Below are 72,089 nucleotides of genomic sequence, written 5' to 3'. Positions count from 1 at the left end.
AGAGCAGCCTTACAGAACCCAGGACAGTTAGCCAAAGCAAACTAGCTTCTCTAATTACAGGTGAAAAAATATTTGTAACAAACCTTTAAAAAGAATTAAAATTACACTGCATCAGAAGACAAGGTTTTCTTTTGTGCGCTATCAGCAGGGCTTCCAGTTTGCACAGGCCCTGTGATGTCAATGTGTCAGCTGGGACAATGTATTTTTCGTCTCAGGCATCATATAAATAAGTATCTTGTACCTTACCAGAGTCTCTCTCATTCTTGGTAAAGGAGGCCCACAATAAATAGAAACACGAGCTATACAAATATAGGGCCAGATCCTCAGCTGGGGTGAATTGGCATATGTTCATTGATTTCAATAGAGCTATCCTGATTGACCTGAGCTGTGAATCTGGTCCATACTTTGCTGGAACAGATATTCTTTTTTTCAAGGATAATGAAGTTGAAAGAATCATAATATTCAAAAATATTTCTTTAAAGTTGGTGCAAGCTCTGAAAATTACATCAGAGCTCCTGGAAAAATAAGCTTCTGGAGAACTAGGAGGAAATGCAGACTCCTTCCTGTTTCATTCTGAAAAGTCTGCACTTGCTTTTTATACCACCAAAGCTAACATGCCCGTCACTGTGGTATCTAGACACTACAGGGTATGTCTACACTGCAATTAAACACTCACAGCAGGCTGTGTCAGTGGGCTTGGGCTATGGGGCTGTTTAATTGTGGTGCAGATGTTCAGGCTTGGGCTGGAGCCTGAGCTCTGGGAGCCCGCGAGGGACAGATACTGGACCCTAAATGTCCATACTGAGGATTTCCCTTGTATAGGGAAATCCTCTAGTAGGATAATACCAGCATAGCTGGCCTCCCACCTCTCTGTTTCACAGCTTAGGCATTCATCAGCTGCCAGAACTGCCTCTTGTCACCTGTTGTAGCCAGGCAATATTTAGAGTAGCCCTTAGGCTGCACCAACCTTCTGTTGGGCCCAGGATCAAGAGAGTAGTGAACGTGGCTCATGTATCTAGTGATGCTCAGCTGAATCAAGGGACTGGGTCCCAAGATTTGTCAATCTGAGAGCATGGGTTTAGGATCACAATCCTGGGACCTTCCCCAGAAGGACCTGTAAGAACGGTATGCAGGGACCATTTATTGTTACTGGAGGAATGAATTGTTTTTGTTAAATGCTTTTTGACCAGAACTTGCAATTTGAGATGTCAGTGGAAAGGCAGCATCTTTGACAGTTAATGATTATTCCTGGAAAACCCAGACACAGCAATCTTTCATCCCCTGGAGAATGCAGTGCCCACCCAGCTAGCCCTATTGTTGAGTGATTTTGGCACTGCCAAGTTAAAAACTAATAGCACTGGCAAGAATCAGGCTTCTGCAGAACTATATGTAATGCACTTCAGTTCGGCTCTGCGGCACTTCTGCTGTTATATGGCTAGGCTACACCCAGCAGATTCCTAAGATCCAAGAAGATGTGGAGGATCTGCCAAAAGCCCCCTGTGTGGAAACCTTGTGTCTCTGCACTGACTCTGGGAGCTCCCTAAAAACTCCTTCTGGCTCCCTGGTCTGTGAATGTCCCTGGACTTCCCACTCTCATGAATAGGGCTCTCATTCCACTGCCAACACATGGATCTTGTATCCCACAGGGTCTTAGAAAAAGGGGATGATGATGAAGAGATGGCTGAATTCCCCCTTCCATGCAGTCTACAGGAAGATGTTTGTCCCAAAGGTCCCTGTGGACATGGGTTGATAAAAGTGATTGAGTCCAGCTTGTAAGCAATTTGGGAGGGGAGCAATCTTTTCGTTTTGTGTTTTTACAGCATCTAGCACAATGGAGTCCTGGTACGTGACTGGAGCTCCTGGGCACTATGGAAATACAAATAAATAATGAAGATCCTCATTAGAGCTGGGTGGGAAATTATTTGACAGCATTTTTCTGATGGAAAATGTCAGTAAAAATTTTCCATTTTCCAGCCAGACCTGGTACCCCTGCTTTAAACAGGAGCTGGTGAGAAAATGGGGAAAGGGAGATGGGGGTATTTTCCTATGGACGTTTTTGACAATTTTTTAAAAATAACTTTCATCAAAATATTCTGCAGAAAGCTCTAATTTCTGTATTTAAAAAAGTTAAACTCTTTTGGCTCAAAATTTTTGGGTTTTCAGATTTGGGGGTTTTCCATGACAAGTTTAAAGTTTTTGCAGAAAGCAAACAAGAAGATTAATTTCAACAAAGAATTTTCAACCAGAACTACTGCAAACCTTAACTTAAACCTCCTCCGGTCTTTTGTATTCCGCACTTGGCTTTGCATATTGGATCCTCTGCTGTTTACACCAGAAAGCATCTTTAATTTTTTTTAAGCTCTAATTCTCAAAAATGCTAAGTGTGCAAAAGGCTCCTATTGAAATGTAAAGGGATCTGTGGGTTCCCTGCACTTCTAAAAGCCAAGCCATTAATAATTAATCAAAGGTATCTTCTTAATGTTATTAAGCAAGTGCATAACTAGTCTGTGGAACAAGCCATCAGGGAGGCCAAACAGCTTATGGGATTCAAAAATGGATTGCATATTTCTATGGGTAATGAGAACATGAGATTATTTTACAAAAACAAATCCAACCCACGAAAGTTTGGTAGGAATATAAACCCTCATGTTTCAGGGCATAATCCAAACTCCAGTTGAGGAGTCAGGAAGAAATACTTCTATGACAGGTTATTACATAATTGCCCACTTCATGGTTTCTGGCACCTTCCTCTGAGGCGTCTGGCATTGGCCACTCTTGGAGCCAGAATACTGGAGTAGGAGGACAACTGGTCTGCTTCAGTATGGCAAATTGGTATAGAATAGAATTCCTGTGCTATTAGTGAGGATAGGCAGTTCATTGGCCTGATCATCCGTCCATCAGGCAAAAATAGGTGTTTTGCTAATGCTTTATCTATCAGCATCTCCCCTGATCAAGCTGTGCCATCTACTTCAACTTGAACTTGACCATGAATCAACAAAAGGTCTTGATTTTTTTTCTTTAAAAGCCAGTTTCCTTCAACAGGTGTTTGCTGTGTCTGAGGTTACTTTGTTTATATAACCCTTGTTCCATTTGGAAGGATGAAAAATATCACTCCATTTTATTGTAAACAGACTTAGGTTCTATTAAACACTAAAAGGAAAGGTTACAGGATTAGTCATACTCTCTCCCATTCCCTCTTTTTTTTTAAAAAAAAAAATGCATAGGGGCCAACAAATATTCTTTCCTCTGATGTAATCTGGGGGGGGGAGGAAGAGAAAGATGATCTTTAGGCCGCTAAAAGAGGGGGTAAAACGTCCATTTGAACTATAGTGGTGAGCTGGGGGATGTCTACAAAGAGCTGTTTGCAATGTGTGGGGTCCTTGCGTGCTGGCTATCAGTTTTCAAATATGAGTTTGGAATCCTGTCCAGGTTTTATCTACTGTTCATTGCCAACAATTTCCATTTTGATTTTTTTTTTTAACTTTCTTGACAAACAGCCATGAGTGGAAGCTTGATCATGGAAAGACAATCTTTTATAATGACAGATGCAGAGCCAGGAATCCATGTCAAAGGGCCAAGATGCTGTATTGCTTTAAAAAAAAGTCCGAGTAAGGACAGGGTTGAGATGCGTGTGGGGGATGGGGAGGGAGGCATTGTAGTGGGCCCTGGCCTAGGTACACCGAGGGTGGGCAACAGGTGAGCTGTTATTAATAGGCTAGCAAGACATATGTTAAATGATGCTACACTCAGTGCAAGATACTAAACTTCTTTTCCATTAGTCTCCCTCTCACAGAGCTTGCACGTGTCCTGCCTTCCCCCTCCTGCCCCCCACCCCTTAACTCAACCTTGCCTAAGCCCCACTCCCAGCATTTCAAGCTGGCATGTTGTAAACTAAGTGAAGTGTATAAATGGGCTCCCTTCGAAGTGTGTGCCTCAGTCCTAGCAATGGGGCATAGCAACTGACAAGGCCCCTAACATAATGCATGTGTGCAAAAGCCGCGTTATGAATCATCTGCTGGTTTAAACTGAGCTATTAAGAATCCAGAGTCAGAGCAAATTCCATCATTGCTCTGGGAGTAGGGAAAGCAGGTGTTTTTTTCCATAAACTGTCCTTAGCACTAAAGTTAACTGCAATAAATTGAACAGGGGAGGGGAACAGCAGATGTTAGCGCAGGAATCCATGTGCTGTGTCTGAAAAATTAAGCTAAATATAGATTTTTTTATTTAAAACAAACAAACAAACAAACAAAAACCAATGACCTCTTTCCTTTCTGATAACAATTTTATCCCTTGTTTTCAGTTCCAAGATACGCACTTTTCATCCTTCATTAAAGAATTATTAATTGCTCTCTTCTGCCCAAGCAAATTAAAGCTGACAGCTCATGGGTCACTCATGCATCTTGTCAGCTTAGGTCTTATCTGCTGTGTACACTCCACTCACAGCCAGGCCTGCGTGTAGGGTTTTGCTGCTTAGCCTTATTTGCCAAGGACGGTGTGAAGGGAGTATTCTGCATGTATGTTACTGGAGATTATTCACAGGCTTCTCTAATAAATAATTCCTCCCAGCATAACCCACAATCAGGACACACAGAAAAATGATTTTTTCTAATTGTTTGTGTGCTTCCCTAAAAACCCATTAGATCTTTAAGGGTTTTTTAACTACCAGCTCCTAAAGGCAGGATGGGTAAATGTTAAACCTGGACTTTGCCAAATGCAGCTTAATAATAATAATTCTTGAGTGTAAATTGTTTAAAATTAGAGGAGAATGGAGTCTAATGCTCCAATTTCTTGAACAGTATCAACCGTTCCCTTATAGTTGCTTATTAAGGCTGCAGAGGGAAATTCATTTGCAAGAGTTCAAGGCTCAAGGAAGCTGAAACAATATACGGGGTATCAGGAGTGTTTCAGAAAATTGTTTGTGGGAGGTGCACAACTGCCTGAGTGTACAAAGGGACAGACAACCTGCATCCACTGAAGACAACTGAAGGATCAGCCTTTGATATCTTGTCGTTGATGTTAGATATTTGCACCCCAGCAAAGAGTACATCTGATTGTGTGCTTGTACGCCTACCAGCTCACTGAAAGGTCACCTTTCCCAATGCACAACAACATCCTCATTTCCCACAACCACCATGGACCGCCCCCTGATTTCTCCTAACCTCAGACCTGGAAAGCCTTTCCAACTGATTATTCTGCCAGTAATAGATACCACCCAGGAGCTAGTGTGCTCACACACACACGCTCACCTCTCTGTTGTAGCTGTTACCAGGCTGATGCAAGGAGAGCTGGGGGGAGGGTTATGACAGGCTGCTTGCGAATTTGGGGGGGAATAGTGGAGGGGCTTCCTTCCACTCCCCACCCCTCCCCCAAATTAATATAAGGAAGAAATGAATGAGAAACTGACTAGACTGCATTGATAGCTAATTATTTAGGAGGAAAAAAACTAGATGTCTTTATCTCTCTCATTCCCTCAGCCTCTGGTATTTTCGTTTTTCCCTATACATGTAAAGCCACAATAGAAAAGTTCACCCATGGATTCTGTTGCTTTAGGGTTTTAGTGTCAGCAGAATATGAACTAAAATTGCCCATGTGTGTGGAGAAGAAGGGGGAGAAGTGGGAGGAGATATTTCTAAGACAGACACAAACACACACACTGCAATAGTCTAACACAAGTCAATCTAGACGGAGAGGTAATGAACAATTTTTCTTTCTTCCCTTTCTCCTTTTCCTGACCTGGATAAAACTTGTAGACTTGAAAAGCTGAATCTGCCAGACCCAGTCATCCATTTCCATCCCTTCTCCCTCCCCCAGTTTACCTAACAGACTGTATAAACACAGGAAATGTGGTTATTTTCCAGAAATTGATGTACAACTGTTTTGTAAGCTATGTTCTCTCGAAAAAGACAAGGCTTAAGGGAGAAGGAACCAAATTCCATGACTTAACAGGCTCCGGATCAGGCCTTGTACCAGCGGTGGTGCCATTCTGAAAGTCTAGAAATGGGATATTGAAAAATCTGTTTATTGTTGTGCTTCTGATTAAAAAAACACTGAATCTGTGTACGGGGGGGAGGAGGTTGTCACCGATAATCTCATATTCTATCTTTCAATATCTTTTCAGATACTGAAAACTTTTCCAAGTCAGGTGTTTCCATGGAGCCTTTTTGTTGTTTTCCTCAACCACATGGCAAGAGAAGAAATCAGGTTGGGAGATAAGAATATTTGCATGTTCAGAGCCAGCGCTGCCTGATTGGTTGTATGTTTGCTAATAATAGGAGAAATATTTTATTGGCCTCCCTAGCTGAGTCAACACCATTTTAAAAAGATGGTAGCATTAAGGTTTTGTTTGGAGATCAGAACGGTGCCAGTCTTTATGTTGCAAAGCAGAATTGTTCTTAACTGTAAACAAGGCTTCTGGGAGGTTGTTTTTTTTTTTTTTTTGTGGGGGTGGATGGGATTCATTTCACTTTGGAAGGTTTATTTTAGCAATTTTTAAGCTTTATGTAGATGTCCAAAAACTGGGGCCTTGGGGGCTCTCTCTTTTTATATCCTATAATGAGTATGCTCTTTGTAACATTCCCTTGTGCACTTTCATTCCGTACTTTTTCAAACAGCACTGTGCTAAAGCACACTAGGGGACCTTTACTGCATGCCAGAAGGGTTTACAGGGACCAGATAAGGTGCAACACTTTAATGCACTTTAGAAATCACATCCTGGAGTCTGCAATAGTGTTCCATGTAGACAAGCCCTTGGGTACAAGTAACCACTCCTGGTGTTTACTGGATAAACACTAATTTCATTTTTATGGGGGTTAGAACCAACTATCAGAAGCCCAACTATCTATCAGAGGTTCTCAACATTTTTCATGCCCTCACCCCATGATATATCAGGGGAAAAGTTCTGGGAACTCTTCCTCCTATAATTTCAGAATCCCCCTCCTATCTAGCTATAATGAAAACCAAGATGGTGTCTCAGCCTGGGGTAGTGACCATGTCCTCAAAGTCCTGAAAAGTCCAAAATTGTGGAGTTGATCCTGAAGGTGGCTCTATGTATGGGCCTGGTCCAACTTCCATCGAAGTCCACGGGAGTGTTTCCACTGCCTTCAACAGGAGTTGGATGGGGCCCTACATAAACTCACAAAAAGAAAAGGAGGACTTGTGGCACCTTAGAGACGAACCAATTTATTTGAGCATGAGCTTTCGTGAGCTACAGCTCACTTCATCGGATGGCTCATGCTCAAATAAATTGGTTAGTCTCTAAAGTGCCACAAGTCCTCCTTTTCTTTTTGCGAATACAGACTAACAGGGCGGCTTCTCTGAAACCGTACAAAAACTCGGTAGTTGGCCAGATCCCTACTCAGGCAAAACTCCCATTGAAGTCTAATGAGGACTGTAATTTAGGGGGCCACAAGCCTGTTTCCTTGTTACTATATAAAAATAAAATAAGAACTCTGAGTCATGAGCGTCTCCCAGTCTATGTAAATCAGCCTGCTTCTGAGAGCCTCTACCTGTCCCTCACTACACAAAGCTGGCATTGCTGCCTTCATAAGAGGGTTTGGGTTTTCCTTTGCAAGCATGTAGTTTGCTAGTGTGCCCACTGATGCAAGTAATGCGAATAAGCCTTTGCAATTCTAGAGCCTCAGAGTATCTCAAACGTGCGTAACGAATGTGAATGAATTTAGCTCAAAATAGCTCTCTTAACTCCCCCTTTTATAGGTGGGGAAACTGAGGCACGGAAAGATCAGTTCACAAAGCAAATCTGAGGCAGGGGGAAATAACTCTGATTTCCCTCATTCCAGCCTTGTGTTTTAACCACAGGATCGTGCTTCCCGGCATTTGATGGTTTGCATCGCAAAATCCTTCACGAGTAACTTTCTTCACTGAGCATTATTTGCAATTGACTGAAAAGGTGAATAGGCAGAGATGCGTTTTAATGGATCGATCGTTATGCAAATGGCACGTTGTCAAACAAACCAAATCCTGCCAAGAGCCACAACTAGGCAGAGTATTATTTATGTTGAGTGTTAACTTGCTTTCTGTCCTGGTCCTGCTCCTAGATCAGTTTCTGCGAGCAAGCTGCGGGTGAAACCCACTCTTTTCCTCGATCTGATTAATTTCAACTCAAATGAGAGCCAATCACCTTATTATTAAACACAAATAAAACTCATGCAATGCTGCATGGCCGTTTCTAGAAGACTGAAGTCACTGGAGATTGTCGCCGTCCGTTATTTCGCACGGGGAGGGGTTATCAGAAGTACATTTCTGTGGATGCGCCTCTGATCTGAACCGGTTCGCTGTTAAGTCACGAAGCTTCCAAATTAAAACCCCCTCCTCCGATCTCCTGCATTGCTGGAAATATTTTGATTTAAATCTTGCACCAAACTTTGCTCCACAGATTCGCTCTCCTTCCTACTAGTTCAGCTGCTGGCTTCATTTCCAGCTTTTGGACGATGCTCCAAAACAGTCTCTCCATGGAGAATGGTTTCAGAGTAGCAGCCGTGTTAGTCTGAAAGAAAAGGGGGACTTGTGGCACCTTAGTGACTAACCAATTTATTTCAGCATGAGCTTTCCTGAGCTACAGCCCACGAAAGCTCATGCTCAAATAAATTGGTTAGTCTCTAAGGTGCCACAAGTCCCCCTTTTCTCAATGGAGAATGTTTCCGGTTCTGAACTGGGGAGGAGGAGAGTAGTCATCATGGGAAGATGCATTTTAAATGTGTTAAGATTGCAACTGAGTTTAATTCTCTGTCAGAATCTGCTGGAATTAGCAAGGGGCGTATTAATGTTGGCTCCCTAAAATACGTGTATTCTTATTGCTTTCAGGAGACATTAAATCATAGGAAACCGACTTCTCCACTGAATCGTCCAACTCACTGGGCTCAGGGAAAAACCTGGGGGTAAACTGAAGCTATTAGTAGCCTCAAAGTGATGACAGGGCAATAAATTACTAATTAACCTTTCAGAACAGGTCAACACCTTGGGGGATGAGTGTGAAAACATGAAGTAGTCACTTGACAAAACCCTTAGAAAGCCAGCCCCTTCGCTCTAGTAAGGGGTCTCCTATAACCCTTGGAGAGGTCCCAGAAACAATGCGCCCTCTTCCCAAGTAGCTCTATTAAAAAGGTGGTGGGTGACCAATCCGGAAAGTTTTAAAAAACCAAATCCCTGTACAACTTTTCCTGAGTGATATACCCGAGTGGTCGGATCCTAATCTCTAAACTGTACCGTTAAATCTGTGTGTAAGTGCTGATCAGCTTCTCTGCGTATCCTATGAGTTTTAAACACTAACTTTATATTTGTGGCTAATCTAAGCCCTGTACTCCGATGTACAGACACTCTGTTCCCAACCTAGGTATTCTATACTTTTGTTTTAACATCAGCTTTAATCACAGTTTGGATTCTCTCCCGGCTTCCCAATAGGGCAGGCTAAACGCATCACCAAAACCACGCTTTGTTTGCCTTGCGCGTCGTAGGTACTTCGGTAAGTTTATAAGGCGATTTAATTTGTGCTGTCAGGATGGCAATAAAGGCCGGTCTTGTTAGAGCTGGGCTTCTCCCAGCCCTCGGTGGTAGCCAGCTAAGAATACTGCTGGGGCTCTGCTTTGCTGGGTTTTCTCTGGGTCTGACCGGAGAGAGAGACCGCGGCGAGCTCCGGGGTTGGAGTCCCCTGGCACTCCCCAGGGAGCGCTGCTGGGTTTCTCTAGCCCACGACGCACCCTCAGAGCAGCGTTATCGAAGCACCAGCTCTCCTCGCCTCTCCAGCGAAGCCTCAGAAATCTGTCCTGGGAGTTAGGAGGCGGATCAGGTCTCCCTTATTCCTGGGCAGCCGAGCGAGAGAGGCTTAGGTCTCCCGGCTGGTTGCATCGATCTCATTGTGCTTGCCAAGCTGCCTGGTTTTGGAATAATGTCAATTCCTGGTAGCAGGATGCCCTCAGTCCCTTCCTCCACATCCAGGGTTGCTTTTTAACTCTGGCTTTTGAGGTAGCTTCCAAAACTTTTTCGGTGACCCATGGCAAGCCTCAGCTGAGTGGTTGCCTTGATTTGCCCTGGGGCTCCAGTCACCCACAAGCAAAATCTTGGTGGCATGCACTAAATTCGTTCCCCCTCTCTCAGTGGGGCGTGTGGTGAGCAGCTTTCTCAGCCTGCAGTGACTCCTAAACTTAATATAAAGGACTGCAAAGCCCACAGGGGCACTCAGTTTAGTTTGCGGCTTCCTACATTACAACAGCTAATAATTAAAGCACCGAGGGCCCTGACTCACTTGATGCTGATGGAGTGATTTGCCCGTGCAGTGGTTTCATCGCACAAATGTTTACAATAATGAACGCTCTGCTATTCCGACCTGATTAGGGCAATCAGCCTCATTAGAAGAGACAATCAGAGATTTTTAACCCCCCCCCCCCAGCTTTTTAAAAATAATCCCTGTAACATAACGGTGAGCCCAATCCCCCATACTCTGTAGCCTGCAGAAGAAGAAAACAAATGCAACTGCGACCACTTTCCGACCACCCATGAAGTTCAGGGCGAGTTTAGAAACGTGACACGTCTCATTTTCAGGGAACAGCTTTCAGTGGTGTCTCTTTTATTGATCATTTCCACAGCATACGCCTTGCATTTGCTGCAGATCGCTCTGGCGAACCTTGGATCCTTCTTGCACTGATTCCATGGGGCCAGAGGTATGGTCAAAAGCAATCCATTTGAGAAGGAAAAGTCCAGGGGGTAGGCTTTTCTCAGGCAGACATGTCCGGAATTAACGTTGATCAGACGCATGCAGAAAACCCTGGAAACTAAAACCAGGCCATTTGCCGTCGTGTATGTATTTGCGCCTCTGTTAAGGCAAAAGCTGCTGTATGCTCAGTATTGAGAAGGAGACTGCAACCGATATTACAAGAAGCCGTGCTTCCTGTTAAATTTGCACATCCGAGAACCGGACCACAACATAAAAATGTACAATCAAGAGCTGGGGGGGGGGGTATGTTCCTGGTGCTTGGGGATGTATTTGCAATTGGCATTCCTCAGCATATTGTTGCTGATCAAGCAGGAGGCTTTGCCAATAGGGTTGGCATCAAAGGCTTTTCAATTTTAATGGTGTATGACATTTCTGAGACCAGATATGGCTCAGCAAATCATATTTTAATAGCCCTACCTTTAAAAATGGCCTGGCTTGGCGTGTACCCCGTAATATTTTAATTTCTCAGCTCTGATGAGCTTAATTCCAAGCAGGTATTCAGTTTCTACATTTATAAATCTTGCTCCCAGATGTTAAATGCCACAGGACTAGCGAGAACAACTATACAAATATAATATTTAATACCAAATGTCAGCTAGGGTGTTCCACTCAATTTCCTGGAAAGATCTTTAACTCTTCTTATTTAGGTTGAATGCCCAATCAGTTCCATACACAAGCCCTAGCCCAGTTGCTATGTAATTCCGCATAACTAAGTTCTCTAATTTCTGAAATGCAAATGTAGAGCAGATGTAGGTGGTGGTGGTGAGGGAGGGAAGGTTTCTTCATTTTTAGCAGCACTAGTTATTAGTGCGCTCTCAATGGCTGGGGGGTGGAAGGGGTTAGAGAGCTAACCCATTGACTAGGTGTGCAAGATTAAAAAAAGAGAGAGCTTGTACATTTGGGATTTGATCCAAAGTCCACTGAAGTTAGTGGGAGTCTGTCCACTGATTTCAATGGACTTTGGCCCTGGCCCTTATAGGATGGATGCATACGCTGGCTTTTCAATAGAAAATCATATGTATGTAATAATATGTGCCTCTAACTATCAGGGCAGGTAAAGGCATAAACAACCCAGAAGCTGGTTAACTTTCAGAAAATCTTACAGTAACTCAAGAGGCTGATGAATTGGATGAATGAGAGGAAACAGTTTTTCACCTGTAGCCCATCAGTTGGAATAACTTCAGCTCAGGTTAGGACTGACCAAACATGGGGGCCAGTTAATAGCTGTTTGGTGGTTATCTGAGATGAGTAGATGGCCTCAGTCCAGTTTGCAGTGGACCAGAGTTCATAGCATTAATCAAAACACACCATCACTCTAATTAGACCGCTGCCTATCATGTCTCATTGCTTGTATTCCCCATACATCTGTCTGAATTCATCTGTTGTCTCTTGTCTTATACTTGGGTTATACACTCTTTGGGGTAGGGACCATCTAATTCAAACCAATGGGCAAATATATAGTTTATAAATATATAGTATAGAAACATTGTAGCAAAGTGCCAAAGAAGTCAAGAACTTGACATCAGTTTGAAAATCCACCTAGTCCTAAGTCTACAAGTGTTATAATTATTATCCTCTGTTACATCTATTTCTGTTCCAGCTTCATTGAGCCTTCCACAGCCTCAATATATTTCCATATTCCACTAGGGAAAGAACAGATTTACCCCTGGGAAGTCTTATTATTTCATGAAGACACTACTCAGTCATTCAGGGTATGCCTTACTCCTGGGGGAATTCTGAGCCAAAAAATTAAAAATTCTGCGCACAATATTTTAAAATTCTGCATATTTTATTTGTCAAAATAACACTATATAATCACACCCGTTTCAATTATTTGGGTAATTTATTCAAAGTACTGTCAGCAAGTATGTCTAATAATACAGACACACAAAAAAAGTTTCCCCCAGGAGTAGAGAGTTAAAGAAACCCCTATGACAGCCCAGTTCCTTTTTCTCTGCCCCCTGCATTCCCCCAGAGCCAAGCTGGGGAGCCAGAAACTCAGACCCCCGTCCCCTCCATAGCTCTGCTGTGCCCCCACGTAGCCCAGATACTCACATCCCTTCTCCCCAGAGCCCAGCTGCAGGCTTCCCCCTGGCCCAGACACTTACACTCTGTACCCTCCTAGAGCCCAGGGATACAGAGGGAGAAACAGCCTGATGCTGGGTCCTGGGCTTGCATGGAATTTCCTGCATGCATCTCCTTCCTTCAGAGGGTGCTGGGAACTGTAACTGCTGGAACTGGAACAGCTGGGAACCCTCCAGTTCCCACCCCCTTCCCCCGGCCTTATCTTCTGTTTGTGATCTGGGCTCTGCTGGGTCCAATGGACCCTAGTGGTGGCCCAAAGCACTGCAGCCCATTTCTGGGGGGGAAAGGGGGAAGGAAATTCTGTGCACGCATTGTTCATTTCTGCAAAATTCTGCATTGCACAGTGACACAAAATTCCCCCCAGGAGTAATGCCTACATTTCAAGGGAAAGTCTGATTGTAGTGTGGGTAGCTACATCTAGCTAACATGGAAGTGTAGATATGCCAGCGTGGACTTCAGCATGCATTAGCAGCCTGATTACACACCCAGGCTCCCCAGCAGGCTTGTACTCAGGCTGCTAGCCCATAATTAATGCTAGCATGGGTATGTCATTTGCAGCACAGACATACCTTTAGTGCGCCATCAAGACCTCACTTGGTTTTCAGATATTAATGATGGAGGAAAATACTACCCTGAAATGTCTTTCTTTCTACAAAACTTGTTCTAAATTTCAGATCAAAGAAAACGTTTTAAACTTTTCGAAAAGTAAAAATTCACATTTACAAAAATAAGCTGTGTTTTGTGGAACGTGTACATGCTTTGGTTAATTTCTTTATGGCTTTGGGGATCTGATCCCTGCGCTCTGATTACCTTTCTCATAGGGCTGGATTAAGGCAATCTGGAGCTCTAGGTATGCTGTACACTAACACACAGCACAACACCCCAGGACTCTGCGCCTGTCCCTTGGCCCCTTCTCCCATTTGGAATGGTGGTATCAAGCAGCTCCTCTCCCTTCCCAGAGATGCATGGGGCTAGCCCCCTTCTCTCAACCCCCCCACAACCCCCCCAGAGGTGACAGCAAGGCCTATCTCCTGTGGGGAGCTTAAGTGGCAGTAAGTATCAAGGGTCAGTGTTCTTTTTCCCCATGGAGAGTCAGAGGAGACAGTGTGACATCACCCTCAGTATTTTCCCCAGCAGCTGGGGCACATCAATTCAGATGGGTCCACCAGTCTTCTCCTCTTGCCATACCCAGAGCCCTCGTATGAGTGTGATCCTGACAGGGGCCCTCAGAGCTGTGGGTCTGAGAGATAATACCCCTGTGGATAGCCATAGTAGAAATCCATTTTTATTTGTTAGGATTTTGATGGGTAATAGCAATGTTTATTTTTAAGCATTATTTTATATGTTTATCCATTTCAGTGTTCACAGTTGCAGGAAATTATGGGGGGAAAGGGTCAGACAATTATTTAATGATAATACACATGGTGATTCAAAAAAGTTAAAGCTTCATAAACCATTCAGACACACACTCTCAGCATCACATGTCCAGATATAAAAAGTCAATATCCTTAAATCAACCAACCGTAGCTGTTTTTACTGTTCATTCCTCATCCATTTGTAACAAGCCCAATTTAAAAGTCGAAATCACTGGATTTTGACTAGAATGAATAAGTTCCAAAGCAGCATTTTTCTTACTTTGCCTATCTGTAAATGTTTATTATCATGAATGGAAATATTTTTGTCAGTTTGTGGGAGTTCGGTGACATCGACGTTTACCAATTAAAAATCTAATTCTTCCAAGCCTACCTATGGAGATTCCCGGAACAGTTTATAGCTCTCAAACTATTGTTCCAGCAGGCTCAGGAAGAAAGCCTTGCATAAGTTACTCCTGGTTCATATTTTCAAGATTTTCTTTGCAACCCAGGGGGCTAGAAAATTACTTACAAGCTGAATTTCTGTTGTACTCTCCAGGAACTGGGGCCTTAGACACTGTCCCGTTGTGCATATACTTCAATCCAGCTTCATATATGTTTTGTATATCGTGTTCTTGTCTTCCACTCTTTCTGTGTTGTCTATTTAAATCGCAGGCTGTTCAGGGCAGGGACTGTCTCTTACTAAGTATTTGAACAGCACCTAGCACAATGAAGCTCTGATTCAAATGGAAGCCTGTGAATGCCATTGTTGTACAAACAATAGTAAATAATAGCTGGCCAGGAGGTGGACTGGATAATCTAATAGACTTTTTTCATCCCTAACGTCCGTTATTTTAGAGCTGCTTTTTCTGCTTGTTTGCAGTCATATATTGCACTGGGTACTTCTTGAAGGTGCATTCAGTCCTAAAGGGATATGTATATTATCTTCTAATGCAAGTATTCATAAACCTACCCCCCCATCGTCATGCATTATAAATGACCTATGTTTAACTTACTTATTATCTCACATGGGGGGAATACATGCCTTTATACTGAGTCCCAGTATTGTTACTCACAAACTTTTTTTAAAAAAAACCTCTTTTTTTCGATGGAAAACCTGCTTTTGTATTCTGCCACATGAAAGTAGTTTTGCCTTCATTAGTGGCTGCGCTGGTTACAAAGACTAGACAGTTTTTAAATTGGTTGGGTTTTGTGTATATCTTTCGAATAAAACCATGAAAATAGCATTTGTGACTCATTACAATTATAACAGTGATGTTGTCATACTTGTCTTATTACTTTGCTCGTTTTGATCAAAACTCTGTATGCCAGGCATACCTTTGACTTCCAGTGTCTCTGTGCAATCCTCTTTTGAGACATACAGAGACTACTGTATGCTCTAAAGATTGCAGATGCTGAGAAGTAACTGAGCTTAGACTCACTTAAAGAATACAGGCCACATCCCCAGCTAGTAAGTAATTTTATTTGAGCATAAGCTTTTGTGAGCTACAGCTCACTTCATCGGATGCATTCAGGGGGAAAACTTTTTCCACTGAATGCATCTGATGAAGTGAGCTGTAGCTCACGAAAGCTTATGGTCAAATAAATTTGTTAGTCTCTAAGGTGTCTTTTTGTGAATACAGACTAACACGGCTGCTATTCTGATTCCCAGCTAGTGTAAATTCATTATCGCGCCAGCAAAGTCAATGGAAGTGTGCCAGTTTATACCAGGCATAGATCTGGCGCAATATGCCAAACTCCGGTGGAGTCACACCAAGGATGGATGTGGCCCAAAGGGCATTATCAATGACTTATCGTCGGATTCTACTCTCAATGACTGCCAAAGGTGTCACTGTGAGACGTGTCTGACCCTTAGCAACTCTGGAATCCTTGTCCAGCACATAGTATGACATTCGTGACACAAGATATTTAGGAATTCTTTTCAGAAGGGTTCAGTTTGAGGGTTTTTCTCCTACTATGGAAACTTAGCAACCATTTTTCTTGCTTTAAAGGAAGTTTATGGTGACTTTTCCCCACTATTTTCCTATAAATAGTCTAGTCTAGATAGTGTCCAGGACTACAAAACTTCCAGCTCCCACGGAGTTAAGTATCATTTATATCAGCGTTCTTGTAATTGAAAAAGTCACAACTCACATTTGTTTCATATTCACAATGTGTGTGTGTGACTTCACTGGGACCAAGATTTTACCCTAGAAGTTTAGACTTTTGTAAGTGCCTACAAAGTGGATATGTTTCCTGGAGGACCATTGCATGGAATTAATACACTTGTAACTTACAGTCATCTCTTGCTAAAAATTGTTCTCCACAAGACACTAAAGGCCTGATATTCTTCAGAGGTGCTGACTTTAACTGCAGTGTCGAGTGGTCAGGATTTCTGCAAATCCAGCCCTAACTGAAGTTTCAGGTAGAGTAATTGGATGAAATGACTGCATATGTCTTCACTTCACTTGGGATAATTATACCTGGTTGCATGCGTTACCATGCCTAAATATTCCAGATTTGTGTTCTCCCACAAAGATCTATTATGTCATCATGCTCAGGCTCTTTAAAAAAGGGACAGGAATCTCTCCACAGCAGGACATAAAGTAACTAGTAATAAATAATGCCACAATATCCCTGGGCAAAGGATGACCTAAGCATTAAAAAGCTTTTTTGGACAGATGAATTCCACTGAAAATTGCTGGTTTAGAGATTTGGTTTGGTGCCACTGTAGGGAGCAATCCATCCCACACAGCTGTGGTGGAGACCTAGTCCCAAAGGAATGAGACCAACCCTTCATTTCAGATAAGCGTCATTTGTTCTTCATAGAAGGCTTGATCCTGAGCAGCACTGAATCTCTCCAGCAGTCGCTGAAATCAAATGGAGTTGCAGGTTGCCAGTGCCTCTTCTGTTCAGGAACAGAGGCCCAGATGTCAGGGGTATTTAAGCACCTAATTCCCATTGACATCAGTGGAAGTTAGGCACCAACATACCTTTGAGGATCTTATCACAGGCTCTGTGCTGGTCTATGTGATTGACTTAACACATTAGTGTCTTTAAAAGTTCTTTAAACTTTCCATATGTTTTAAGAACCATCCAGCCCTTTCTGAAAGAATGGGAAGGAAGGATAGTTCTGTGGTTACATCCCGGGGGCCTGAGGAGCAGGAGATCTTGTTTTTAGTCTCAGCTGTAACACATCGCTATGTGCCTCAGTTTCTCTCTCTTTAAAATGGGGATGATGTTTACCTAAAAATACAATTATTGTATTCACCTACAGGTCACCCAGCTGAGATCATGGTACGATTGAGTTAAGTGTTGTACAAACATATAGTGGAAAAACAGTCCCGTCCCTCAAAAGCTTATAAACTAGAGAAGAGAGAGATGAGAAGTGACCTCCCTAAGGTCACCGGCAGGGACTGGAGGCAGGTCTCCTAAGTCCCAGTCCAGCATGCTACCATGCTGGACCAGCTTCTCTCCCAACTACAAATGAATGCGAAGTGGATGGAGGGTGTTATAAAAGTAGAACGTCTTCATAGTCTTTTGTAAATGTTTGAGGATATACTAAGCTATTATGTACTGGTCCTTATTCAGATTCCCCACTGTGATTCCTATTCAACTGCTGCCTTGAAACTTACTCTCTTTCTGCCTTGTGTTTGTGTGGGTGGGGTGGAGGAATGTCTTCGAACCAACACTTCCCTTCTCTACCACTGTTTTCACTTATTAAAACTTTTTAAAAAAGTCTTGTTGCTGATTCTGTCCTTTTGATGATTATATTGATTTTAATTGTCATGTGTTTCCTTGTATTAAGTTTCTGATATTCAAAGAAATCCAGGCAGGATAACAAGTGACATGTGGGCACAATCAGTCTCAGACAATTTAGTTTTACCACCGTGTATAAACACTGTGCTGAAATTGTCACTCTGATTTAGGAGGTGTCAAATTTTTCTGCGGGTCTTCCCCCTCCCTGCTTTTTTTTTTTCCCCCTTTCTTTCAGCCCTCAGCTCCCGCTCTGAAACGGCAGTTGTGAGCTGCTTTCACAAAGGACTTCACCAGCTAAGCAACACGCACATTCGATTTGCCCAAAGTCTGTGTGCTAACCTCCAGATGCATTCTTGGAAGCTGTTAAAAGTACAGGCAGTTGCAAAACCGAGATTTTTTTTCTTCTCCTTCTTGCCTGGAATTCGGAACCATTTTGTGCACCAAAAATAGAAGTATCAGTAAGCAGCTCAGAGGTACTTAATCCCCTAGATGCAGACGAAATCAATTAAAAAATCTGAAACTGGCAGCCTCTTATATTTTAATTGCACCGTGTGGTGATATTCTGCGGAAAGCAATTACATTGTAGCTCTTCCCACACACAGACAGCCACAGTTGTGCTCCACGAAAACTAGTGGTTAAATGCATCAGGAATCACGTATGCTTTTCAAAAGTCCGTTTTCATTTGGTCTTTGAAATAAGACAAAGTTTCAGCATTTTTGGACAGAAGGGGGGTTGTGGGATTTATTTATTTTTTCGGACTAGCACAATGAAAATGCTCATGTGCCTGGAGGGGGAGATTTCTTTCATTCCTATTAATTAATCCATTGCTTTTGCTGCAAGGACACTCTTCTGCCGCTTTGACTATTTTTGAACAGGCGATTGTGAGAAAAGATACCCCTGTTCAGCATCAAATGAACGGTTCCACTCAAAAGAAAAATATTTCCACAGGTTGAACAGGTCTCGAAGCCCGGCCTTCCAAATTGTGGTTGAAGTGCTCAGATCCAGTTCATGCTAGTGATATCCCTTGCCCTCCCTTCAAAATGAGCCCACATGAATGGACCCTTTTGTAGCAGAGAAAGAAACAGACAGGGATCACAATGATCTCTTTCTAGCCAGGCCTTCAGTAGCTACTAGTGGGTCAACAAGCCTGCCTGCTCCTGTAGGAGAAGGAAAACAGCAATTTCTTAGTGGTTTCCTTGGCATGCTGGAAATTGCAGCAACTCTCCTGTTATTTAAGTTTTGAACCTCAGGCCTGCTTCTTACCATTAGCCACCTTCCATCCAGTACTGGAGTTAAAGTTCATGAATAATAGCATTTCATAGCAAAGAGCTAGGACTCAAGTATTTAAGCAGAGTTAATACCAATAGGATTCATTGTCAGCCTCCAGGTAGGGGAGAGTACACTTGCCCTCCCCCTCCAAAACCTTCCAAGGCAGCAAACTGACAGAAGAGGGGTGATTACTTAGTACCACCGTTAGTATAACCCCAGTCTTCATGTTTCTCATGCGTGCTTCATGAGCAATATCTTAACACTCAGTGTAAAGTTATTCTTCTTTCCTGTTATTCTAAAACTAAGTACTTTGCACATTTGGGAAGTATTATTAAATAATAGTCTGACTGATGGTCTGTGGTTGGAGTTAATTTCTTCCAGTTTTCAGAGCATCTAGTTACACTTTCCTCAATCGTAACTGTCATAATTGCTTAGCACGTGTCAATGTCACTTGTAACAAAACATTCAGCTCATCCTTCAAGAGTGAAGATCTGGCACAAGAGGCTGAACCCAGCATGTCTTTGAAATAAATGCTGTTTACAAGTCTGAATTTCTCTTTGGGTACTCCCCTAGGGATAAGAAACAAAGGGCTGGTGATGTGAAGTTGCATACCCCCATTTAAGCTCTCCCAGTTCACATCAGCTGAAGAGCTGGCCACACATCCTAAGGGCTGGTCGACATGAGAGCCTTGTCAATATAATGAAAATGGTGCAGACTCCTGTGTGGACACCCTTATTTCAGTTTAGGAGCACTTAGAAGACCTGGATACTATTCCTGTCTCTGCCACCGGCTTGCTGGGTGACCTTGGGCAAGTCACTTTGCTGCTCCGTAGAATGAGACACCTACTCAACTCATTTCACAGAGGCCACCAACAATATTCATATATTCAGTGACTTTTGGTCACTGCTGACTTGGGCCAGGTTCAGAACAGGGAGCTAGGACTGATAAGGTCTGCGTCCCACTGTCAGACCACACAGGGCACCCATTTTTTACTGGGGAAGGTCCAGAAGAATTGCCTCACTGGCCTTCTAGAAGTCCCTTCTGGATCAAGGGAATGTGTTTTGCTTTGTTTTGGCTTGGTGCATTTGTCTGCTAGAATCTGATATTTTAGGCTGATGCTCTTGTTTGTGGGATGATGGGAACATGTTCATTTGAATGGTGGACTGCAGAAGTAGACACTGTATCATCCAAGACTTTGTGAGCTAAGATTGTGATTTATTTTTCTTTCCTGGGATTTGTGACTGCATCAGATGGAGAGAGGAAATGAAGGTTTGTTCTTTCTAAAGATTTATTTCAATACATCTGCAACAAGTCAAGGAGAGAACAGAGTAGAAAGACTTTTGGGTTTGGGCCTGAAACAAAGCACAGTTCCTTGAGATAAACAAATGGGGGGGAACGGAATTATCAAAGAAAAAGCTAGCCACAGATCCTATTATGAACTGTACTTTAATCGGGTGGGTAACTTTTGGTAACTTAAACCAAACTGAAGTCAGATCAACCTCTGCTGAGTAAAAGTCCTGAAGACCTGCAGAATATCAGTGTACCTAGGGCCAAAAATCTTCCAAAAATCATCATCCATCTGTCCCGTGTAGGGCCCATTTTCCAAGTCTCTAATATGAGACACTACTTTTCAGCCTTGACAAGAAAGATATACCCAAGGTGTATATCTTCAAAGGTGATGATCGTCAAATTAGAGCCCCAGTCTTATTCCTTGGTTCTATGCCTAACTCTGCCACTGACTTTTTTTTAACCATGGGAAAGTTATTTAATACATCTGCCCCTTAGTTTATCCATCTCTGTAAAGGGCTAATGATACTTACATACCTGTAACTGATGTTCATACAAGGCCTTGAGATGCTTGAATGAAGAAACTATGTACTTGAAAAGCATAATTATATTCATGCATGAGACCATCTCTCGGTCTTTCTCTCCCCATTCCCTATGAGTCCAACATTTCAGGTATATAACTTGAGGTCATTTTTTGTTTTAAATGTGGCATTTAATGTCTCCACTTCAATTTTCTCATTTATACACTGATTATGCTAATTCTCACCTTCCCCATTAGTGGTCATGGCAACAAATTTGAAAAATCGCCGAGACATGGAATTTGATTAAATCATGGAGTTTATTTGTGAAAGGAAAAAGTAGTGAAGCATTCACTTCAACAAGATTAAACTGACAAAGTGTAATAAAGAGCAAATGCCAGAGTACATACAAGAGGGCTATTAAGAGTCTAGCAGAAATAAATATTGAATTATTTCTTTATCAGTCCTGCATATTGTTTTGCAAAAACTCAATCTAGCAGCTTCTCCAGACAACTGAGAACACGGAGGATGTCAGTGCAGCCATGTGATCCCAGGCCATCCATACTCACAGATCTCTGAGAAGAAAAATGGTTGCAACTTAGTATTACAATTAGCGAGGTTCATCTCATTATCAGCCTGATACAATATGCACTAGGAGTTAGGAAGAGAAAGGTACAACATTTTGTTGTACAGGTATTCCAACAGAAGTGTAGTGGATTAAGGGGCAACCATCCCACTCCCACTATTGAGGGAATGACCGTTTTTTTGTGATCTGTCCTCGTTGATGAGAATGCATTAAAGAGGCTGGGTTGGTCTGCCCAGCAATCAAAGGAGGCCTCGTTAGTACTCCAGGATCCCCACAGGTCCACCCTAAATGTGCACCACTGAGGGGATGATATTGCTATCCTTACCAGTAGCTCAGGCCCAGTATAAGATACTGAAACCAGGAGAGCCACACTGAGGTAAAACCGTAGTCATTCAATGGTAAATAAAACTGACACTTGTGCCCAACAGTTACACAAAGGAAATAGGGAAACCTATGTATGTAGTTCAACTACCATTTGACAACCACCAATGGCTGAAGCTAAAAGTTGTGTATTTTGGATATTCTTTGGGCAGCATATCATACAATCATTGTCTCTCTCTCTCTAACTATACTGTAGAAGATCTTCAGAGAAAGATTATATACACAGCACGCTTGCAAAGTCAAAGCTCCTGTGCACGAAAATTCCTCAGAGTAGGTCAGGATGGCTAGCCAAAAACCTGTAAAGAAGAGAAAGGAAAAAAAAAAAATGGTTTGTGGCAGAATTACGAAAGTACAAGAAAAGAAAAGAGAAAAGGGCAGCTTGTTTCAATATCTTTCTGTCTGGGATTGTGTTAACTTTTCCTTCCCTAATGCACAGCAGAGCTGAAACTGAGTTTAGTGGAGGATGATCATTAATGCTTCACATTCAGTGAGTGGGGACAATTACAGATGTTTTTGCTAAAATGTGACATGAAACCATTGCTGGCTTTCTGTTTTTATGGAGACAATTTGTTTTATCCTTTTTTTATATTATGCATCACTGAAATGATTAACTAAATCAAGGCAAACCCTGTGTAACTATATTACCTCATGCAATAATCAAGTAGCTAACAAGAACCATAGCTAAATGAACTTAAAGTAATGACATAAGCATGGCTCCATGCAACAGATATTAGTGCGTTGAATATTTCTTGAGCTATGTAAGGCAAGAAATTGACTTAAGCTTAAGTTTTCAAACTTCGGTGCCTAACTTAAGACACCAAAAGTAAAATTTTCAAATGACTTATAAGCCTGCCCCATTTTTCAAAACTGACAGCGGGCCAGAATTTTAAAGGTATTTAGGCAGCTAAAGACATAAATAGGCAACTGGTGGGATTTTCAGAAGTGCAATGTGAATGCCTTTAAATGTCTGACCCCACTGGCACTTTTGAGCCTAAGTCCCATTGACTTCCACTTCTAAAAATGGAGCAGGTTCCTAAGTCACTTAAAGTGCTTTTGAAAATTTTGCACCTAAATCCATATTTAGGCATTATCTCCCATTCATTTCATTAGCCATGGTGGATGCCCAGCACCTGTAAATGATGGCCTGATTTTCCGATGTCTAAATCTAGAGGTAGGGGCCTTATTTTAGAACTCACAAGCTAGGGGGAAACGGGACGGGAATTGACCCTAGGGCCTAATCTAATGTTAATTGAAATCAAAGGAAAGATTCCTAGTGACCTCAGTTGGGCATTAGATCAGGGTCTTGATGCATTTAGCGGAGAGGAACATCTGTAGAAGGACAGCACGTCATCTTCAGCAGGAAAGGCTCATTCTGGCAAATAGAATTCCACTGGTACGATTGTTCATGGGAAGTGAATAAATAATACCTAGCTTTTATCTAGTGCTTTTCATCAGTAGACCTCAAAGGACCCCCATCATTTATCCCCATTTTACAGATAGGAAACTGCGGCCCGGGGCAGCGTAGTGACTTGCCCCAGGCCATCCAGCAGACCAGTGGCAGAGACATGGATAGAATTCAAGTCTGAGTCCTAGTCTAGTGCTCTGTCTAGTAGGCAACACTACTTATCACAAAGGCCACTGGAATTAACTTGTGGGTTTCATTCAAAATTTTGTAAATGTTTTTTGCAGTATTCCCCCTTATCCACAATATGGGCTAAACCTGCACTCACTGAAGACAAGAGACGTTTTGCATTGTCTTTTTCAAGTGCAAGATCTGGCCTTTAAGCTCTGTGAAAATAAAGAAAAACTAGATGGGGGGAAAAGAAGACTTGCCAAATAGTCTGATGTGGCAATAATAATTTAGGGTGCCTATAGAAGGTGCTTCAGTAGGTCTTCATCTCTGCGCTTTTTTCTTAAATTTTATACTAACTTCAACAACTTCTTAAGAACTAAGCTTTCAATCAGTATATTTAGCATGAGCCTAAGTTTAGACCTCATCATCCTTATTAGTATGTATTGTTTATATTGTGCCTGTGTTTTTGAGACCTAATGGTGCAGAGAACGTAAAAACCTAGTAAATGACAGCCCCTGCTCCAACCAGTTTACAATACTCTACGGTGAGATACCAAAAATGTCAACATGCTTTTCAAACAGTCATTCATTAAGCCTTTCAACACACTTGCAAGGTAGATATTAATACTTCACTTTACAAATGAGGAAATGTCATGGACTCAGAGGGACCGTGAAGTGTTTTGTGCCAGAGGGAAGAATGGAAATGAGAATGCCTGATTCCCTGTCCTGTATTCTTGCTATTAAAGTACACTTACTTGTAAAATGCACATTGACAATGCACTGCAGATAATTAGTGCCTCGGGGTAATCAGAAATGGACTGTAGTGTGGGACTCTTTGTAGCTTGACCACATGGAATATATTCATAATACAGTGAAGAAATTGTTCAAGAGCAATTAAGTGTTGCCCCAGAAAATATTGCCCCAGTCCAGGGGTGCTGGAACACTTTGTATAGTGGGGGTGCTGAGAGCCATTGAACCAAACTGTAAACTCTGTAGATAATGGAAACCACTTCAAGCCAGGGGGTGTGGGAGCACCCCTCGTTCCAGCACCTATGCCCAGTGCCACTGCCAAGGTCAATGAGAACAAAATTGATCAGCCACATAAATGCTGGGAGACTGCCCCAGAGGCTTTTACAACTTGTTTAGCACATGCTGCAAATATCCCTTCCTTCTATCTAAGGTCTCCGTCACTGAGCAGCTCACAATTTTTAATGTATTTGTGTGAGGTAGGAAAATGCTATTACCCCATTTTACACATGGGAACTGAGGCACAGAGAGGTCAACTGACTTGCCCAAGGTCACACAGGGAATCTGTGGTAAAGCCAAGAATTGAGCCCAGGTCTCCCAAGATTTACAGTCGTGCTTTAATTACTGGATCATCCTTGCTGCTGCTGCACTCGTTAATCATGAAGAGTTCCTGCTTTTGCCAATTATTCCTCATTGCCTTCTCATTCACCCTTGTTTGACTGAGATTAAACCCATCACCCCAGCTACTATGTAGAATAGAAGTGGTGAAAAAATTCTATTTAAACTTTTTTTTTTACACAGAAAATGGGGTTTTTGATTAAAAGAATATTTTCACAGGAAGTGTCAGCTTTCCTCAAAAAAAAAAATTCACAAATCTATATATATTCAGTTTTGTAATGAAAAGTCACTTTTTTGCACTGAGAATTTGGATTAAAATACTTTTCTATTATTCATATTTTTCCTCATGGAATAATAATAATTAATAATAAAAACATTTTCAAACAGCTGTAATGTAGATGTAGATATAGGGTCTGTCACTGCAACCCATTATATGCAGGCATTGAGACCATGTTCATGGACCACTGACGTCGATATTTCTAGAACAAGGCATGTTATTTGGCCCTTCCATGCCAGTTAAAACAAACATTTCTCGGAGAGACTTCACATCAAATTATTTTTGACTGACTCTCAGTGCGCTCAGTTTCCGTGCTATAATGAAACTGGTTTGTATGGTTCATGCATTGGACTGTAACTGTTCATTCCATGGAGAATAGTTTTCAGCAATCCACATTCTAACAGAACTCAAGCCAGCTCAGTAAGACAAGTGACACCAAGAAATACACCGTTATCTTATATTAGGAGAAAGCGTATTGTACAGCTTATATCTATGCCCACTCTATACTCAACTTCCTTTCCTTCCGAGAAAGATACTTTTCCTCCCATATTAAAAGACTTCAGTACTGGCAATTGTAATACCCAAATTGCTTCCCTGAAATCCCTGTGGAGAAGCAGCCATAGCTATCTCCACGGGACTTTCCCCCCCTCCCCCCCGCCCAGTCACCTCCAGGCCTTATGAAAGTTTCTCTGCAGGTTCAGGGTTCAGTCCTGGGGCAACGAAGGGGGGTGGGTGGGCTGGGAACAGGACAGGGACACTCAGATCATCTCCTTCACAGCATCACCGGATAAGATAATACAGCCCCAGGCCTGGATTTATGCCAGGGAAACCAAGTGCAGAATGTGGCCATAAAATTCTGCATGTTCCCTGGAAGATCAGCCAGTAAAATTCTGTGGAATAAAAACCTTTCCATCTGTCAATAATGGTTCCCTTTAAAAAATAAATATATATAACCACCACTCTGCTCTGGACCACAAACTATCACTTGCAGTCTCCAACCCAAACTCAGTGAATTTAAAAGCCCTAGCTAGTTTGTTTCTACTTTAGTTAACCTTGGGCCAAATCCTACTGGTTTTGCAATAATTTCATTGACCTCAGTAGGACTGCTTGGCTAAGTAAGGCAGAGATCTGGTTCGCCTATACGCATTGATACAGTACTTCTAACTTTGTATCCCATTAGAGTAATGGCTTGCAGTAAGCATGTCTTGTGTTCCCACCCCAGCTGGCTGTGGTGCAGAAAGGGTAATATAGCTGGAAGCCTGTACTATCTCTCCACGGAGAATTCAGCTGGGCCGCTGGGTGAGAGGATGATGTGTCTTCCCACTACCCAGTCCTGCCCACTCCTCACCCAGCCTAGTCCTTCCACATGACCCACAGAGTCTTACTGTGATTGACAGCCCTAGGCTGCACTTACTGTGCTGGCCATATCCTGGTACCCCAGCCTACTTGTCTGATCACCCATCCGGTGAAGGAAGAGGTGATCCATGCAAGAAGGCTCTCCAGCCTTCTCCCCACCTGCCACGTCCCCTCTGATGTACAGATCTCTGGAACATAATAGAGGCCTAAAGTTAAGAAATGTTGTAGATATGTGGCCACGTCTACACTACAAAATTATGTCGACCTAACTGATGCCGGCATACAGCCACTGTTATCAAACCACTTGTGTGTGTGCAGGTGGCTGCTTGTGCCGGTGGTGCACATCCTCACCAGAAGCACTTGTATCGATTGTATCCTCAGTGTGGGGCATTGTGCAATGGCTCCTGAAAGTCAGTAACAGTCGGCGTAAGCAATGCAGTGTCTGCATTACCTCATTACATGGACCGTGCCGCTACGCCGCTCAGGGAGATGACATGACTAACTCAGCGTAGAAAGGCACTCAGGTCGGTGGGAGCCAGATTTAAGTATGTTTCCATAACTAGGTTGATGCTTCCACAACTAGGTCAATGCAAGGCAGCTTAGCCCAATATTAGATGCACAAATTTGATTGATACATGGTTGTGTTGTGAAGAAAGCTGGAGGAAAAGAAGAAAGAAGAAAGAAAGAGGAGTGGGCACAACTCAACCACGTTTGTCATAATGAAGACAGATGTTTAGAGAATCACAGCCACACTTGCCATGTAGACAGAGCCACACTTAACCTTTGTGATTCACCATAGAAGACCCTGCACTTGCTCCCACTGAAATCCAGAGTAAAGTGCCCACTGACTTCAATCTTCTTAGCAGATGCGCAACATGCCTCAGGTGGCACGTAACCAGGATTCATCACCGAATTTGGTCCATTGGTTGGATCATTAGCTTCTCCGGTCCAAGGCCGGGTACTAAGAGGGAGTGCAACGTGAATGCGGATCCATGTCCCCCACTGACTTCAATGAGGGCTTGGATCTAGGGGTCATCTTATGTGTCCATTTACACAAGCAGGTCAGACTGTTACTCTGTGGCACAATCACAGTTTATATCTTGGAGTCAGTCTATGGCCCAACAGCATAATCTGAAAACCTCTTTAAGAACATTGTTTGGGTGAGTGCTAATTAATAGTTTGAGGAAAAGAAAAATCCAGATTAGTTTGAATTATTATAGAGGCATGACTCCATATTTGAGGTTGCATTGAGACTTGCATTTAAACCAGGATTTAATTTCTTGAGTCTACATTAAAACTTCACTGAGCACAAAAACTGAATTGACAGAGTTCTGAATACCTTCTCCTATGTTTTACTCTTCAATCCCTGCTCTGGAGAAAAAATACCCAGTTCCCATAATAAATAAATAATTCAGCCATTTCCCTTCATTTCTTAAACACAATGAGGGTAAGCCTCAACCCCTCCCCCCCCCTTTAAAACCTATCTTAGAAAAATCATTTAAATCAATCAGATAACAAAATAGAAAACATACTGTTTAATCAACAGCGTGCAATTATGGGATCTCCCTCAGACACAACAATGGAGCCATTGTATCCACCCATCTGAGCAGTCAGCAAATTGTGGTAGTACAAAGCTGTAATGAATTAAAGGCTTTTCTGCAGCAGATAGGATTGCTGTTTGTTACTAAAAAAAGCACGTCCTCTGAAATCCTCTCTAGTCTGTTGCATGCTAAATTCATGTTAGTGTTTCTAGCACAGAATAAAACCTTAAAAACCAGAACCAGGGGGATGAGGCAGGGGAAATTGCCAGACTGGAGTGACTTAATTTTACGCTGATTTTTCTCATTTTGCATGCTAGTGATTTTCTGTAAGTGGTTGGTAGGAGTGCTTATTGGTAGATTTCTTGCACCTCTCTCTGAAGCACTGAAACTGACTGCTGTTAGAGAGGATACTGGAGTAGATGGGCGGGGCTGATCCAGTATGACAATTCCTATGTGACTGTGATAATCATAATGATTCTCTCAGTAAGCACACATACATTTATGCTGACAAAATAATTGCTGTCCAGGCAGAGTGGCTTAGAGGAGCGGGTACTGAACTGGGAGTCAGGAGACCTAATTTCTGTTCCCATCTCTGCCAATGACCTGCTGCATGACATTGGTCAGATCACCTGGACCTAGATCCTCAAAGGTATTTAGGCAACGAGCATCCACCGATTTCAGTGGCAAGTTATGAGTCTACAGACCTTTGCAATCTGGGCCTTCATCTCTCTTTGCCTTGATTTTTCCCTACACTCTATTAGGGAATGAGACTGGTCTATTTAGAATCCTAGCATATAATTTGGAAAGTAAACATGTATTATTTAGAGAGAATTAAATGACAATATTGCAGTTAGTGTTGTGATACATATTTTGATAGGCCTAAGTAATCCAGAGCAATTGTTTCGTTACACTTTGTAGAAATGCAGGGCTGGAAGGGTCCTCAAAGTCATCGAGTCCAGCCCCTGCACTGAGGCAGGACCAAGTAACCCTAGACCCCCCATGGGTGTCTGTCCAACCTGTTCTTAGAACCCTCTAATGATGGGGATTCCACAGCCTCCCCTGGAAGTCTTATTCCAGAGCTTGCCTACCCTGATAGGCAGGAAGTTTTCCCTAATATCTAACCTAAATCTTCCTTGCTGCGGATTAATCCAGTTACTTCTTGTCCTACCTTCAGAGGACATGGAGAGCAACGGATCACTGGCCTCGTATTTACAACAGCCCTTAATATATTTGAAGAGGGCTATGGGGTCCCCTCCCTCCCAGTTTTCTGTTCTCAAGACTCAAAGCAAGCCCAGCTTTTTAATCTTTTCCGAGGTTATGACAAAACAGATGCATTTCTTGGGTTTAAAAAGGCCAGTAATTGTTTTAATTATGAGCAGGGACCCTGAATCACTGAAATTGACTTTGGCCCTCATCCAGTAGCCATGGGAGTAAACAGGAGGTTGGCCATTGACTTCACTGGGAGCAAGCTCGGACTACAGGGCATCAGGGATGCCTAGAATTGCGTAGTAACCTCTCCCCCCTTTCCCACCACACCACCCACAACACGTCACATTGAAACTAGATGCACCTGCTCGGGAATTTGAGTGGGGGCAGAGATTATACATGGTTATAAATCCCGAGCCTATCAACAGCCTTTGGTAAACATTTGGAGAATCCTTCCTACCTGTCTTTCGTCCAAATATTTGCACCGTGCAGGGTTGCGAGTCGTTTCCTGACATGTCCTCAGACTGCAGGTCGACTCCAGAACAGGTGGATTAATCGCCTTAGTTTATTAAAATAATTGCTTGGAACTAGACGGTCCGTCTACCCACAGGAAATTCAGGTGAAGACGTGAACTTGCGGATAAGAATTGTATTTTATTGTATGCGTGTGTTTTAGGGTCTGATCCAAAACCTTAGAAAACGTTCCTGGAAAGATTCCCCAGTGACTTCCCTGGATCTGAGCGATCCTACAGAGAGACCACTTTACAAGATGCTCCTGCCTTGTAGCTGAGCAAAGGATCCGGAAAAGGCAGCGCCAGCCTCGTCTTTTAAAAACGAGCCCCTGTCCTGGATAGTAAAGCCAACCCCTGTCACATTAATCCTCACAAACTGAGGCATTCTCCAGAGAAAGCGCAACGGGAGGTTGCTACGAGGTGAAGTGCTTAAAAAGTACGCGCGAGCCGTTTAACATAAGCAAAGTGGCCAAGGTGAAATAAAACAATCCTTTTGGGGGAAGAGGGAAGCTCTCCGGACTCAGCTTTCGTCGTTAATAGGGCTGCCTAGATGTCAAAAACCAGTGTTTAAGCTTACTGTGCTAAAGCCCAGAGCTGGCAAGATTGCACCCTACACCACACTAATTCCAATCTTCCATTCAACACAACCCCTACTTTATGGCTAACTATACACTGTAATAAGAACAGGAGGACTTGTGGCACCTTAGAGACTAACCAATTTATTTGAGCATGAGCTTTCGTGAGCTACAGCTCACTTCATCGGATGCATACTGTGGAAACTGCAGCAGACTTTATATACACACAGAGAATATGAAACAATACCTCCTCCCACCCCACTGTCCTGCTGGTAATAGCTTATCTAAAGTGATCATCAGGTTGGGCCATTTCCAGCACAAATCCAGGTTTTCTCACCCTCCCCCCCCCCACACACAAATTCACTCTCCTGCTGGTGATAGCCCATCCAAAGTGACAACTCTTTACACAATGTGCATGATAATCAAGTTGGGCTATTTCCTGCACAAATCCAGGTTCTCTCACCCCCTCACCCCCCTCCCAAAAACCACACACACAAACTCACTCTCCTGCTGGTAATAGCTCATCCAAAGTGACCATTCTCCCTACAATGTGCATGATAATCAAGTTGGGCCATTTCCAGCACAAATCCAGGTTTTCTCACACACACACCCCCAACCCCCATACACACACAAACTCACTCTCCTGCTGGTAATAGCTCATCCAAACTGACCACTCTCCAAGTTTAAATCCAAGTTAAACCAGAACATCTGGAGGGGGGGGGAGGAAAAAACAAGAGGAAATAGGCTCAAATAAATTGGTTAGTCTCTAAGGTGCCACAAGTCCTCCTTTTCTTTTTGCGAATACAGACTAACACGGCTGCTACTCTGAAACCTGTCATTATACACTGTAATGAGGGGGTGGAATTTCTGATAGCGTAGCGAAGAAACTATTTGACCTTAAGTTTAATTGTAGGATAAAATTGCGTCGGGGAAAATGTGTTCTCTCTCGCTCAAGCTTTGGTCAGGATCTTTCACTTGATCTCGTCTATAAAATCCACGCAGGGCCACGTCAGGCTGTATGGTCTTCGGGGCAGAAGCTGCCCAAGCACACTGTCAGCGCCGGGTAGGCGCCGTAAGGTCAGAACAATTAACAGCCCGTGGAATCGGACACTGGTGGCTGGAATTTGACCATCAGCAAACTGGATAGCGGTTTAAGATGGGACCCAGAGCCGGAAATTGACTAGGTAGGAGTCATCCCTTCGTGCGCCTAAACATTGTCCATTTTATTTTAAAGCCTTGTTTCCAATGGGCTCCAGCTCAGCTAGGCAATATGTAGGCATCGATCCCTTCTACAGAAAGAGAGAGATCCTTGCCAAAGAGGAGGTTGCGGATTGCCAAGCAGCGTGTAAATTGCAGCCAGGTAGTCCCCCTTTGTTTCTCGCACATTTCCTCCCCGCACCAGGACTTCCTTTCGGGAGGACCCTAGCATCCCCCGCGCAGACTAAACAATAGCTGGAAAGTTTTCTTTAAAAAAACAAAACAAAACAAAAACCAACCCCCTCACAGTTCAAGAGGAGAAAGTCACTGTCCCCACTGAAGCGAGCTGACTGGGGAGGGGAGAAGCAAGGATGTGGCGGAAGCATAAAGCACCTGTCGAAGGCTATTTACGGATTAGCCAAGTGCTGACAGACAAATTGGCAAGATTAATAGGGGCAATCAGGGCTGTGTGGGCTGGAGTTGTTGACTGACATTAATGTGACATCACTTTCATCTGCCTTTGCCTCGCCTTGCTGAGCGGGGACACAGCGTCGCCGGTGGTGCTGGAAGCTCCGACGGGAAGGCAGGGCGGCCAGACACCGGCGCTGGGAAAGGTGTAGCGGGGGAGGTTCGCGTATGAGACCCCAAGTGGGTCGGCTTCGCGCTTTTATTATTAACAGGAACCCTCCCCGCCTAATTGTGCCGCGCACACGGTTAAACACCCTTGGAAGTAAACCCGTCCAGGGAAAAGCCGAAGAGGGTCGAAACACGACCAGCTCCAAGGAGAATTCGTTCTCCGCGCCTTTAACTCTTTCTAGACGCCGACGGAAGGGTGGCTTGGGGGTTAACTCGATACAGTCGAGATGTCCTGGGAGGAATTATTACTCCGATGCGACTGGAGAAATTCCAGGTTTCGCGAGAAAACGCGTCCCCGTTTTTAAACAGCAGGAAGTCAGGTAGCCCACCTCTGCAAAAGTGACTTTAAGTCAACAGAGGTGATTCAGGTTTGGGGGAAATGAGGCCCAGGTGTCTACAATGTATTTTTGGCTGGTTTCTGCATCTGTCAAAACGAGCGCTCTTGCACTAGGTTTTCTGTCCTGAAAAAAGAAAAATCTTAACACATTAGTTACAGTCTGTTTTTATAATGTATTGTCCAGGCACTAAACCTTAGCTCGATGCGCCCGAAAGAACGGGCGGGACCAGGTGTAGATCACACAAATGAAGCATCCAGCGAGGAGCACCGTTGGCACCAAAGGAAGTTAGAAACCCCTTTTAGGGTAAAATCCTGAGGAATACAAGATAAGAGCTAAAAACGCAATTGCAATGCTTGAGTCTAACGCCTGAAGCTTTTAACAAGTTCAATGCCTCGAGAAGGCATCGCTTTCCTCTCTGCCACCAAAACCAATGCAGAAGTTCTCCATGGAACTTTACTGGGGCAAAGCAATCGTGTTTCTTTCGTGCCGAGGTTATTGTGGAGATGGTTTTGTCTTTCTTGTTCTGTTACATTCTGGCCTGCGAAAGTTTCACGCTCATTCCTAACTCTTGCTAATACCCTCTTCAAACGGGCCTTGTTTACACTTCGTTTTTTCATTGTAGTTTGGTCCAGGAGGAAACACAACAGTAATAAAACCTATGAATCTAAAACTGTCCTGACCCAGTGCGCAAAAAGGAAAGTGGGAAGCCAGCGAAGGAGACACACACCTATATTGAAAAGGCTGACGTAATTTGTGGGCACTGAAATAATTTTTTACCTAAGGATGAGGACAGGGGAAGATGGTGAAAATCTGATTTATTAAAAGGAATCTGCACGCAAGAGATCCCATCAAATGCATTGATACGGGCGCATGTACCAATATCCCAAAGAAAGATTCGAATTCGGTGCAGTCCCTGGGGCCCTAAATATTTAGCGATGGTGACTGACTGATTGAAAAGTCCGCTAGACCCAACAGCCGGATCCTGCAGTTAGGGTAAAAACCCCTGCTGAGGTCAGGGGGAGCAGTGTCTGGCTAAGGACCTTAAAATCGAGCCCTTTGGCTGCCGGTCTGATTTAAAGGGAGTGGGCAAAAGATTTGGCTATCGATGTTGGGGAAATCATGGTAGGTCACTGATTTTTGAGCAGATGGTAATCTTTGGAAGGGTCTGCTTGAAATAGTCCTGGAAAGATCAGGTATTTCTCAACCCCAGGGCTCCTACAGTTATTACTATTTCAGGTGGGATCATCAAAGGCCACGTGCCAATATGTGTTAGCCCTGATCATCGAAAACCGGGAACTCTGAGCTCTGCGGGGGGGAGCCTCTGGAGGAGTGTTTAAATGCCCGATCCTGCCCTGCCTACTCCACTGGGCGAAGAGAATCGGGCCGTTTGAAACTGTACCAAAAACGCTGCAAATCTGAGTGCTTTTCATACATCTTTCGTGTGCACTTCCAGTTATTTTCCAAATCCAATCCCAGCACCAAAGCTAGTCTGTCCTTGTCTCGACTGTAGCTTTCTTAGGAGCTGATGGAAAACATATTCCACAGCTTGGAGCAAGACAAAAGCAGCAATAACCACACACAGAAAATCTCCCCAAATAATGCAAATGTGTTTCTGTGAAAACGACAACAATCATATTTGCTCACAGAAACTGATTACGTATACAGTTTACCAATCCAGCAGCAAAATTCAGGGCATTCAGTGGTCTGTTTGTAATCTCATCCTTCTTTTATTAACATAAACACCACTCAACCAAAATATACATGGCCACCTACTAAGCCAGTAAAGTGAATGTAGAGACCATCTCGTTGCTTTCACAAAGCATATTAGCTTGCCTTTAGTGTGTGAATGAATATGTGTGTACATGGCTCTCTCTTTCTCAAGACTTCTTACTTATATAGATGTACAAGTATTTTAAAATATATATAGACATTCATTGAATGTCGATATATACTAAAATACTATATCTATCTATATATTTACACACACACTCATGTATACCCCACAACTGATCTCCCACCTCCAAAACTCTATTTTGGTGTTTTTTACTTTTTTCAAGGGGAAAAAATATCCATTGACATTCACACACAGCTAAACTATCCTGTATAACAAAACTTTGGTAGGTTAATTTTTTTTTTAGTCCTTGTTCTCAGTCTCTCTCCATTCTTGTCCCACAACTTCAGACAATATCTAAGGTTCTGGGTTCAACACTGCTTGCAGAATTCAGTCTCTTGGTGACAGTTGCTTTGGGCGAGGTAGGTTGCTTTGCTTTTTCTGCTGGCTCTGGGTCGAGAAACAGGGAAGAAACAGAGAAACTCCTCCTTCTGAAGCGAGGGGATCAGTGTTTATTTCGTTATTTTACATGTGGGGACTTTTTTTTGCTCTCTGTCTGCCTCCTTTCTCCTTCCCCCTTTACAGTTTTGGAGGGAAATGTACCTGTCCCCGCACGTGTCTAATCTATCTGCACACGCTATTGTTCACCAGAACTTGGAAGTCCTGTTCTTTTCTTCAAACAGATGAACCAAACACTTTACAGTTTCAGGGTGACCTTGGAGAACATTCCAGAGAAATAGCTTCTTTTAATTAAGTGAAATCTGTGCAAATCAGACACAGGGCTTCTCTTATAGCTTTGCGGTCTGAAACGTTTTCCCTGTGTTATCACTCTCCTTTCTGACACCCCGGCGCTAATTTCACAACACACGTATATTTGTTTTAATCAAAGCACTTTATACCGCTTTAACATCCATCAGAGGAGTTCATATTCTTGTGAATATGACACAATCTCTCCCCAGATGCCACGGCTATATAGACAACGGTTTGTATACGGTTTAAGTGCTTAGCATTTTGCCCTCCTGTTGGTTTTTGCAATAAATACCTACAGAAGTGTCTGCTGCGATTCGCCTTCTTGTAATTTCTGGTCTCGCTATGGGGCAGATCTATTTCTATTTCTCGCTCGGGGCTGCTCACAATCGGCTTCGTCGCACAGAGCAGGGCTCGTCTCTGAGCAGGTCTGCTCGGACATCGCCCCTTTCCATCGAGTGCGCTGGTTTTTACACGGCGTAATATAACCTTGTAACCTTAAATAAGATTCCAAAGCGAAGAGGCAAATAGCAACACCAGGCGCAGCCCGGAGCCGGGTGCGGATTCTGATTCACATCCATGATCTATCCATCTCCGATGCCTGCGGGGAGCTCCGTTCTGTAGAAACCGGGAACCCAGGCCGCGTTGCAATCACTGTCTGCTTTATCTCTCAGCTCGGTGTTGGAAGTTTCAGAATGATGGAGGAGGTTGGGAGTAGACAGATAAAGAGAAGGGATCTCTCCCTCCATGATCGCTCGAAATACAAGCTGAAGACTATGGGATAGAAAAGAAGGCGGCAATCGTTGGAGAGTCGGCGGAGGAAAGCTCTCGATTAGTGCAATGCTGGGGTGATTTTAAATCCGGTGACTCGACAAGATATAATCTCCCCGCACCACAAATAATATAGGCTTTAAAGTAGCCGCCGTGTTAGTCTGTATCTGCAAAAAGAAAAGGAGGACTTGTGGCAGCTTAGAGACTAACCAATTTATTAGAGCATAAGTTTTCGTGGGCTACAGCTCACTTCATCGGATGCATATCGTGGCTTTAACAACTCTGTCTGGAAACGAATGCGACAATTCAGAGCGGCATTCGTAAACCTTCCGCTCTAGCTCTGCGTGGAGATTCCTAAAATAATTTTAAAACAACTCCCAGCAGATATTTTAGGACCACAATTTCATCCAGGACCTCCCCGCTCAAAGGATACATTTCCTGATCGTCTACGGTGCTTTAAATTAGTGTTTTTGCAACATTCAAATAATATCAATCTCCAGGGGGAAGTGTTCAGGATTTTTGTGTTTTAACCGTAGACTACCCAGAATGTCAGAGCAATAAACTCAGTGTGTAAAACATGGTTACTGTATCATTCATTCGGTGTTCTTATTCCTTTAAGATATACATCCAAATTCCCTTGTTTCAGGCAGTTTGTTTCCAGTGATTTCTGAGACAGACAAAACGATAAGATTAAACTTTTGCCTCCATCTCTCTTTGATTTATCGATTTTAATTGGATTAGCTGCAAACTGATATTTTTGAGGCATATTTTAAGGACTGGAGAGGGGGAGATTAGCTGTCAGGAGCCGAGTGTTTTGCCCTCCAACCAGTGAACTATTTTAAAAATCAACGTGTGACTAAGGAGAAAGCAATCGAATTTAAGGGTTGGTATTTTGCATTTTCAATAAATTTCTCCAGAGGTTGCCCGGCACGGACGGAGAGACACACACGAAATATAAAGGTAGAATAAGAAAACTTAATCTATCAGACCCTAGAATTAGATGGACTCATGGAGAAAACAACTGCTTAATGGCAGAGCGCTAGTCACTCCAGAACCAAATACCTGTGTTTTGCAGAGACTCGTCTATCTGCTTTTCTATATTTCATGTTTCCATTTTAATTTACCCCAATCCAATTCTTTGCGGATTTTTTTCCCCCCGGAGTGTAATTTCTTAGAGTGTTCTTTTGTGTTAATTAAAAACAATGCATGTCTACTTAGCCTGAACCAGATTCCTAAAAGGAGATTAACCGCTTCAATGATTATTTTGATAGGAAATGAACGATATGATTGTCCACATTGTTCTATTTCTAACAAGCACAGCCTCTCTAGTTAGATACAGACTGGGGGTATGTGCTTATACCACACTGTGTCTGTTTCACCCCAGTTTTAGCGTTTAGTTATAATTATAATTAACGCTATGGAGTCCGCACTATGTTAACAGACGCAGTATATTCTAAGCACATACTAGTGGGGACTCCATAAGATTAATTATAATTATAATTAAACGCTAAAACTGTGATGGAAAACGCCACCAGACGAATCGTGCAAAGCATCAGGCTTTCGCCTATGCAGATGACCGACAAATGGAAATCAATTCTTGACCTATAAGAAAAAGTTAAAGGTAAAAAAAAGAAAGAGCCAGTTTGAAGATAATTTCTGCGTTAAGGCGCTGGGATAGATTCCAACAAAAACAATTGCTTAGCCTTAAAGGAGGGTGAGAAGAGAAAATTGTATTTTCCTGCGTAGGGAGGATATGTCAAAAGTCGTTTTGCATTGTTTACACAGCAGAAAGGAGTCCAGAGCTTTCCCTCTTTGCCTTAATTTTCGTGTATAGTTTACATTTGAGATTTATGATGGACACAAGAAGGTAAAAAACACCTCTCCTCAAATGTTAATTGGCGGCATAATCTATAATCGGTGAAACTAACCATCGGTGGGTGCGGAGTAATATTGTCCAACTCTGTGTGTGGACATTCGCCCAATCTACATACATTGGATGACATCCTGGCTCATCTGAAATCAATGGGAGTTTTGCCAGAAATTTGAATGGGGCCCTGGTTTCACTCACTGTCAGAGAGAGACTAGGTTGAGGCAGGGGGCTCAATCCTGTAGCCCAGGAGGAAGCAGACCTCTTGCTAAACTCAACAGAAATTCTGCTTAGCTGAGGGTTGCAGGAGCAGCATCAGGTGGAAGCTAATTCGAATTGTGAAAAGTATTTTTCTACCTGCATTTCTGTTTACAAAGGGAGGGGTTAAATGGAGTCTTGCCAAAGTGACAATTTAATGATCTTTCCAAACATATCCAACTTTACTGAAGCAAAAGAAAAGTGAATAATCTCTAGTGCTTTAAATTATCCCAGCTCTGCACAGATAACTAACTATTTTATCCTAGGGAGAGGGTTTGCTATTCCCATTTTGCAGACGGAGAAAGTGTGGGCATTGTAGTGGCGTTCAGGGTGCGGTCCAGGGAGCGGTTTATTGTGTGCTTTGCCCCTAGCCCTCTGGTCTATTTAAAGGACTCTTGAAAAACAAGGTGTTATTCTGGTGTCCTTTCGCCAATGGACACGGGGGGAGCGGGGGATGATTCGAAGAAGAAACGAAGCGCGAGGGGATCAAGCCCACTCCACTAACGTTAATGACTCTCTGATTTAGGGGGCTAATCTTTACTCCGCCTCATCATCCGGTTGGCACCAAAGGGAGCAGAATGTGGCCTTTGGATTGCCACTGGAATGTATGTCGATACACGGTCTCCGCACCCAGCCCTGCCACTCCTCACTGGCAGCAATAGCAGAGTGAGGACAGGCTATTCCCCCTGCGTGGGGATTTGCAAGAAAGGACCCTGCCATCCTTGTCTGCAATCTTCATTTTCTATTCTTCTATTTCTTTCTTCACAGTCTCATCACTGGCAACGACACCACTTCGAAGAGGCATTGTTTGAGCACGATACATGTTCCTTATATGATGAATATTTACATACGCTTTCCCCGCATGCAGTGTGACGTTACCAAGGCTGGATCAGTTGGGAAACTGAGTCTTAAGCCTTCACGAATCAGACTGGGAATAGAATGGCAGAACCTCCCTTATTGGCACCAGACAGTAAAGATGCACGCATCTCGCTATCTAACCGGTTATTCTGCCTAGAGAGCTGGAGAACTAGGGGGAGATTGCTAGAAAGCTGCCCGGGGCTGTATTTAGCACCTACAAGGGGGATGGGGCGGCGGCGGAGGGTGGGGTGGGGGGGATCCGTTCGTTCTCTGGAAGCTAAATCATCGATTAATGTAGAGAAGCCTTTCCCTTAGCAGGTGGCTAACTAACGCGAAGGCCTTGCTTGCTGATAATTGTACATAGTGGGAATTTCAGATGGAAATCTTTCCTTAAAGCAGTTATAAACAATGCACATCTGCATTAGCTTGGCTTACAGAAAGGGACATTGAGGGTAAAGTTTGCACGGAAATGTACTTTGATTGATCATTTGGTCGAAAATCTCCTCCTGCTTTTACTCCACAGATAAGTGAGCGCAAAAGCGCACCAGACATAGCCGATCTATAGCATGCATTGATTGACATGTGCGTTTGGGGAGTGGCTTTTTTTAAATGCCATAATAAGCTCGTGATGACGGCTACCTATAGGTCATACAAAGGCTTCCGAGCTGAAGGTATTATTTGGTCTCGCAGTGGATGAAGTATGTCAGAACTCTTCGGTTATCTCTTGGGATTAGTCTGAAAATGTTGGCATTTGTGCGTGATTTCCGCTTTACAGTTCAATACACGCTGCTATCCTTAGCTAGCCAAGGGACACAACTGACAACAGGATGCATCCGATGAAGTGAGCTGTAGCTCACGAAAGCTCATGCTCAAATAAATTGGTTAGTCTCTAAGGTGCCACAGGTCCTCCTGTTCTTTTTGCGGATACAGACTAACACGGCTGTTACTCTAAAAACTGACACTTTGGAATTGACAAACCTCGTGGCTAGAAATAGTCTCTGCTGGCCTGTGAGTCTGGAGTGAAAGGGGCTTTCTGCTGTGCTCCAGGTAACTGGAGAGCTTTGATTGGACACAATGAGTGGAAAGGTTTTTGTGGCTGTTGTTGGAGGGACCAGATTGGACTTCCCCATCCATGTTACCAGCTGACCGTCCTTTTTATCATACTTGCCCAGGGAATTATGTCAGTAAACAATGCGCGTTGTGTGTGTGTGTGTGTGTGTGTGAAAGACACACACAGAGAGTTCAGTTTGCTGTCATGTATTCCCCAAAAGAGCCCCCACAGCTTCCTTCTAAAAGCCCAGGGACCCCAATTCGTTCTCCAGGAACATCTCTTCCCTAGGATGCCTGGCTTCGGGGATGATTCATGGACATATATGGGACATTTGGACCCAACCTCCGGTACTCCTTTCCACTGACCTCACTGACTCTGCGAAAGAGGAGGGCGCTTGGCTCCAAAGCCTGTTAGAGGGCTCTAACGAAATGATTGCAGGCGGGATAAGGTTTCCCAATAATGCACGGATCGTGCCTGCCAAATAGTCGAGACGCACCCCACCTCTGCCGGAGAAACAGTTCCTGGAGTCCCTATTGTCTTGCATGTAATGGTGCCGCCTTGTTCTAAGCGTATGTCCCCTAGGTATGGACAGGCAGCATACAGTTGATCTCATAAGCTGATTTGGTGATTTATATTTCTACTTTGGACCAACGCCTCAACTATCAGAAATTCGGATCTATTTTTCGGCAACTCCTTATCTTCTTTAAGTTTTCAAAGTCATGTTGATATTTCCGTATGATTGTACCAACACACTGTGCTTCTGGACAACAATACCTTATCTTCCTCTGAGAACTAATTTGGATATTAATCAGCTAGGTATTAAAAATTAGGAAGACTTTTATTGTCAAAGAGAGCAATTAGAGTACATGTAAATTAACTCCTGGGAACTTCTGCAACCTATTTGGTTATTTTCTTTTTTTTTTTGCATCCCATTGTGCTATTTATTTAGCAGAAAAATCAACACGCTCACTTGTCCCCTGTATAGAATGGAAATATACCGTATTAATTCTCTTCAGTCTGCATATTAGAAAAAGCTTTTTCTCCCTTCGCTCAACTGTGAATAAATACAAACCAGTATTTTATTTTTGGTCCCAAACTCTCACTACCGAGCAGGACTTTTTTAAACCCACAAAATGGTGTAAGCTTTGCAAAGTGTGTGTGTGTGTGTGGGGGGGGGGGGTTTCTTGCAACATCACAACAATTACAACTATGTCCCTTGTCCACAAACAACAAATCCAGCTATTTTCCCAAGTCACATAAAATCAAAATCCCCTGTCTTTGACGCATTTTGTCATTTACTTTTGCCTCACTCCAACTACCTAAGATTTGGATTCGGGCATTTCAAATGCATTTTGATTATAAAGGCAAACCCCGAAAATAAATTCAAGCATAATTCGGGGGCGGGAAGATACAGTTTATAAAACCTTGCTCTCAGAGGATTAAGGTTGTTCATGCTACAAGAATAATTGTCCTTCTAATGACTCTGTAGCGGTTTTATCTTCATTCAGCAAACCAATTTAGTTCCTTCAGAATTATTTGCTTTCAGCGCACATAAGAAAGTAAGAGATGACTTATCTGAAACATTCGTGGGACCTAAACATTTCTTCTGGACAAGTTACTCAGAGCAAGATTATTGTATGGTTAATAACGCTTGTTGGGGTTAGAAACGCGTCTTGCCTTAGAAATAGGCTTATTGGTGGGCTCCGTTGATTTATATCAATATTTATGTTTTTCCAAAGGATAGTTTAATCTTATTTTTGTCAGCGTACTCCCCTCTCTTTAAGTACTACTTCACTTTTCATGCAGCAGCTTATTCTGAAAATAGCGTCAAAAGTCATGGGAGATAATGATTGTCTCGAAGGGATTCTAGGTTTGGCTCAATAGCGGATTTGCTGGGGAACGCAACGCATGGCCCGGAGGAGCGTCACCTTGCAAGAGGTGAAACAGGCCAGACCCTGCTCTCTGATGTCACTAAAGGAAAGGCCAGCCTCAACAGAAAATGATCCCGTGGAGGGGGGGGGGGAGGGTTATAAAACAAAACAAGCTTGGGACTGGTGAGATAACACACAATCCAGACCCGATCCTGCAGGCTCACTGGGAACTTTGCCTGAGAAAGGATTGCAAGATCAGACCTAAAACAGCTTTCCTCCAAATAGCTGACAACAAGAATACCCTGTAGCAGGAATCAGACGTGTAGGTTCAGTCTAATCTCCCTTTCTCAATATAAGAATATTCACAGCTCTTCTTTGGTTTCTCTTGCACCCAACTACCTGATACATCCGCAGACGCATCGATGCGATAAAGCTCCTTTCACTCCAGAATCAGAGGCTCCTGCCCCAGCCTGGAAGTGCTGGACAAAGCTTCTTTTGAATCTAACGATGGTTAGGCCAGATCGACCGAAAGTTCAGTATCTGGAGGCTAGGGGAGACTAATTCCTTTGATCAGAAGGCACCAACTTCTGCCTCAAGGCAGGGCCCGATCCCGATAGCAATTCAGTAACATCTTGTCTGGCTGCGGAGCTCGCTTCCAGACTCTTCCCCCCCCCCCCCCCCCCCAGCCCATTTATGCCGTGGTTAGCTGCGCAGATCTGAGTTCCAGCCAGCGGGAAAATGCTCAAAGCATTCTCGCTACCCACCCGTACGCGAAGATATAAATACATGGGGATATTTTAAAGATCTCCTCTGTGGGAAGCGATTGTGTCTTGGATCTAAATAGTAACGTTCGAAGGTTAATATCTCTGGAACTAGTTTCTGTTTCAGGGACTACTCCTTTGCCAGCAAACTCCCCAAAAATCTTGCGCTAAAGAGGGCTGTAAATTTCTGCGCTGTGATGTTGTCAAATATTTCATTGAAGAACGTCTTTGAAACTGTGTGTTTTGGGGCAACCTCGGGACCGTGCAGCTAAAAAGTCCAATCCTTTTTTCCCACCAAGGCTTGAACTTCTTCCTAACATGCAGCTGCCAGGAGGCCTTAAGTGCTGCATTTATGCTCCAATAGACCCAACAGCGGCTGGATTCGACAACTGAGCAGCAGTAATTTGTGCAAAGCCGCCCCAAAACTCGGGGGGTCAATCTTCACGCTCCCCGCAAACCCCTGTAGATTTCGCTCACTCCCGACTCGGAACCTACGCTTGTAAGATCCCACTGATGTGTGTGTTCCGCTATAAGATAATATTCTATTCAGGCCGTCTAATGCTGTTCACGGAAACCATATTTATACATTCATAACATAGGTCAGGGCGCAGATGTGTACACATGGGTGTGTAGACCTGTACAGACATAGGTGTATGTTGTGTGATGGGAAACACACATTCTAGATAAATGAATAAAAGGATCAATGAGACTAGGGAGTCAGATTCCGATCAGGGCTGATTTGAAATCAATAAGCGTTATGGGAGGGATGGAAGTAGGCCCTGATTTCCGGGTGACTTTCCACAAGCATAAGTGGACCAGTGAATGGCGTATGCATGCTGCATTGTGGGGCTAGTTATATCCTCGCTGCACTCTCATGGCATGGACCTGCATCTGAATCCTGTTTCGTCCAATAGCCTGCTACCCTCTGCCTTTAACCCCTTGTGGCCAAGACTGGGTTGCTAAAGCTGGCTCTCTTGCCTTGCTGGTCTCCAGGGAAATCAGCGGCGCTCCGGGAAAGCTTGTCTTTTCCGCCACATATTTCCTGCATGAACTCACTTACGGTGCTTTGAGCGATGGTGGTTGTTTTTTTGTTTTTTGTTTTCCCCTACCCGGAGAAGCTGAAACGCTGATGGTGCGTGAGACCGAAACCTACGCCGGGTCCGAACTTTAGTAACAGATCGCGGATGCTAGAACTGCCCCGAGGGCTTTGCATCCCCCCCTAGCTTTGCCCAGACCTTCACTGGTTAATCCGCCGTGCACACGTGCAGCTGGGCTCTTAAAGGTGGGATGGGGAGCAAGCGTCTACCAGGCTTTTCCCCCTGGAGCAGCCTCTTCTGGACAGGTTCTTATAGAGGGGAGATGCCAATGAGCTGCCCGAAGCGTGCCCCCCGCCCCCAAACAGTGCCCCCTCCTGTCAACACCTTTTAGGTTGGAATATTTACACGTTAACAAAATGCCCCCCTCCTTCCTCCCTCCGTCTGTAACCCACTGGCTGAATCCGCCCCGTCACTCCCTCCCCTCCTACCTTATGTAAACGTTTAGGCATCAGTTTGCACTGGGCTAAAGCGAGGAGTTTGGGCGATCGCCTCCAGAAAGCGAAGTAGGGGGGCGGGCTTCTCCAACTGAAGTCCCTGGTGTTAATGAAAAGCAGGGGCAGTGGAGAGGAGGACGCACGCCTGTCTCTGCCCTCTCCATGGGTGGTCTGCGCTCGGATAAACACATGGGCCTCTTAGCAAAGCAGCACCCAACTGCACATTCTTCTTACCACAATACTACCTATATACATTTCCATACTCGGATTACAGGCTGGCTTGTTGCAGAGTCTAGTTCACTTAAGCAATTAGCTAGTAAAAATACCTTCAGCGCAGGAAAAGGAAGAAAGCTCAGATTTGTCTATTTTTACACAAAGCACGGCAGATTTAAAAAAAAAGAGGAGAAAAATGTCTTTTGGAAATTAATTTTAAAACAAAGGGTTATTGAAAGAAAGAAAGAAAGAAAGAAAGAAAGAAAGAAAGAAAGAAAGAAAGAAAGAATAGAAACGTTACAGGCCCGCTGGACTGATTTTTAGCCCAACCGTCTGATGTGAAATCTCCATCAAAGTGTCAACATATTTTAAAAATACAATAATTGCTCTAAATTATATTTTCCCCATCTAGTTTATTTTGCTGACGGGGCCACAGATAAGGAGGGGAGATCTTATATTTTTAATGGGTTTGTTTTATACAGGAAAATATCTATCCACATAAATCACCGGTCTGACATTTTTCTAGGGAATGAATTTAAGACATATCCTATTTGCCCTTTAAGAATCCGGTCTTGACCATATTTTGAATAATTTTGACGTTTTATAACCAACAAACCACGGAAGCTAACAAGTTACCTAACAACTTGGTCCTCTCAGTCTATAATAATAGTGACACCGAGGGTTAATTTATTGTAAAATAAAATCCTTGTGCTATATACAATAAATCATGTCTTGGCCTTTACTCCCAAAATCTGTTATTTACTAAACACACAGGTTAGTTTATTACATAAAACGATGTAACATTTCTTCCTTTCCCACAGCTAGGCCTATAAAATACGGAGTAGATTATGACTGGGGTTTTTGTTTGTTTGTTTGTTTTGTTTTAAAGTTTACCAGATAAAGACGTCGGGGAAAAATCTTCACACTCCCAAAAGTCAGTGGGGGAAACAAAGAAAACAATGAAGCAAAAGACTGTTTTATTTTAAAGAAAATTGTTTCGTTAAAACCACTGAAACAAGCCTCATCTTTGCTTCAGCTGATTGTTTTTTCTGATACAATAGTCGAGATACTTCCTCATGTAAATTACCACCATTTTAACTTGAACTGCAATACAAGCAGTAAAGCCGGACTTTTATTTTTCATGTGTCCTTATCAGCACCCCAGAAACAATTGCAAAAGATCTTAATACGTTGCATCCCTTGTTTACAATTCTGGAATTGACATATATAATCTGCGTTCTGAATTGTTTAATTTCCGAGTTCATTCCTATATTTCTTTCAAGCAAAGTGGGGGGAGGGAGGGAGAGGGAGGAAGGCACCTACAATGCGATTTCATATTTTAAAGAAATCAAGAAAAATAATAATTTGAGCTATAACACAACAGCTGCAATGGAGAAGAATAGGTTAGACAAGCTCACAAGACAATTAAACGCTGATTTAAGAAGGGTATTCTGCATTATAAATCTGGTATCTGTAAACAGAGAAAACATATGCTCACTTACTGAAGAAGAGATGGGGAAATGTCTGATGTTTTTTTTTAAACTGAGCAACAACACATGATACACTCACGATTGGTTATCCCCGTTTGCTCTATGCTTTTTCTGGCATAGAATGGTATTTTAACCCGTGTGCCTTCCTGCTCTGAGATGGAGATGTGGAACGGAATTTTCTGCACTGGGGGATGGTCCCTCCTCTGTATAATATCAGTTTATGGGACCATTTCACCGCATTTCTGTAGCCGGGGGCGTGGGGAGAAGGCCATATAGAAACAGAGAGCCCCCTGTCACATTGCAGTTGTATGTGGATTATCCTGCAACCCAGGCCCTGAATCAAGGCTATTTACTAGAGAGCTTTCTTTCTGGCTCGCAGCTCAGGTCATTTTACCGGCTGTGAAATACCAATCAAAAAAACATTGTCTGCGGTGCATACGTTTCATCTATGCTTCATTTTTTGTCCTGTTAGCATGTTGTAAGGGCCAGTGACACACAATATATACCGAGGCACACTGACAGATCTGAACCGAGCAGCAGAAGTCCCGAAATGCGCTCGTTTCCCGTGGAAACATGCGTTCTGCTACCCCTTGCAAACGCTGGAGATTGCGTCTGAGTTTTGCAAGAGGAAAAAAAAAACACAAAACACAAAAAACAAACCCCTGATGTGAAATCCCTGTTGGTGGTATCACAGATGTGTCAGGCGCCCTAGAGGCTAGTAACGACTGGCTGCAAATAACGTTAACAGGGATTTTGGAAACCCGATCAGTATCTATCTTTCTTTTAAAAGGTATTAAATTATCATAAAACCCTTAAAAGCGAATCTGGGCAGAAGGGGAAATTAAAGGAGGAAGGAGAGAAGGCGGAGGGGTTTTCAGCCTTTCACTCGGCTAAGATACTTTGCAGAGCCGAGAACAGGCAGGAGCAGAGCAAACTCTGGTGGATTTTTTTTCGTACTATCTGGCCTTTGCTCCCCCCCCCCCCCCTTGACAAGAAAGAAAACGGCAACAGCCAGCACATCTGCTCAGTTTCTAGCGATGAACTGTGAAAGCCAAACTCCCCCCCACACACCCCCCGCACAAGCCCCCCTCTTATAGCTTAATTGTGCAAAAGTTACCACGCGCGCCTGGTAAGAAGGTGACAAAAGTTTAAAGTGACTTACCTTGATTAGTGAGTGACAGCTTTACTGATGAAAAGATGGTCAGACTTTTTTGTGGGTGGGGGTCTGATGAAGGCCTTGCCCTCCTTTTCCTCCCCCCCTCCATGTGGGGTGTGGGTGTGTGTGTATGATCCATTACTTCTGAGGATCAAAGTCTGGCCATAGCTGAAAAAATCAACACATGTTTATATCACAACAACAACAAACAACAACAAAAATCTAACCCGGCAGCAAAACAGGCCACGGGCGCTATTTTATATGGCTTAGCAAGGGGCCCTATGCGAACTACCAGGGACTTTTCTTTCTGATTTCTTTTTATTAAAGAACCCCTGAGAAGATGTTTACATTTCGCTGTATAAACATCCTGCCCATGTTCCTGTCTATCTTCAAAAGAAATAAGAAACTTGGTTTTTAAGTGGGAGAGCTTCACTCCGGCTACATTTCAAATAAGAGTCGCACTCCAGGGCGAGCCGCATTTCCCCTTTTTCATCGAGTTGTGTACAAACAGCCCTCGTGGCTTTCAGAGCCAGCAAACAGCTGTCTGCATCGGGCCGGAGCCCGGGAACTTAGCTTCTGCGGCTTGGATTTTTGTCTCTTTTAAATCCTGCAGGCGCTTTGTCTTTTCCTTCCCCCCCCCCCCGCCCCCCCAGCCCCGTTTTGATCTCTATCATGATTTAGGAATAGAGACGGTAAGAGCAAAGATCTTAGAAAACTCCCTCGTACGTTGCAAATTTGTCTTCACTGTCCTCAACTGGGCTTTGGGGGCTGAAAATCAGAGACGTCCGGATGAAAATGTTAGTGACTTAAAAACGTGGTTACCTGCGGGGCAAAATAAAGACAATAAAACGCCCTCTCTCCCGGCCCCCCTCCCCCCAATCGCCCCCGCACAGGCCTCCTGGGCCGGGGGGTGGGGGGCCGTATTGAGAAGGGATTGACGCCCAGGAGGAGAAGGAGCAGCCTGAGACTCCGTTGCAAAGCAGTTGGCCGGAGTGTAAAGGTCCCTTTAAGTGCCCACCAAAGCTGAGCTTGAGCGAAGGGGCGGGCGGGCGGGGGGGGGGGGGAGAAAAGGGGGAGGTGGGGGAGTTGGTCGGGGCGGGGAATTCCTCTTGCTTCTTACGTCTGACTGTCAAGACCCGACAGACGCCGCTGACACGAGATAAAGTTAAAGGCGATCGGCGCGGCTGGGGGCAGAATCCAGCCCGACGGAGATGAAAAGCAGCTCCCAGCAGCAGCCGAGCTGAGAGCCAGGAGGCGGCGTTGGGGGAGACCAGCCTCTTCCAAAACAACGTAGGGGAAAGGGGGAAAAAAAACCCCACCAATTCCAGGGGGCTTCTCTGCTCGGCGCCCGAGCCCGGACAGCAGCCCCGTCCCTCCGCCTCTTGCCGCGGGGCTCGGATTTAGGGCCAGGGTGGAGGGGTCACTTGCGTTTGTTTATCCGAAGGGGGTACAGGCCCCTGGTGGAGAGACCCCCTGCAGCTAGACAGAGGGGGGGGGGCAAATAACAACCCCCAGCCGCGCGGCCTGGGTCCGGGGGGGGGGAGGAGGGCTGAGCAGCGGGGGCCCGAGCTGGTTTGGGGACGCCGCTGTCGATGACTGCAGAGGTGCCGCAGGCTCCTTCCTCTCAGCCCCCTCCTCCCGCGGCGCTCGGCGGCTGCAGCCTCATGTCCTCGGCGCTGGAGAAGCCGCAGCAGCAGCCGGGCTCGGCCATGGAGTCCGCCTCCTCCGCCGCCGGCAGCACCCCGGCGGGCGGCGGCAAAGCCAAGAAGAGCAACGCCGGGATCCGGCGGCCGGAGAAGCCCCCCTACTCCTACATCGCCCTGATCGTCATGGCCATCCAGAGCTCGCCGTCCAAGCGCCTGACGCTGAGCGAGATCTACCAGTTCCTGCAGAGCCGCTTCCCCTTCTTCCGCGGCTCCTACCAGGGCTGGAAGAACTCGGTGCGCCACAACCTCTCGCTCAATGAGTGCTTCATCAAGCTGCCCAAGGGGCTGGGCCGCCCGGGCAAGGGCCACTACTGGACCATCGACCCGGCCAGCGAGTTCATGTTCGAGGAAGGCTCCTTCCGCAGGAGACCCCGCGGCTTCAGGAGGAAATGCCAAGCCCTCAAGCCCATGTACACCATGATGAACAGCCTGGGCTTCAACCACCTCTCCCCGGAGAGCTACGGCTTCCAGGGCGCGGCCGGGGGCCTCTCCTGCGGCCCCAGCAGCCTGGCCCTGGACGGGGGCCTGGGCATGATGAACGGGCACTTGCCCGGCAACGTGGACAGCATGGGCCTGGCGGGACACTCCGTGCCCCACCTACCCGCCAACGGCGGGCACTCCTACATGGGCAGCTGCACCGGCTCCTCCGGGGGCGACTACCCGCACCACGAGAGCTCCGTGCCGGCCTCCCCGCTGCTGGCCAGCGGCGGGGTGATGGAGCCCCACTCGGTCTACTCCAGCTCGGCCTCGCCGTGGGCCCCGCCGGCCTCGGCCGCCCTCAACAGCGGGGCGCCCTACATCAAGCAGCAGTCCTTGTCCCCCTGCAACCCCGCGGCCAACCCGCTCTCCTCCGGCCTCTCCACGCACTCGCTGGACCAGTCCTACCTTCACCAGAACAGCCACAACGCCGCAGAGCTGCAAGGTAAGCGGGGAGGTGGGGGGCCGGCGCCCGGTGGCCTGGGGAGAGCGGGGGGGGGGGCTTCCCAGGTGTGCACTGCTGAGGAGCGGGTCATAGAGCACGCGTGCAACGTAGGTGTGACATCCATGCAAGTGATCTCACGCGGGCCTTGCAAAAGATCCTGTTCGCACCCATGCAAGTGACCCTTAGGAACACTTCCTGCAAGGGCTTGCGTGTTCAGACCCCCACACACGCACGGGCATGCACGCCCGCACACTTAAACATATACCCAGGCATGGAGAGGCGTGGGGGCCCTGTCTATCCCTCTTTTCTCCAACGGCTGTTGTGTAAATGTCGTGACCCCATTTTCGCGGCCTTTAGGAAAAGATTTTAAATCTGCCATGTCTCAGTGTGAAATCAGGCAGATAAATACAAAGGGTGTGGGAGTGTGTTTGTGTGTGCGTGTGTGATATTTTAATTATCCATCTTTCTGATTTCAAATGCCGTTTAGGAATTCAGGCCCCAAATCTGATATCACTCCTTCCACCTTTTTCGGTGCCCTCTGGTTTGCATTGGATTCCTCCCATTTGGGGATATTTCTCTGTAGTCTCTTCGCAGCCTGTATAAAAAACAACAGTAAATAATTGCTGGCCTGGTACATGAACGATCCCTTCCTACCTCTGCAAAGCAGATCGGTAGAGCTGACTAGCTATATCCACACATACGCTGTCCCATTAGAGCCGTGAAATGCCGTCGATTTTGCGAACAGAGCGAACTCTGCAGTAGCTTAGGGGAGAATTGGGCAAGGGACAGGGTGTCCCGATAGATGGCCCCGAAGGAAAGTAATCTAGAGTTCTGTATCCCGCCTTAGATTAGACTCTTCCCAGCCAGGGAATTCCCTTGCCAGGGTGAATTAAATCAACGCACCTACTCCCCTTGTGCTATAGCCCGCGAGGTGCGTTCGGTGGGTTTCACCTGGAGAGGGGGATGCGGTTTCTAGGAGCCAGGGGATGTTGTGGCCGGGGCAGAGCCATTCCCGGAGCGGGCCTGCTTCAAGGAAACACGCCAGTGGCGAGGGTTTAGGGCAGCGGTCGGCAGGAGCAGCAAGCTGCGGGAAGAGGTTATCTCGGGCCCAGCAGCCTGCGGCTCTGCTGGGGGATTCCCTTTGCTTGCGGTGGGGACAGCCCCACGGTGCGCTGTGTTTGCACCGTCCCATCCCAGGGGACCGAGGGTGAAATCCTGGCTCCATTGCAGGCCGTGGGGGTTTGTCCAGAGGCCAGGAATTCACTCCTGGCATGCCTGGCGTTGAAACCAATTCCGCCGGGCTCTGTTTTTCCAGGCATGTTTTTCTGCGCGGAGGTTGGTGCTTTCGTGTCCCGGGGGCAATGTCGTGCTAGGCCCTAGGCTATGACTTTGGGACCCGGAGAGGGGGGAAATGTTCTGATATATTTTAACCGGATCTGAATTAATCGATTAGATCGGACACTAATAGCGTCGAACCAAAAATGAATCCAGCTCTCTGGATCGACTCTGACAACAGTGGCAATTTGGTTCGATCGGGTCCTTGTATCTATACGCTGTAGACAGACGACGAACTGGATTTTGGCCAGTGGCTCGCTCGATCATCTTTTCTGCTGGAGTATCAGGGCTCGCAGTTAGAATAGAAACGAAGCGATCGCAAAGCAAGGAAGTTTTAAAACTGCAACACAGAGCTGCTGTTTTTCAATAGGGCTGAAGCCGGGGTTTCTCCGTGGCCTGACTTCTGTGTTGAAACCTGACAATTTACTTCAGCAGCTTTTTAAAAATTGGCTACCTCTTTCCTTCCTCTTCCTCTCCCCATTTTAATCGAGTGCTATTTGGGAGAACTGAATTTTTAACACATCTCCTGGGGGACGGTTGGGGGCCCATCTGGGCTTTGAAATGCGGGCCTGCTGGAGAAACGTACAGTCCGGCGTGTAAACGGAGTCCCATAAAATAAGGGTGAACAGGAATAGCGGCCATGAAACACTGCAATGTCCCTCTGCGTTTGCCACCCCTTGGCAAATCTCCTTTCCCACCTATCAGTCCATGGCAGGTGGACCGCTCAGCCCCTCATGTAAACATACTGTTAAAGGAACTAAACTGCAGCGTCTGAATTAATCCATATTAATAATTTCAGATCAACTGCGAAATATAATTGGAATAGACCGGGTGAATCATTTCAGATTCGCTGCAAAATTCCATTGGACTAGTCCGGATTGATCATTCGAAATTAACTGCCAACTTTAATTTATTCCTAATCGGAGAGACACACTACGGGGTTTTAAATGCAATATTTTAAATACCAAGCGTGTAACAATGAAACGTTTCCGTCTGACAGATCTTTGTTAACCAAACCCAAGTCCTCCCATGTTGGTGCCAGAGTTGATTGATTTTGTGCTGGAAAAAATGAATAATTCGGAAGGCTGTCGGCACCCTTGCGCTTATTAGTATTATTATCCTTGTTTACATTGCCGTGGTTTGCTTTAATATAACATTGCTTTGCTTTTGGTGTCACTGGGGGAAATCTCTTGGAGGTTTCGCTTTGATTTCGATGGGAGTTCCGCTTAAAAACCCCAGGCTCTCTGGGCTTCCTTACATTTGACCCCCGCGTTCGCTGACTCTCGTTCTTTTCGTTGTCAGCACTCAGGAGTAGTGGGAGCAGGGAGGGGTAAGAAGTCAAAGCCCGGTAGGTCCCACTGGAAATCGAGGGGCCTTTCCCTCCCCCGTTGACTCCCACGGAAGGAGCATCAGGCCCGCAATCTGTACATCAAGGACGCAGAATGTAAACACACATCTTAGAAATGCTTCTGCTTCCTTAGCCAGCCAGGAAATATACCGCCCCATCCTGCAATTCGCATTCGGGCAAAACTCCCATTAAAGTCAATGGGAATTTCCTCTGAGTAAGGGCTGCAGACATTGAAGCCATGACAGCACCTGTTTGGGCGCAACAACCCCCCCTCTTCCCCCCCTCCCGGGATGATAAAGCCGCACTGGCGTGTTCCCTTCGGTGCAGTGAAAACCCTCCTCCCAAATGCCCCCCAGCACGGGGCGAGGGTAGAGACCCCCCAAGCCCCTCTATAGCATTACTGCTCTAGCCACTTGCTAAAGATTCATTTTAATTCTGATCCCCGATTTCTTCCAGGAATCCCGCGGTATCATTCCCAGTCTCCAAGCATGTGTGACAGGAAAGAATTCGTCTTCTCTTTCAACGCAATGGCCTCTTCCTCGATGCATTCAGCAGGGAGTGGATCTTACTATCATCAGCAAGTGACATACCAAGACATCAAGCCCTGTGTTATGTGATACCAGGCAAAGAAGCCAACTTTGGGGGACACCCCCCAATCATGACACAAAGAAAACTTTCTATGTGGAAGGGACCTCCCAAAAGACCCTCTGTGCTAAAGGGACATCCAAATAACTAGACTGATTTTACTCTGGAGGTATATAAGCCATCCGCAGAAGCCTGGCGTTTGGGAACATTTTGAAACGAATTAACACTAAGCTAAAGAAGCAGGGATGCACGGTGCCTTTTTGGAAAGGGTAAAGTGAACACGGGGTGCTGTCTCTTACCTTCGTTTGTAGCATCGCTCGGGGGCTGTGATCTGACTAAGTTTCCAAGAATCATGTGTCTGTTTCATTACTAAAACGAGCTCTTATTTTTTATGGATGGGGTGGGGAAAAATCCAAAACTGTAATTTTTTTTAAAACATGAGTGTTAAAAAAAACAAACCAAAAAAACAACCACCCGGAAACAATGACATGAAAGCGATCGGGAAGGGTTTGCTTGGACCAGAACTCTAGCCACAATGAGCTTTAAAAGGAGAATGGAAATCTTTTGGACATGACGGTCTGGTTGAGATGTGTAACTGAAGGGTTAAGGAATTGCTTGGAATCTTCTTCAGAACACAGATGGGATTTCTGGCCATGGGCTCTTCCAACCCCTCACTGCCTTAAAAAAAGAAAAGAAAAGGGAAAATAACTCCTCTATGTGCCTTGTTATTTCCTATCAGCTCTTTACTGGGCGCTGGGGCGGGGGGGGAGGCTTTCCTGCACCATCCAAGTCAATGGGTGTGTGGTTATTGACTTCCCTGAGAGCAGAATCCAACTCCACATGCCCTCTTTTCACGAGATTGTGCATTTGTAGCCTATTCTCCAAATTCTGCAGGATATTTTGTGCCCTCCACCCCCCCCCCACTTGTGTTAGGGATGTGCGAATCAGCGCGATACACTGAAGACTAAACACTGGCTCCCGAGGAAGTGGGGCGGGCGGGGGGGGGGTAGGAGTCTCAATGAGGGCAACAAGACAAGACCAAAACCCTCCCATTGGCTTTATCCTAGTCTCCAGTCTATCCCCTGCTTTAGAGAAGTATTTTTTTTTTTTTTTGCCTGCAACCCCGCATTAGGTAAACTCTCCCAAAGGGAGTTAGTTATTTGCCTGCCTAAGACTGCAGGACCAGACCCTATGCAGAGAGAATAAGGCACTTTGAAAAAAAAAACAATTAGCCAGGCTCATCCTGTTATTTATTCTACATTTGTTTTTTGCTAATAATCGAGACACCAGTAGCCTCAGTTGATCAGTATTAAAGTGGTGTAACTTTGTTGGCAATATTTGCCATATAGATTTTTTTTTAGCTATCCATTGTACATTTGTTTAAAATGTCTGATCTGCCTGTAAAGACCATCCGCCCTGTGTTTTCTATAAATATATATATAATGAGGGATTATTTCCTCCTCCCGCCCCTATAGTTTGGCCCGCCTTTGTACAGTTCGGTGGCACCTATTTTAATGTTCTTCTGCACTGTATTAAACGGTAATGATGATCTGTTGCCCCCTTTGTGTACGTTTGTCCTTTAAAAAAAAAACCGAACCAAAAATAAAACATGTATGTTATTTGTACATGGTCTTCACAATTGTATGAACAGCAAATAAAATATCATGCGGTGTAATACCTGGTAAGAGTCTGCAACACCTCTATGGTGGCCCTAGGGCCCCTGATCCAAAGTCGATGGGACTCTTTCCATGGGCAGCATTAGGCTTTGGATCAGCCCATAGAGGGCCCAGCTGTGCATTATTTGGTTCCCCAACTCCTTTTGCGGTGCCAGTGGGATGGTAGGGTGAGCAAAGACGGCCTAATCGAGCCCTATATTTGCAACGAGATCTTCCCCCTCTTCAAATGGCCATAGCTCCTATCCCTGCAGTTCAGGATAATTTATTGGAATAACTTCAGGGGTTTGTTTGTTTTTAACAATTTCACATTTCAGTGCAAATTTGAAAGGAGCGTCTATTGTTCTTGGCTTCTGCTTCCAAGAAGTCCTTTTATCCCAGTCTAAATTCAATCCCCTTGTTTTAAAGAAATCTTTAAAATAATAATAGTAATAATTTTAAAAATACCTGGAGGCGATTTTTGCAAGGAGAATATGGTTTTTGACAGGCTTTGGGTTTTTTTGGTGGAAGGAATTTCGTGCTGATGAAGATAAATATAATTTAAGGCTTCTTTTCTCCCCATTAGACAGTGGGATTTTTATCTGCCAGCACTGCAGTCTGCTTTTCCTATTATAAGGAACTAAAATGGTGCGTTTTTAAAACATATGTTGGGATTAGCTGAAGCTAATGGAGAAGCGAAATAGCCAGATATATTTCCTGGACAGCGGTGTCCTAAATCAAATGTTCTGTTTTTCTTGCTTAGGACCAGCTCCACAGCCAGCTGACTTAAGGGGTTTGGGATCAAGCCCTTAACGAATTACTTGAAATTAACTAGCTTTACTTTTATAACACTTCTTTTCCTCTTTGGTCTGATCTCTGGACCCACCGCAGTTTCATTCGCTCTTGCGATCCACATCTCCCGAAACTGGTTCTTTTCAAACTTGACATTTTGGACGTGGAGGGGGGGTAATTTATTTGGGGCTCGGTTACACAGAAATGATCGATAAACGCAATTAATGGCACAAGCTGCTGTCTCTAAAGAGAAGGCCGACTGGTAAAGCCAGGGACTCTTGTCTCTTTTTGGTAATTCGGGGTGAATTCAATAAAGCGACATTCACTTGACCTGAAGGGGCTTTTATTTCAGAGTAAAAACCAAATAAACCCCCTTTCTCTCGCTTTCCCCGCATTAGAAATAACAGAATGAAACGCAAAAAGAAATAGTGGAAAAATAAAGAGAAAAATCCGATCAATAGGCGGAGAAAACGCCGTAAAAACAAAATACTCAGCGCGCCTCTTCACCACCATCACCCCTCCCCCCTCCCCCCAAAAAAAACTTACCCTCAAACCCAGCAACAGCAAAGCAAACCAGCCACTGCTCAGGAAACTTGCAGCTTTATTGCTCGAAGGAATCAACACCAAACAGCAGTAAAAGGAGAGAGCTTCTGCATTGCAACCGCGCGAGCAAAAGTCTGTTTGCTCTGCACCCCCACCTCCCTGTTTCTTTGCCTCTCTGCTTCGGGGTGCGTGGCTCGCAGTGTCGCCTCCTTAACGCTGGCATTGTTCTTTCCTCCTGCTGCTAGTGAGACTCGCAGGCCTTTTTAGAAACTGTAAATTACCAGGCATTTGATGCTGTTTTTTTTAAAGACACCAACAGAAGTAAAAGACCCCCCCCCCCAGGCCCGCCTCGCACACACAACTCCCTTGAATCCGCTGTGTTAAAAGCACCGCCTTGGCTACGTGAGTTCGAAAACAACCTAAAGAACTGTCTGCAACAGGCCAGATTTTTTCAGTTTCAGGAAAGCTCGGGGTGGGACCGGACGGGCTTGAAGCTAGCCGGTTAGAAAGCAACGCTGCTCTCGCTTTCCCCCCTCTCCTTAGCCAGGGAATCAATGTAGGTGTTTGCAGGACCATTCGGAGGTAAATAAAAGTGGTTTACGGTTTGCTTCTCAATTCCCTACTAAACCGGTCTTATCTACCGATGTGTAGGGCACATAGGTCGCTAGATCTTATATAGCTATCGGAGCGGGGTGTTATCCATCCCATCATCCCGAGGATCAGCCCACTCGTCTTAAGCTCTCGCAAGATTTTGCTCCCATAACTTGCTACCCACGCTTCAAAGGCCTCCCCTGCCTCACCGCAGACAGGCTTTGCTGTGAGGGGCCCCGATGCTGGGCAGGGCCAGTGGGAAGGAACTGGACCCGCACCGTTCCCAGCGGATCCACTTGGCCCTGCGGCTGAGCACGATGCTGACTGCAAGTGGTGGTCCCAGCACCGGCCCGCCCATTGGCAGGGACACGGCGGCAGGCTAAGCCTGTTACCTTCGTAGCTGTGGCTATTGGCTTTAACCCCCGCCGGGGGACCAGGGGCTGAGCCTGCCACCTGAAGGATCTCGTTGCAGGGGCAAAGCAGCCCAGTGTCAGAGATCCACCCTAACCGGGCTGCATGTGTGGCTGTGTTGGGGGGAGGGAGGGGGGCGGAATCGAGCTGAATCTAACACGAGTTTACAAATCTCAATCGCGACTAATGGCTCATATTAAACACCAGGGCTCGGTGGAGGATAACACCAAGGGCTGAGATCGCTTCCTCGTCTATTTACAACCCCACCCAGCATTGTGGAAGCCAGAAATTGTATCGCTAGGCATGTACCTATGTGTAGGAGGCGTGTAGCTCTCGCTAAATAGCGAGAGCGCACGGGAAAGCGAGAGCAGCCATAGATCTAGACAGCCATTATCCATAGGTCACTAGCTATATAGGTAGATTAGCCATATATAGCTACCTACATGTCTACTTCTGTATAAATATACATATCTATATGGAGCTGTAATTCATTTCTCTCTCTCTTTGTAGGTATAAATATAGTATATACATTAGAGGATACCGTTCATATACCGCTTATGCAGAAACTAGGGGTATATACATGTATTTGGACATAGATCTGTCAATTAATCTGTGGATAGATAGATAGATAAAGCGAGAGAGAGAGCGTGTTTCTGCATTACAGATATGTGTATTATTACCTTCAACTTTGTGCAGTAAAGAGAGAGAATGCAGAAAGTAGAGGCTATACACTGACCTCGAATGCAGAAAGTAGAGGTGTATAGAACAGTCTACACAGGTAGGCATCACTCTGTCGCATACACCTAGAGTCAGGGAGAAAAAAAAAACTAACCCCGGAGGCTACTATATCTCTGGGCCAGCCCTTTGGTCTTGTGTGAGTTCCTCTGGTCCATCGTTATCATCAAGGCAAGCTTTTACTGTACCCTTTATGGGACTTATTTGGACACATATGGTTGTGATGTTATCAATCCAGTTATAAGAGAATAAGTGTATACACACACGCACAACAGCCGATGAAGTGAGCTGTAGCTCACGAAAGCTTATGCTCAAATAAACTGGTTAGTCTCTAAGGTGCCACAAGTCCTCCTTTTCTTTTTGCGAATACAGACTAACACGGCTGCTACTCTGAAACATTTATTCACAGCTCTACACTCAGGCATAGCTTTAATATCTGCATACCTTAGATCTCTATAGTCTATTTTAAACTGCTGCTAAAATCCACAAAGATTCAGAAGAAATCTCAGCCCTAAATAGATACAGCTATTTATCGATGGCATTTCCCTGAGTAGCCCTGCTAGACCTGGGCCGTGTAACATAGAATCTAGGGTCAGGGATTTTGCTTCCGAAGCAAATATCTTTACCAGGTGCGTCCGAGATAAAGGTCCCGAGGTTAGAAGTTCAAACGCCACCAAGTGGTTCTTTTCCTTGAAGTCTCCTTATCTTCTGCAAGATTCATTTTCAGTCTTCAGCTTCATTTCAGGCTTGCCTTCTGTGTATACAATAAATCCCTGGAAAGTCTGGTCGGAGGGTGGGTTGGAGGGAGAGAGAACGCACCTTGCAGGCTGCAGGCCGAGTCTCCCAGAGGCCTGAAGTCCATTCCATAGGAAAGTTCTGCACAGTGAATTTTTTTTTTTAAACCTGGAAAAACAGAACCACCACATACCATGGACGCCACATATTCCTCAAGCCAGTGAGCGCAGTCTAAACAGACAGGCAGCCCTCCATCTCATATACCTACAGCCTGGGACAAAAAGATAAACCCCCGGAGGCTGCTACATCTCTGGGTCCTTCTTCTGCAACAGGGCAGCCATTTCCCCTGTATGAGTTGCTCCTGAAGATAGTATCAAGGCAGTCTTCTACTAACTATGCTCTCTATGGGCCCGATAGGTGTGCACGCATGATCAACTGTGTCCAGATACGAGCAGACACCGAATGCACAAAGGCCCACATCTATTTAGACTCAATGCCCACTGATTTCACTAGGAGCCTATATCAATACTTTTGAGGATCCGGGCCTAGTTGCTTGGACATAGTCTCTGGCTCAGGCATCTCCAAGGTAGTGGGAGTCAGATGCCCTCAGGATGCCTGGCTGAGGGGCAAGGGTTTCCCCTCACTATGTTCTTCACCCAGCAAAGGTCCTGCCTAATGAGCCTGTTTATAGCTCATTGAAGGTGCTGCCCAGGACTTGGATGCCAAGAATATACTCTAGCCGGTCAGGCCCAGCTTCTCGCCTGTTGGGGATACACTTCTCCAGCTAAGCCCAGAACGGCGCAGCGGAGAAACAACGACTGGGGCATCACCACCCCCTTAGCAAAAAGCAAGATCAGAGAGGGTTTCAGTTTGAATAAGGGCATGTTCCCAGGGACGGTGGAGCCAGAGATAAACCTCTAGTGAAGCCAAGTGCCTATTAAACAGGGTTAGGAAAGAGGAGCAAAATGCCACCTTGCCCTCAGGTCCTGGGCTATTGCTCTGTATTTTAGCCCCCCCGGCCTTGTTGCATGGCCTCAAGGAGCAAGTCTGATCACTGTATTTCAAGTAGGGACCCTGGAAAAGGAGGGGGGCTGCGGTCTTTTGTAAATTAGGAAAATGAAACAGTGCATGATTTCAAAGGACTTGGCGGGGCTTGGAGGGGTCTGGCTTCCGGGTACGCCCCCCAAGAGAAAAGGGGCGCAGCAGAGCTAAAAGCGACGAGGGAACTGTCCCTTTCCCGGCGCTGCAATGCTCGGCGGCAACGCAAGGGTTACCGGGCACGGAGGCCGCCCAGCAGAGCCCTTTAACACGGCGCTAGCGCCACCTGCCGTCCGCTCGGGGTGCGCTTCTCCAGGGCGCGGGCCGTGCGGGGACGGAGCCACGTGTGGCTGGGGCTGCCGTAGCGTGTTTCCCCCTCCGTCACACTGTCTCGCGAGCACAGCTCCCCTCCTGGCACGAGAGCCCCGCACACAGCCCAGCCAAGGGCCGGAACAGTAGAGTAGGCGGAATAGGGGCGGGGGAAGCCTCCAGGAAGGTCCATTCAGCTGCAAACCGTGGCTTTGTTTCAGTGGTGGCTGCGAGTCTTTTAGGCTGTGTCTCCATAGCCAGCTTCAGTAGGGGGTAGCAATATTACCAGGGCAGTTCCTGGGGTGTTAAATGCTTGTTCAGACTCCTATGCAGAGTTGTTGTCGCCCTGCTGGTCCATGGGTCTTAGAGAGACAAGGTGGGCAAAGGGAATATCTTGTATTGGACCAACTTCTGTTGGTGAGGGAGAAAGTTGGTCCAATAAAAGATATTCCCTTGCCCACCTTGTCTCTTCTCAGACTCGGCAGAGAAGTCAGCTCTTTGTGCAGTCCCCCCCCCACACCCCATTTCCCCCATCAATAATGTATTTTCATTCAAAGCAAAATGTTCTGCAAAAATCAGTTCAATTCTGATGATACTTTCAATTTTTCCACACACACCCTACGCCCCAGACCCCACCAAACCAAACCAAAACGAGACAAACGTGTCAATCCAAAACTAAACTGAGCAAAATGATTTGCATTTCTGGGGTCCAATAACCAGATATGTGTGTGCCTGTTTCATTTCAGATTTGTCATTAAAAAAAAAAGCCCTTAAAATATGTGCGGGAAAAAAATCTCAAATGAAACCGGTTCATTTGAAATTTTTCACAGGAATAAAACTGGTTCTTTTTCACTGGCCCTAGTTTATATTCTGCCATTGTCACTACGAGTGGAACTACAGTGCTGTTATCCGTAGTGGGAAATTTTAGACAAGCGGTAAGTTTTTAAAAAGCCTCGAAGAGACAAGCCTAAGTTCCATTTTCAGAAGTGATTTAGGTGCTTAGAAGCCTACATTTCATTGACTTAGTTAGACTTCTGTTACTTTTGAAAATGGCATTTTGGCTCCTAAGTCACATAGGCCCAGTTGCACAAGGATACCAATGAAATCAATGAGAACTAGGCACCTGAATACCTTTGAGGTGCTGGATGATAGGTGCTTTTGAAAAATGTGGCCTGCCGTGGCTTTCTTCCATGCATATTTTTGTTGGCAAAAATGTCTGCCGAAAGAGAAGGTGCTACAAATGCTCAGGCAAATATAACCAGCAGAAATGTTTGCCCAGTCGTGGTAAAAACTCTGTGGATTAGGGAGTCATTATCAGGGACAAGAAACAATAATGTGTGCATTAAGTGACCATTCGTACAGCACAGATAATGAATTATGAGTAGCAAATGCTCAGAGCATTAGTGGTGGTTAATAATTCATGCAATTTGTATATAATAATATTAGTGATGGTTAATAATTTGTTCACATAAACCATTCACTGGACAGACTTGAGGAATGAATAAATGACTAAAATTCAAATGCTCTTCACAATTTGTGATCAGAAGAGGAGGCCTTTATTTATTGGTTGATTATTTTAAAATTAACTGGCCACTCCAAATAGTTCACCTAGGTCTATAAGAAAGTATAAGGGTCAGAATATTCTCCATTAGGGAGGTAGCTAATACATTCATAGATTCATAGATGTTAAGGTCAGAAGAGACCATTATGATCATCTAGTCTGACCTCCTGCACAATGCAGGCCACAGAATCCATTCCTGCGATAAGCCTCTTGCTTATGTCTGAGCTATTGAAATCCTCAAATCATGGTTTAAAGACTTCAAGGAGCAGAGAATCCTCCAGCAAGTGACCTGTGCCTCATGCTACAGAGGGAGGCAAAAAAAACCCAGAACCTCTTCCAATCTGCCCTGGAGGAAAATTCCTTCCCGACCCCAAATATGGCGATCAGCTAAACCCTGAGCATATGGGCAAGATTCACCAGCCAGATACCCAGGAAAGAATTCTCTGCAGTAACTCAGATCCCACCCCATCTAACATCCCATCACAGGCCATTGGGCCTATTTACCATAAATAGTTAAAGATCAATTAATTGCCAAAATCATGTTACCCCATCATACCATCTCCTCCATAAACTTATCGAGTTTAATCTTAAAGCCAGATAGGTCTTTTGCCCCGACTGCTTCCCTTGGAAGGTTATTCCAGAACTTCACTCCTCTGATGATTAGAAAACTTTGTCTAATTTCAAGTCTAAACTTCCCGATGGCCAGTTTATATCCATTTGTTCTTGTGTCCACATTGGTACTGAGCCTAAATAATTCCTCTCCCTCTCCGGTATTTATCCCTCTGATATATTTATAGAGAGCAATCATATCTCCCCTCAACCTTCTTTTGGTTAAGCTAAACAAGCCAAGCTCCTTGAGTCTCCTTTCATAAGACAGGTTTTCCATTCCTCAGCTCATCCTAGTAGCTCTTCTCTGTACCTGTTCCAGTTTGAATTCATCCTTCTTAATAATAAAGACTATTAGTATTATTTGTATTGTTGTCTCATGTAGTGGTCCCAATCAGGTTCAAGACCCCATTGGGCTGGACATTGTACCAACACACAACAAGTGACAATCCCAGCCCCAAATTAGTTTTAGCTCGATCTTGGAACAACACAGCATGGTCCTGAAAGAACTAGACACTGAAGGCCTGATTCTGATCTCAAAGTTTCATTGGGTATGTCGACACTGCAATGTAAGCCCAGGATTAGTAGAACTCAAGTTAGCAGATCCTGGGTTTGTTAAACTAGGGCTTGAGCATCTACTACACTCATTTGTAATCCCAGGTTAGAAATTGTTCAACCCTGGGGCTCCAGTGTCTACACTGCATTCTAAGGGCCCAAGTCCAACCACCCATCTGCCATACTTCCTAGTGCCATTCCAAAATATGGCTTTGTTTGAAGTGCAGTGTGGGAAAACTTGACTGTTCACTGAACTTGATTATACAGGGGACAAAGAAAATTGGCCCATGGGATTATGGAATACCTTCGTGCTCTGGGAGTCTGTCAAGTCCAGTGGGGCTGCATCCACACGGCAGAGCAATAGGGCTTGAAACCTAGGTACTGACTTGTCTGAGGCTCAGACACTCCACCTAGAGAGTCATAGGACCCTTGGTCCAAGTCCTGGGTTAGCAAGATTTGTGTGTAGATAGAAGGGGTTTAGGCTTGAGCCAGGCTACATTGCAGTGTAGACACACCCATAGAAGTTTTAGTCCAGAAGGGACCGTTAGAATAGCTACTCTCACTGCCTGTATATCACAGACCATTAAATTTCACCTAAATACCACTGTGAACCCAACCTTTCGTAAACCACTTTTACATTGGTGTGACGTCGTGGATGTCTATGGTGTTAGTTTCTTATTTATACCTTTGTCAATGAGATCAGAATTAGTCCCGGAGAATGCAGAAATAGATACAACCATATTTTAGCAGAAGCTGAAATTTCATTGCACCGCCTGGCTTCATGCTAATTACTGAAAAAATAAGCAAACATACCTGGGAAAGCAAGATGTCAAGGAGCCTGGGAAGTTTGGAAGGAACCTGTAGTGCCAGGAGTTCATGAGTAATAAGAATTGCTCCTACAATTGTATTTATGTAGGCTTGTAAAGAAATGGCCCCATATATCAACTGCCTGAGTAATCACTTCCTGCAGCGGATGAAAACATTACTTTCTGGAGCCTAAACAGCACAAATTACTGGAAACCCTCTAAAAATGTGATCCTCAATTTAAAATGTGAGAGTTAATCTCCTTTAAAAGATTAAGCTAATCATCCTAGCAGACTGTTCAAAATCACTGTGAAGTGACAGCAAAGGATTTTTGAACATTAATGAACAGCAATACAGATGTATTTGCAAGTTTGTTTAGTGACTGCATCTTTCCTCTCGGGCTTTCTCATGCACCATTCTTAGAGAAGGCTGGCCTTTTCTGTACAGGTAAGGGATACCATAGTATCAATAACTGTGGTTCTCCAGCTATGGTCAGCTGGTGGATGATGGTCTTCCATTTGGTCAAAAAACTGGTAAGCAGAGCAGGAATCCTTGCAGCTAAGAGTAGCCCAGTTCAGGACTATTTTAGGGTTTCTAGAAGCTATTTGGACCATCTGAACTGTGTATCCTATGCAGCTCCTCTTAGTCTGGCTTTGTTGCATGTTTCTTTGGGGAAAATTCAACTGCACTCAAATTTGCTGTTGACTCCAGAATTGGCAGGGGACACAAACACAGAGAAGGATAGAGCCAAGCTACCAAACGGCCTGGCAACATCACAGCTCTGGGGTTGCAGACAGTGAGGTGAGGTTTGAATCTGTTCAGTGAAAAACCCTGCACTTAGGAACAGGAAATAAAAGAGCTCAATATACAAAACCAAGCTACGGAAGCCAGCATATTGAAGTGAACTTATTACCCTCCATCTCCTTAGAGCTCTCCTAATATTCCTTAGTAGTGTAACCAAGACTATAGTTTGAGCAGGAAAGCCGTGAGCTCCGGACTGAGCAGTTAGGATCAAAGCGCAAAAGAGCAAGGACCACGGCTCTAAAAATTTTTAGTGAATGGTTCACTGAAATGATGACGCTCTTACTTTGATAAAGCCACTTTCATACCTGCTGGATTTCAAAGTATGTTGTGTAGGTTACCAATTGCACAGCAAATTTCTTTGCCCATCCTTGAGGCACTGCCATCTGCAAGGCAGAAGGAGTTGACTGGTTAATAGCATTACATGATCAGATAGGCCAGGATGAGAAGAATATTGTATGCAAAGAAAATGTAATATGACCCAAATGGGAATCTGGTTAGAAGCCTGGAGATAAGCTCTTACCCTTATAAAGTGAGCCAGGTGCTTGATTTTTTTTGATAGAAGATACCTGGAAGATAAAACAAAATAATACCAAACTCTTACATAGCATTTGTCATCAGTAGATCTCAAAGTGCTTCACAAGGAGAAGCAACATGATGCTTCTTCTTTGTGGCAGGCATCAACCAAATCAGAGCAAGAAGCGCCACTGCAGAAATGCCGCCGAGAAACGGCAATGCTTCTCGGTGGCATTTCGCCGGGCGGTTCTCCAGTGGCCACGCTTGGCAGCGGCATGATGGTGGCACAGTGTCCTGCGGGCGCACAAATCTGCCCCGGCGGGCACCATGGTTCCTGCGGGCACCGCTTTGGGGACCACTGATCTAGGGCTTAGTGCTTCAATTCTCCCATCTGTAAAATGCAGATAATATGCATAGACTTTAAGGCCAGAAGTGACCATTATGTTCATCTAGTTTGACCTCTTGCACATTTTAGGACACAGAACCTCAGTCACTCCCTTGTGTAACAAGCCCATAACTTCTGGCTGAGTTACTGAAGTCCTCAACACTTGGATGCTCTGTAACCTGAAGTCTTCAAATAATTTATTCTAGTTCAAACCAGCAAGTGACCTGTGCCCCATGTGGCAAGAGGAAGGTGAAAATCCCTGCCTTGCAGCTCTTCCAATCTGACCTGGAGGAAGATTCATTCCTGGCCCCAAATATGACGATCAGTTAGACCCCCCAAACACATGGGCAAACCCCACCAGCCAGACACCTGGGAAAAAATTCTCTGTACTAACTCAGAGCCCTCCCCATCTACTGTCCCATCTCCCATCTTCATGGAGCTTTGTGAAGATTAATTAGGTAGGACCATATCCTGCAATCATTTCTCCTATTTACTTCAGTGGGATGTCCATGCACAGAACAATGACAGGATACATCACTCTAAACATTTATGAAGTACATTGAAGGTTGAAAAGTGAGAAGGACTGAGTTTTTTACCTATGTAAGGATGGGAAAAAATAGGGACTTGTGTTATTTATAATAGACAGCAAGAACAATATAGATGAAAAGATGGGAAGCAGCTCACTTTTCTGTTGAGACGATTATCTTCTGCAGGTGGCAATGGGGAAATAAAGTCTTTCAGAGCATAAGTGTTGAGGAGGACTATATATGCTTTACTAACAAGCAGAGGTTTCAGACTGCCAGAGACACAGATGTTTCCTCCACTGAAACTGATCTTAGACTGGTCTTGGTCAAGACCTTGAATTAGAGAAATCACAGAGAAAAACAAAACTCCTCACAAAAGAGCTCCCTCCCTGTTGTGGTTTTCAGTGCAAAACTCTGGAGCATTTGATTTAAAAAAATTAACAGGCAAACAATATTTGTTGTTTTTCCCTACCAGCAATATAAACCTGTTGAATGGTTTTCAAGAATTTAAATTTTTGCTGACAGTTTTTTCCCCAAAAATTTCTTATGATAAATTGTTGCCCTTTTATTGACAAGCTGTGGCAACCTGAGCCTGCAAGCTGCTTCTCAGGGACAGATCCAGGAGTAACCTCAATGAAGTCAGTGTGGGGGGTGCTGCATGGAGGTCTGCCTACATGGAAAAGGATCAGGGCTTACATGACTTCCCAATTTATGAGGAGGCTGTTTTGTTTCTGGTTGGTTGTTTTTTTTTTTTGTGTGTGTGTGTGTGTGTGGTCTCTGGAACAGTCTCTAATGCTTGCATCTGTCATTCAGTTACTGAAGTCTTCACAGCAATCAACCATGCTGACTCCCTGTCACTTTCTGATTGAAACTGTGTGGCCAGAGACAGCTCTAGGAAAACTTTCATGATCATATTGTTTCGGCACTGAATGGCAGCGAGCCACCTCATTTGGACTGTTAGATTACAACACTGCTTCATATTCTAGTGCCACACACCGGGGCTCTGACTAATATCGTTTAACAAAAGAAAACCAACTCCAGAGTGCCAGCGTTCTAATGCCTCGTGTCCCTGGTAGAGTCGCGGGTTTTTTTGCTACCATGCTTCCATCATCGCTTGTTAATTCAGATTAAAGTAGGGTGTGAATTTAAAGCCGAATCGCTATTCCTGATTAACTCCTTGTGTGGACACCCTGATTCTGGTATAAGAGTGCCTTATTCTGTATTAGCTAAATCCACTTCTAAAGTTGATTTATTCAACAATAAGAACATCCACATAGGGAGTTAGAGTGCCTTATTCTGAATTAGCTTAATCCATCAGGAATAGCTATTCTGGAATAATTTCCCATGGAGACAACCCTCAGCATCTATCCCACCAATATGGATAAAACCAGGGGGATCATTCTTGAAAACTATTCATTTATTGTAACACCTAGGGTGGTTGCTTGCACATTCAGAGCTTGATCCTGCTTTGCTCTCCGCACCTTCAGCTGCCATTAAGGTCAATGTGATTTCATAGCACTCAACAGCTCCAGGAGTTGCTCAGCATCTTGCAGGATTGAGCCCTCAATGACAACATGCAATAATAAGGCTCTGATTTGTTTGTGCCATGAAAGCAGCTTGAAAGAATGCACCAACCACAAGGACACAATAGAGACAACAGGCTGCAGAAAGAATAGAAAGACTTCATTTTAAATTGCTGCTAAACAGTGTTGGCTTCGGCTCTGGTTGGGTATGTCTCAGTCTGTTATTGAACTTTTCCTCCCATTGCGTATCAAAGTGAGTTGCGTTCTGTTGTGTGGTTGTGAGTGAAACAGACATGAAAATTGCATGTTAATGACATGCACTGATCACGTACTGAGATCATCCATATTATATCTATCTAAGGTACGTAAGTGGCCCCCCCCCATTATTGTAGTAGTTGAACGCCTCACCATCTTTGAAGCATTTATCCTCACAACACCCATGTGAGGTAGGGAAATGCTATTATGCCCCTTGTACAGACGGGAAAGAGATGCGCAGAGAGCTTAAGTGACCTGCCCAGGGTCACACAGGAAGTCTGTGGCTGAAGAGCGACTTGAACCTGCGTCTTCTGAGTACTGGGCAGGTGCTCTCCTTACTCCCAATATTATTGTATCTATCATGGATTAGAAATGAACTACATCTGCAGATAAGCATAACCTGTGCTTTAATTTATAGAGCAACAAATGCACAGCAACTGGTACTGTAATGATCATTCTTAGGATTTACATAAATCTTTTCCTTTTCAAAGCCTGTTAATTCACTGTAAACCGTTCAGAGTAGGGACCTTGGTCAGGGCTATATTGAAGCCCATTGCTATGGCTTCAATCCCTGGAGCCATATGATGAGATCATACTCTCATGATTCATTAAAAAAGATGATGTTTCTAGTTTTCATGGTTGCAATGAAAAACTTGAAAGTGCAAACAGTATAACTGATGACTGCCTGAGTCTGCAGAAAGCCTGAAACAACAGATACCAAGTGGGAGCGAACTGCCAGATTCATCTTAATTCTGAAATCTGCTGCCTCCCCAAGTAGGGGGTGGCTGTTATGAAGGGGAGGACTACACCAGGGGGGCAGAGAAATGGGGGCCCACTTACAGATGTGCATATGGACCTGGGTTGCCTTAATTCAGCCCTGTTCCTTGGGTTATTTATATAAACAGTAGTTACTACATCTTGCATTTGGATTTCTGCTTTAGCTGAAAGATGTGCAAAATCACAGACTGCATCCTCGACCCTGACCCTAATTCCCTGGATGTCAATGACAAAACTCCCACTAACTTTAAGAGTGCAGGATCAAGCTCCTGTTGAATACTTAATTGAAGAGGCTTCTGGGTGACATGTATTTCAGCAAGTGTGTGACATCCTCTGCACTTGTAAAATGTGGTCCTGAGTGGATAAAGTGCTGGTATTTTGAGGAAAACTCTTTTATTTCTGGCCAAACTACTCCTTATTTGCATGAGCTTACAGCAACAATCCATGAGAGATGCCTGACCTAATATGCTGTGCAAGCTTGTCTTCAGTAGGAAACAAAGGTGTGTATTTAACTCAAGTTAGTTGACACAAAGTCAAATCCTGGTGAAGACATGGAGGTTTGCAATTTTCAGATCAGTTAGCAGGTCAAATTAAAGAGTAGGGACCTGCTAACTCATGTGAAAACAACACGTTGCCTTGTCCTCTTTAGGATTTTACCTTGTGTTACTTACCAAATGTTAGCAAAGTAGAGTTCAGAACACACCTTCTTCTTAGTGGAGTCAAGGCCTAGTAGATGGATCACGTATCCACAGCTGAGATCGGGAGTGAGTGCATGGGTGGAAGGATAGCAACACAACATCATTGACTCCAATGCTAACATTAAATAATGCTTATTCTTAGCTAAAACTGTTGGGTCCTGATATTTCAGCTAAAGGTTGTTTATTTTTCTCATGGTGCTAACCACAGATCTAACGTTATGTCTGGTAGATAAATCTCCAAGAAGGCTCTTCCGAACTGGCCAGCGAATCACTAACTGGTTAATCACTACTGCAATCTTTGCTTTAGCAATACCTATGACTGAAACCTTTTTAAGTCTGTTACTCACTTTGTTCTGAGTGGTAGCCGGGGTAGTCTGTATCAGCAAAAAGAACGAGGAGTCCTTGTGGCAGCTTAGAGACAAACAAATTTATCTGAGCATAAGCTTTCGTGGGCTAAAGTCCACTTCATCAGATGCATGCAGTGGAAAATACAGTAGGAAGATATATATATATATATATATATAAACATACAGAGAACATGAAAAAATGGTATCTTCCTACTGTATTTTCCACTGCATGCATCTGATGAAGTGGGCTTTAGCCCACAAAAGCTTATGCTCAGATAAATTCGTTAGACTTAAAAAGATGGATCTTCATTTAGGTGTCTCTCTCTAAGAATGCATTTAACATAGGGCATAGATATGGGTTAAACATGTAGCATAGTTGCACGTATAAACATTTACTTAGGCAGAACTGCTATGACAAAAGTATTAAAAATCTTAGCTGTGATTATTCTTAATAGTAATTTATTACCTTCAAATTTTAGGAAAGAAAATGAGGTAGAGTGAGGAGTAACCACAAATTCAAGTGGCCAAGTCAAAATCAGAAATACAGCATGGAAAATTGAGGTGAGAGAGTGGGTGTTGGGAAGACGACTTACTTTTCAAATATTAATCAGGTCAGGTTTGTGGGGCAAAATTAGCTCCCAGTTCAAAGATTTACAGCTTGCGAGGCCAAAAGGGACCATTATGATCATCTAGTCTAACGCCTGAATAGCACAGCCCATGGAACTTCCCAAAATAATTCCTAGAGCAGATCTTTGAGAAAAACATCCAGTCTTGATTTAAAGATTGTCAGTGATGGAGAATCCACCACCACCCTTGCTAAATTGTTACCCCTTATTTCTAGTCTGAATTCGTCTTGCTTCATCTTCCAGCCATTTGATCACGTTATACTTTTCACTGCTAGACGGAAGAGCTCATTATTAAATATTTGTTCTCCATGTAGATACTTACAGACTGTAATCAAGTCACCCCTTAACCATCTCTTTGTTAAGATAGATAGACTGAGCTTTTAAATCTATCACTATAAGTAGGGTCCTACCAAATGCACGCTCCATTTTGGTCCATTTCACAGTGGTAGGATTTAAAAAACCATAAGTTTCATGAGTTCAGCTATTTAAATCTGAAATGTCAGTGTTGTCATTGTCGGGGTCCTGACTCAAAAAGGAGTTGGGGGCGGAGTCACAAGGTTGTTGTAGGGGGCGTTGCAGCATTGCTACCCTTTCTTCTGCGCGGCTGCTGGCGGCGGCGCTGCCTTCAGAGCCGGGCAGCTGGAGAGCGGCGGCTGCTGGCCGGGAGCCCAGCTCCGAAGGCAGGGCCGCCGCCAGCAGCTGCGCAGAAGTAAGGAGGACATGGTGTGGTATTGCCACCCTTCCTGCTGCGCGGCTGCCTGCAGAGCTGGGCCCTCAGTCAGCAGCCGCCACTTTCCGGACACCCAGCTCTTTGTCTGGCTGCTTTGGCAGCAGCACAGAAGTAAGGGTGGTAATACTGGCCGCCCAGCTCTGAAGGCAGTAAGTGTGGCAATACTGGGACCCCCTAAAATAACCTTGCAACCCCCCCCCCCCTGCAATTTCCTTTTGGGTGAGGACCCCGACTTTGAGAAACGCTGGTCTCCCCTGTGAAATCTGTATAGAATAGGGTAAAAGCACATAAAAGACCAAAGACCAGATTTCATGGCCTGTGACACATTTTTCATGGCCATGAATTTGATAGGGCCCGAACTATAAGGCATTTTTTCTAATCCTTTAATCATTCTCGTGGCTCTTCTCTGAAATCTCTCCAATTTATCAATATCCTTCTTAAACTGTGGGCATCAAAACTGGACAGAGTATTCCATCAGCGGTTGCACCAGTGCCAAATATAGAGGTTAAATAATCTCTCTACTCCTCCTTGAGATTCCCCTGTTTTTGCATCCCAGGGTCAAATTAGCTGTTCTGGCCAGCGTGACACTGGGAGCTCATGTTCATCTGATTATCCACCACAACCCCAAAATCTTTTTCATGGTAACTGGTTCCCAGGATACAGTCCCTCTACATTCTTTGTTCCTAGATGTATATGTTTACAGTTAGCCATATTAAAACATATTATTTGCTTGCACCCAGTTTAACAAGCAATCCAACTCGCTTTGAATTAGTGACTTGTCCACTTTATTATTTACCTCTCTCCCAGTTTTTGTGTCATCTGCAAACTTTTATCGATGATGATTTTATGTTTACTTCTAGGTCATTGCTCTACGCTATTTAACATTTTTATCAAAGAACCAATCCCTGTGGGACCCCTCTGGAAACACTCTCTCGCTGACGATTCCCCATGTACAGTCACATTTTGAGACTTATCAGTTAGCCAATTTTTCATCCATTTAATGTGGGCCATGTTAATTTTATATTGTTCTAGGTTTTTTTAATCAAAATGTTGTGCGGTATCAAGTCAAATACTTACAGAAGTCTAAGTATATTACATAAACACTATCATCTTTATCAACTAACTGTGTAAGACATTTTAAAAAAAGGCATTGAGTTAATTTGACTGGGTCTATTTTTCATAAATGCTCGTTGATTTGCTTTAATTACATTATCCTCCTTTAATTCTTTATTAATCGAGTCTCATATCAGCCACTCCATTATCTTGCATAGGAACAATATCAAGCTGACGGGCCTGTAATTACCCAGGTCATGCCATTACCTTTGTTTATCTAATTATGCTGTTTTTAGACTCATATAACCCCATTGGCATCAGTGAAGATGTACAGGTATAGACCATCACATAATTGCCAGTGATTTTGGAAAGAAGTGATACTGGATTATTTTTAGTTTGCTTTTCAGATCTTCTTTAAACTGATTATGCAATGAAAATGTTTGCAAATTGTTACACAGCCCCCCTTCCCCTTATATTTTAAATGCACAACTGCCCATGCAAAAAAGCAAAGAGAAGTGCTTTGCATATTTTAGCTTTAATTCACCCTGAGCAGCATTGACAATAATTTGGAGTTTGAGGAACAGTCATCACTTGAGAGAATAATTTTATTTCTTCAGAAGTCTCTCCTTTGTTTTCCCTGCAAAAAGTTAAAGCAATGCTTTCTTTGAGCTCTCACACAGACAGC

The 72,089-nt window shown here is 44.4% G+C and overlaps 1 protein-coding gene and 1 long non-coding RNA gene across 2 annotated transcripts; one reads left to right on the top strand and one right to left on the bottom strand.

Annotated features, from left to right (window-relative positions):
• Positions 1-21,416: 21,416 nt before the first annotated feature.
• Positions 21,417-47,843, bottom strand: LOC140896194 (uncharacterized). The gene is made up of 3 exons (XR_012154461.1): positions 47,764-47,843; positions 46,948-47,109; positions 21,417-21,571 (listed from the first exon to the last, which is right to left on the bottom strand). It is a non-coding gene; the product is annotated as an uncharacterized lncRNA (long non-coding RNA).
• A 682-nt stretch (positions 47,844-48,525) lies between these two features.
• FOXF1 (forkhead box F1) lies at positions 48,526-54,468 on the top strand. The gene is made up of 2 exons (XM_073308480.1): positions 48,526-49,569; positions 52,709-54,468. The coding sequence occupies exons 1-2, from the start codon at positions 48,534-48,536 to the stop codon at positions 52,867-52,869; spliced, it is 1,197 nt and encodes a 398-aa protein (XP_073164581.1). The 5' UTR covers positions 48,526-48,533; the 3' UTR covers positions 52,870-54,468.
• Positions 54,469-72,089: the final 17,621 nt, after the last annotated feature.

The sequence above is a fragment of the Lepidochelys kempii genome, chromosome 12, assembly GCF_965140265.1.
Source record: "Lepidochelys kempii isolate rLepKem1 chromosome 12, rLepKem1.hap2, whole genome shotgun sequence".
Classification (NCBI taxonomy): Eukaryota; Metazoa; Chordata; order Testudines; family Cheloniidae; genus Lepidochelys; species Lepidochelys kempii.
Note: the sequence above shows the minus strand (reverse complement) of the source record. Positions and strands in the feature narration are given on the sequence as shown.

Bases quoted from the DNA above. Each gene is read 5' to 3' on its own strand.
- FOXF1 (XM_073308480.1), top strand. From the start codon at position 48,534: ATGACTGCAGAGGTGCCGCAGGCTCCTTCCTCTCAGCCCCCTCCTCCC. The intron at 49,570-52,708 runs GTAAGCGGGGAG...GATTTCTTCCAG, and splicing joins CAACGCCGCAGAGCTGCAAG to GAATCCCGCGGTATCATTCC.